General features: G+C 44.4%; 1 protein-coding gene across 2 annotated transcripts; it reads right to left on the reverse strand.

The window, feature by feature from the left end:
• Window positions 1–1,464: 1,464 nt before the first annotated feature.
• On the reverse strand, window positions 1,465–34,702 carry rcl1 (RNA terminal phosphate cyclase-like 1). Of its 2 annotated transcripts, none has more exons than XM_041186810.1 (9): window positions 34,558–34,702; window positions 24,326–24,397; window positions 18,808–18,959; window positions 17,608–17,682; window positions 15,528–15,652; window positions 14,031–14,156; window positions 11,921–12,077; window positions 8,035–8,138; window positions 1,465–3,896 (listed from the first exon to the last, which is right to left on the reverse strand). In XM_041186810.1, the coding sequence occupies exons 1-9, from the start codon at window positions 34,688–34,690 to the stop codon at window positions 3,749–3,751; spliced, it is 1,092 nt and encodes a 363-aa protein (XP_041042744.1). In that variant the 5' UTR covers window positions 34,691–34,702; the 3' UTR covers window positions 1,465–3,748. The 2 variants fall into 2 exon arrangements, with proteins under 2 accessions (XP_041042744.1, XP_041042743.1); XM_041186809.1 differs by having other exon boundaries at window positions 18,808–18,983.
• Window positions 34,703–72,089: the final 37,387 nt, after the last annotated feature.

Below are 72,089 nucleotides of genomic sequence, written 5' to 3' on the forward strand. Positions count from 1 at the left end.
TAGCATCAAATGCTTCACAGCCTATGAAGTATTTGAAATGTTGTAATGTAGAAAACGTGGCAGTTAATTTTCACGTAGCAAGTAGCCACAAGCAGCTATGTGATAATGAATATATGTTCTAAGTGTTGGTTAAGGAACAAATGTTGGCCAAGATACCAGGAAGAACTCCCTCGCTTCTCTTCTGCAAATAGTATTTTTCAGTTGGGAGGTCTCATCTGAATGATAGCACCTCTGACAGTGCAGTTATCCCTCAGTACTTAAGTGCTAGCCTTGATTACATGTTCAAGTGTCTTGAGTGGAATTTGAAATTCTGCCCTTCTGACTCTGAGGTGGGAAGCTACCAGTAAGTCAATGCTAGCATTGTAGATTCATTTAACCGGGAAAGTGTATTGCTCAACACATTCAAAATTTTAAATTGAAGGATAGAATTTTAATTTAGAAGTGCTTGATGAACTGGATGTAAAATAGGGAATAGAACTGATCAACACAATGATAAAACATTTAAGAATTTGAAATGGTTTACTTGACAAGGAAAGAAATCCTGACTTTATTTTCATTTGAACTTTACTGCTGACATAACTTTTATATCTTAAGTACTAGAATTCAAATTTGCATTACGAAGAACATAATTTCAAGGAAGTCTTGCTGGGTTTGTCAGGACTTTGGTGAGACCACATATGGAATGCAGTTTTGGTCCCACAAGATCAATTTCTGCAGAGAGTAGTGTTCCAGTGGAGAGATTGAGTAAAATGGGCCTACACTCTCGAGTTTAGAAGACAGAGTTGTGATCTAATTGAAACATAAGATGTGGAGAGGCATTTCCCCTCGCTGGAGAGTCTAGAATTGGGGCCATCATCTAAAGATAAGGGTCAGCCATTTAGGACTCAAACAAAGAAATTTCTTCACTCAGAGGGTTGGCAAATCTTTGGAATTCTATAACCCAGGGGGCTGTGCATGCTGTGTCGTTAAGTATATTCAAAGCTGAGACGAACAGATTCTTGGAATCCAAAGGAATCAGGAATGAGAGGATCAGGCAGGAAAGTGAAGTTGAGATTGAAGATCAGCAACATTCTTACTGAATAGGGCATTCTTGAGGGGCCGTATGGCCTATTTTTACTATTTGTGCTCTTATGAATCTGTTTCATCACTTTTTCAGGCAGTGCATTTCAATTATACCCTACTTTGATGTGGCCACAAAACTACACCATCAAAACTTTCAGTGAACAGCTTTCACGTTAGCAAGAATCACCCCCCCTCCATTTAAAGTAAATGTTTAGTTATCAAACCATCTTCACTCTGTGCTGGTGACCTGCTACACACAGACTTGTGAGCATTTTTGTAACAGGTCAGGAACTCTCAAAAGCACGATCTCTGTGTTGTTAAGTGACCCTTGTCAGAAATGACAACTTTGCACCAGTTCAAGGAAAGAGCTTTGTCTGGGTAAGTATTCAGGCCATTCACAACTGAAGTTGCCACAAACATTTTATTACCAAAAGGCATTTTAACAATGGTCAATATAAATGCAACAATGTATTTCAACTGGAATGAAGTATATGAAAATGTAATATTTTGCATTTTAGAGATATACAAATACAAACCATTAGAACATGGTCATTAATACAAATGGATAGAAACTAAAACACGTGCTTCCTTTACTAACAATGTCAAAGTGGCGGTTACTTCCAGCTTAATCTTGAGTTACCATTTTAATGAGTCTATTGTTATCAGGTAGTACATAAACAATAAAGAACTTAAATTCATTTGGTGCCCTTCACACTCCCTTTCAAGGAGACGAGAAGTTATGCTATAATTATACAAAGCTTTGGTTAGGCCTCATCTGGAGTACAGTGTTCAGTTCTGGTCACTGCACCTCAAAGAATATAATGGCTTTAGAGAGGTTTCAGCAGATTCACCAGAATGATTCAGAGATAAAACGGTTAAATTATGAGGATGGGTTTGAGACTTGTATTCGAGCATAGAAGAATAAGGGGTGATCTAATTGAAGTGGCTAAGATGATGAAAGGATGTAATGGGGTAGAGAGCAACTATTTCCTCTTGTGGGATGGTCCAAAGTGGCATAACCTTAAAATTAGAGCTAAGCGATGTCAGTTAACACTGCCTCACACAAAAAGTAGCGGAAATCCGGAGCACAAAAAAATTGTTGAAATTAGATCAGTTGAAAAATTAAAAAAAAGAGATAATTTTTGTTACGAAGTATATTAAAGTATACAGAACTAAGGCAAGTAAATTGAGTTAAGACAAGGCCAGCCTTGCTCTAACTGAACCGCAGAACAGGCTTGAAATGTTGAACGGCCTATTTCTGTTCCTATCTATATCCCACAGACATCACAAAGGGTTTTACAGCAATGAACTGAACTTCAAAAGTAATTATGTCTTAACATTGGGAAGTGAAAGTCATTTTGCAGGCAGCAATTTGACCCCAAAACAGCAATGAGATAATGACAATGCAATGTTGGTTAAAAGATAGATATCAGCAGACACCAGGGAATGTTCATTGCTCTTATTCAAGAGAGTCCCATGGAATCTCAAGTGCACTCAAAGGGGAAAGACGCAGGTCTCAATTCAACATCTTATCCAAAAGATGGCATCCCCAACAGAGCAGCATTCACTCAGTACAGCACTGAAGTGACAGCCTAAATTATGTACTTAAGTCTCTGGAGTGAGGCTTGAACCCAAAGCCTTCTCACTTGGAGGCAAGAATTTTACCAATGAGCTAAAGCTGACATTGACTGGCTGTTTACACAGCAGCAGGTTTGTGTGCACAAAGTGCAGTGGCTTTTTGGACAGTTCGTAGGATCTCCACATGAACTCAATTTTTGCTAGGAAGGGATAGAGGAAGGTACACTAGCTGCTCAATCACCTAATAACTGGGTTCCAAGTGGCGCAGGCCTAGGAGAATGCCCAGAGTCTTGTAGAACCTCTGGAGGAACAATTTTTAAGAATCAGCAGTTCATTCTTTTGTTCTTCGTGGGTTGGCAAATCTATTGTAAAAAGGTATTGCCCGCCCCCATCCTTGCTACCCAGTGCAGTGTACAAGGGACAATGAAAAAGAGTGACATTAAGTCCTGAACCTAGATAAACTAATGGGAAGGTCTCCTATCATTCATCCATTTAAGAATTCTTACATTTTCAGCACAAATTATGTATTTTTCTTCCTGAGCAGGAAGGACAGGTAAATGAGTGAAGAACTGGTAGAACTACTATGTCTGAACCAATTTTGTTGACTCCCATTTTACTTGGAATATAGGTTCAATTTTTACAAAACAGGCTGCATTCACTTGAATTATCCATTCCTCACAACTGTGCTAGAAATCAGTTGTCATCCTGACAAACTATATTTGAAGCCTTTATATCTTTATCCCAAGCCATTATACAATATAAACTAATCCAACAGACTGTGTACTGAACGGACATTATGAAGTGTCATTCGTTGATAGTCACTATAGTATTAAGTGAATTTACTCAGCTGAGTAAATACATGTCTTACAACAGCTTTGGAAAAGAAAACTGACATTGGTTTCTGGTGAGAAACTGATCAACTGGCATTTGGCATTTAAGTTTTCATATAAGCCAAATGACAAAGCAATGTAATTAACAAATGAATTGCGCCATGTACTTGAGATACTTCATGTATCAAATTTCAGCAGTATAATTTTCCTGCGTGAAGGTTTAAATATACAAAGAACGGCGCCAAACATGTCAAGATGTAACAGTATGGTAGTCGTTCCTATGTGACCGTCTTGCTGATGTTCGAGAAGCCAACACCTATACAAGTCATTAATACTTTCTCTCCGCCTTTCTGTTCTTCCAAGGGCTTGGCTTCAATTTTGAACATGATTTGGAAGAAGCTTTTCAAATGGCGCAGAAATTCAATCCTTTAAAAAAAATAAAAAGTTACACATTTTTGGGGTCTGCAGTCATACTACTGTTTCACTACGGCACTCGTGAAATATTTAGCAGAAATCATACATAATGCACTTTCGGGGCGAATATTTTCTATGACAGTGTTGGGAGCTTTACATTCTTCTCAGGCCTACACACCAAATAAGAGAAACCACAGAGGAACCAAGTTCAACATTAAAACAAAAAAAAATGTAAAATCCCTTCAATTTTCCCATTACTTTTTAAAAATTAACTACCCCAGAAAGTTAATTTGCTCGTGAAAGGCTGCATTCATTCAACTCGACAGAAGTGGCTATCAAAAGGTGTAATGAGTGCATTTTGTAGCAAATGGCCATAAACACTCCTCACTAACCGACAGAACTGTATCAGACTCATCTAGGTGTCCGTGGTCTGGAAAGACAAAGTCACTATGATAAGCCTAATTTTTGACATGCACTAATTTTAAAAAGCAGCGCAGAGATGTTCCAATAGCAGCAACATGTCAAAGCAACAATAAAGCAGAAACACAGTACTGTAAAACAAAAATAATGCTGTATACGTGAAGTAATAGATTTCCCCACTTCAAATCGACAACTCAAACTAAAATCAAATCATCTGTGCAAGGACAAAGGAAATGCTGTAGAGAAATCCTGCAAAAAATGGTCCATCAGCATCCAAAACAGGTAAAGCCCCATCTTTAAAACTGATGATAGAAAGCAGAACCCACCCACTTTGTCAGCCTGAGCAAAACAATCAGGGTTGGGGAAGAAAGAGGAGAAAAACAAATCTACATAGTAATGCTGTAAAGGTGCTAAAATAAAAGCGGTATCTCAAAACTTGATCTGCTTTGTATTGGTTTCAAAATGAGATGGTGGCCTAAATCTAATATTTCTGAGGATTGTGGACAGGCTCCGTTATTGAGACGGACTCAATTCTGAAATCAAGGGCAAAATGAAGTCACTAAATATTGTAATCCACTCTCTTCCAACCCCTTAAACAAAAACTTACTGAATTGCCCATTACTGCAGGAACTCTCAACTAGGAGTCCACAACTCCCTATGGGTTTCCAAGACATTTCAAGGGGACCCTCAAAAAATAAACACCACAAAGTAAAATTGGTGTTTCATATCAATGATCAGGCCTAGAATGTTGCTGCCGCCAGGTGACTCTCCGAGGAACTGCAGCTATAAAGATCTTTAATTAAGTCCCCAAGTGTTCATTGCCCTGAGTCACATAGGGGTAGAAAACAAATTCAGTTGGCAGCTTATATGATTTGGTCTGGCGAACAAGAAAAAGCAGATTAAACTGTCACTTACCCTCACCCATTTATATTGTTTCTCAATGTCACACCTGATCATTTCTATCTCGACTGCAAAATGTCCTCAACAGAACATCAGAATTTGTAGTCATGGGGTGGTGAAAATCTCTTACTGACAACAGTTCAATCTCCCAAAAGAGGAAGAGCTTCCAATCATTTAAAATCAAGATTAAATATGTGATACTTTGCGCAGCTGCATAGAACATGTTGAGGGAAATGAAGAAGTTGATCCTTCTAGGAACTGTGACAAAGCGACCAACAGACTCAAGAGCTGCCCAGTGCAATGCTGCAGCAGCACTGGAGAGGAGCAACTGAAAAATGGTTCCAGTAAATCAGTGTCAATAAACAAACACAGATATGGATTCCAAACTCTATCCCTGACAGAGACACTCTACTGTACTGACAGAACCAAAGGTTGTAGGCACCCAAATGTGTTAAAATGTTGTCTGGGAGTTTATCGAGTGTACTAGGGCCTATTCCCAGTTCAGAGAACCAGAATGTTCTCACTGGATCAGTGTCCAGGTAATGCCTCCAGTGGTTGTCTTCCCAAGTTTCAGAGTTTACTCTTTACCCATGAGATGGGGCAACTGCTTTCTGAGTGGTGGGTACAGGGCAGATGTGTAATTTGTTGCTTATGCTGAGCAACAATTTTGTCAAGACGTGAAAATCTGAACGAGATATGCAGTGCAACAGCTTCTTCTGCTCCATTTACTAGATCCACAACCAAGTTATGAAATAGATTTTGGATTAAAAAAACAGGAACTCATTTCATGGAGGGAAGACTCTGGGCAAAATCAAACTGTGTTGGAGTATCTGGGAGGAAGAATCAATCCAAGGTGAGGATACCTCTGCAAAATTCCTTGCCCTATTTAAATCCATTTACACAGCTCACTCACCACTAACTAAAACATGAGAAATACACATTCACCCATTCTCAAACATATGTTTGTGTAACCAATTTTTAGTACAGAAAAAGAATCAAGTTGCGTTAGAGGGTCCTTGGAATTTTAATAACATGAGAGGAGCCTCAGAAGCAAAAAGAATAAGAACCTCTGCATTACTGTCTACCTCTGATCCAAAAGAAAGTTACGAAAAAACTTGTTGCCACCTCCACAATGACCAATGGGGCTCAGGATGAAAAGGATTTAAAGTTTCTTTTACACGCACAAAAGACAAATTAAAGGCACCTTTGAGCAAATATAGCATTTAAAAATATTTATTAACTTAAAATGCATCTTCATTTTTCTAATCCAGGGTTACTTCAATGCTGAACTATTGTGTCTGAATGCTAAATCAATATTTACACAAAATGACAATGAGTATGAATTCTATCAATGATTAATGCTGAGGTACAAAATGCATTTTTACACAAATGGACCTTTGCTTTTATTTAATTTGGATATGTTCTGGGATTAAGCCAACTCATTTTACTGGGCAATCATTTACTCTGTGCTACCACAAAAAAAATTGTCCTAACATGAAACCTCAAACACAGCATGTTTTCACAATTTTACTGGGTTAGGAGGGATCACAGAATACTGCAGTATAGGAACCGGCCATTCAGCCCACTGCATCTGTGCTGACTCGTTGAAAAACCCATCCAAGTAGTTAATGCAGCCCTTGCTCTTTCCATACAGCCTTGTCAAATCTTGCCTTTTCAAATATTTACCTAATTCCCTTTAGAAAGGTCACATTTAGTCTGCTTCCATCACTCTTACAGGCAGTGCACCCAAGATCACAACTTGCTGCAAAATAAAACTAATGCCCTCTGGGTTCCTTTATCATACCATAATTGTCAGGCACAACTTTGTTTTATGAACCTTTGCTGGAATCATAAAACTCTGGCCTAGATCTTCCAATCAGCACTGCCCGCAAAGTTCTTACGAACCAATGCTAATGCCCATTTCTTCTGGGATCTTCCGATCCCAGCTGAAGGAGAAGTGGGCAGTGCAGTGTCTCCTCGGTAAGGCCCGCAGATCATAGTAGAGTCTAGGGGTAGGAGAGGACACGCCCCCTTTTTAATGATACTAGCTGCCGTATTCAGGTAAGTTTTCAAAGGTACAGTTTTTAAATAAATTACTGCGGGCGAGCACATGGCCGAGTGAGTGAGCCAGGTAGACAAGTGAGGAGGATAGGCGGGTGAAAGTGGATAGACAGCTGAGGTGAGTCTGGTTGGGAGGGGGGGGGGGGGGGGTTAGTCAGGTGGTCAGGAAGGGGGTTAGTCAGGTCTAGTTGGTAATTGGAGTTGGGCAGCATAACTGGGGCAGGGTAGGGAGAGAATGAGAGAAACGTAACAAAGAAAAGGTAAATAGAAGAAAAGCAAATACATCACACTCTGAGCAGTGAGACCCCATAATTTTACAACCCTGATCTAGGAGGTGGACAAACAATCAGACTCATTCTTCTTTCAATGTTTTATTTCATTTTCTCAGTTTTACTCAAGTCCAATCGAGAATTACTACCTACATAAAAGCTGGAAAACAATGCTTGCCTGATATTGTTATCTCCAAACTCCACAAAGAAGTGAGAGGTGAAGAATACTCCAAGTTCAACAGTCTTGTGATGGCACTGCCACTCTTCAGTTATCACAGTACTGTACCTCTTGAAGAAACAGCACCGGTACCGTGATAACTGAAAAAGGACAGTTCAGAAATCGGACCTTCATATCTCCAGTTGCGGGAACATTTTGAAAACTACTAAATGAAACATTTTAAACCAATACATCAATAACAAAAAAAACCAAAGAAATCTGATCTTTTTTGCACCAAGTTCACTTCCACGTCATGCTTACACAATGAGAGGTTTTCGCTTACGTGTATGGGGACAGTGGACCAATCTGAACTTTCGAAACATCCTGCTGTCCAAGGGCCATGTATAGTAGAGCCAAGCTCTGATTTATCGAATCTACACAACCACCCTGTACAAACAAAATTAGAAAATAAAGCAAGTTACAAAAGACCAACACTTCCTTAAATGAAAAGTTAAAATCAAAGTGCCGCACAAAAATGTTAGGTTCTAGTCTATGGAGAAAATACACCATGTTAAAATGAAGTAAATTCTACTGAGGCACCAATCAGACTGGCTCTCCTCCCTGGTTCTGTATAGTTACATGGGTGGCAGCAGCTATACAATGCAATAATCAGGGCTGCCACTCCACTGCAGTACCTAGGGAGTGCTGCACTGCCAGAGATGCCGTCATTCAGTTGAGGCGTTAAACTAAGGCCTTCTCAGCTGCATGGCACTATTCAAAGAGGAGCAGGGGAGCTCATTCTGATGTCCTACCCAATAATTTTCCCTCAACTAGCTTACTGAACAGAATTTTTGACACAGCATCCAAGTTGAGGTTAAATTCTGTTAAAAATTTTGAAGGATTACTACCAATTAGTTTCTATCCTAAGACCAAGATGAGCCAATCTAATGTGTTTGACTTGTAGGTATTTGTTTTCTTAAGAATAGTGTAGTTTTTATGCATTACATTGACTAGTAATCCAGAGGCTAGGCTAATGATGTGGGGGCATGGGTTCAAATCCCACCATGGCACCTGGGGGAACATAAATTCAGTAAATAAATCTGGAATATAAAGCTAGTCTCAGTAATTGTGACCATACCAACTATCATCAATTATAGGATAGAAACCTCGTACAGAAGCTGGTCAAATATCACACAAAGCAGATTAGCAGAAGGCAGCCCAGAAATTAGAGCTGTGCCGGCCAGTACAATGGCAAGCAAAGTTTAATACATACCAATGTAACGTATCACACATTGGAAGGAAAAGTAACAAACACAAACTCTATGAAGGCTTTGAAACAGCTAAGGGTGAATTTGAAATAGATCTGTGAATTTAATACACTAAGTGCCTAACATGCCTAATCAATCCAAACCAGCAATCAAAGTCAATAGAATACTGAATCACATAGCCAAAAAAGTGGAAAACTAGTCTGGGGAAATATGATGAAACTGCACAGGCTCTAATCAGACTGCACCTCAAGTACTGCATCCACTTTGAGTCACTGAAACATAAGGCACCAATGAGTATTTTCATTTAGAAGATAGGTTCCAAACGGCCCCAGTTTAACCTGCATTGGGCTCATTGATCTTAGTCAGAATGCAGTCAGGATGCTACAATTCATCTCAGTGGCCCATGGTTAATGAGAGAAAAGACAGGCTTCTTGTATCTAAATATTATCCAGTTAACCATGATCAAAAGTATATTTAGACTTTCATCAAGAAACGGATCAAGGTCAGTTCTGATGCCATGACCCTATCAGCCCTCCACCAAGTGGTCCACCAGTCTGCTTGCACTCTCCAGTGTGGTTCAGTCATTAAAAATGCCTAGGTGAGAGAAGCAGCAGAAGGAAGGCAGAACCAATGAAATGTCACCCCAGCAGGAAAGGAAGGGAGAACAAAAAAAAATGGAGAAAGGGGAAAGAAATTTGACAAAATCAGGTTTCTCCAGTATAGATAAGTAATTGAAGTGATTTTGTGCTGGCAGGTAACCGTTGCATATTAACTAGAACAGTTTGACGTATTGCCCTTCAGTGGATGCTTCAGAACAAGGGGACATTGTCAACTCTTGCTCCCACGTGAGAAAGCATTCAAAAGGAAACTTGCATTACACACATGCAGTACACAGTGGGAATACTTGAATTAGTCAAAAAAGGATTTCACACATGCAGTTTAGCTATTAACCAATTAAAACAAGAATAATAAATAGCAACCAATTTGCCCAGTTTAGAAGTGACCATCAAACTACTGAATTGTCATAAAAAGCCAACTACTGTCCTTTAAGGAAGGGAACCTGCTATTACCCAGTCTAGTCTATACAAGACTCCAGTCCCATACTATCATGATGAGTATTAACTGCCCTTTGAAGTGACCTAGCAAGTCCACAAAACACTAATAACTGCAGTGATTCAAAGAGACCCACCACCTTCTCAGGGCAACTAAGGATGGGTAATAAATGCCAACTTTGCCAAAAATGCACACAGCCCAAGAACAAATGGGAAAATAAAGCAACACACTACAGCCAGGATGTTCCCCTCGGCGATTTGGGGGCGGGGCCCACTCGCCGAGGGGAAAGTGAGGCGGAATGACGTTGGGAGGAACCCCTGACGTCATCCCAGTCCATTTAAATCACAGGAAGGCAGGCGGACAGCGAAATCAGCTGACCACCCGCCAACCTGCCAATTGATAGGATAATAAACCTTGTTAAAGACCCTGCCCATCCAAGCATAAGGCTGGTGGGCAGGCCAGGAGCCCCAGCAGGCTCCAGATTATTCAGGAAACTACATCCACTGGCGGGATTAAGTTTCATGTCCATTTTTTTAAAATTTAATCAACTTTATGTGTTTCTTATTAACATGTCCCATCTCATGTGACATTGTCACATGAGGGGGACATGTTAATAATTTTAATATTTCCCTATTTTTTGACTTTTCTTATCTGTCAATAAACTCCCGGAGGCAGCACTTTGCCTCAGGGAGCAGTGCACATGCACGCGAAAGAGCGCACTTTGACAGATGGGGAATCCCTCCACCTCCTGCTGGGTGGGCCTTAATTGGCCTGCCCACTCAAAATGGCAGCCAGCCCAGTTTCGGCGGTGGAGTTCGGCTGCCCGTCCGCCACCAAGCCGGTGGGGCCCACCCACCATCCGAGGGCAAAATTCTGCCCTATGTCTTTCTTTAAAAAGCAGATAAAATCCAATAATCTATGCTATCAAACAAAACAAATTGAAACAAATTCAGCCTCAGCCTGGGAGCAACATGCTCTTTTTGAAAAACAATTTAGCTCATAGAAGAATTGCCTATTGGAAATATTTTCTTCATAAAGGAAATGAATTAATTATTTGATATAGCTCTTATGAATGCGCGGTTTTATAAAACTGTGTTTTGGGACTGTCTCTTTAACTATAGGTCAAATGGAGGAATGAAGAGAGTCGTGTGATCTGCGTCGAATTCTGCCCGACAACAAACCTGAATGGCTTGGTTACCATCAAGGGAGGGGCAGGTTGAGACTGGGAGCAAGGTGCAAAATGAGTTTCTTTGGACGAGAGAGAGAGAGAGAGAGAGGTCTCAAAGACAAAAAGCTGCAGCTGGTGTGGTCAGCAGAGAGAAGGCAGCTATGAGCCCTTGACGAGCTACCAGGCAGGACACAGGAGAAAAGACAGTCGCTGGTTAAAGAGACGCATCTCCTGGCAATTTAAAGACTCTGGAAGATTTGCTCTGGCAAAACCGGGAAGAGAAATTGTCAAAGCGGGTCGTACTGCTGATAGTCAGTTCTGGCATTCTCCAAAAATTGAGGAAAGCCTTTCAATGGTCACTCGACATTATGACTTGGCAAAGCAGGGAGATGTGAACCCTTTGGGAGATGCGAGTGACTAGATTGTTTCCTATAAAGATTGTGAAACTGTGGAGAGCACGCTGTAATGTATAAACGGCATGTGTAGTTTAGAGTATTAGCTGCATACTAGGAAATATTTAGTCAATTTTGCTTTTAATTCATTTGTTACAGTAAAAGTCTTAAAATTTGAAATTTTGTCATGCAATTCCTTCGGTCACTGGGAATTCAAATATTGTTTTAAAAGTTATCAATTTCTATGGGGATCCTAATAGCCCAGTTTCCCCCCCACCCAACAGTCCTATAACAGGAACTCTGAATTTTCTACCATTAAGATCACAAAATAGTTTAGCAGTTACTTACTCTGTAAACTTCTTCTAAAAGCAGCTTTGCACAGTTCTGGCCAAGGTCTTCTGGTAGGACTGGTGACCCTTGACCCTGAGGGTTTGAAGCTAGCTCAGCGCTGAGAAATATTCCATTTGTTGTTTCTGCAACTAAGGAGAGGCCAAACCCTGGGGACCTAAAGCATAAGCACTTTATTAAAAAAAACTCTCACCCGAGTCAGAGGTTTTAAATCTCACTCCCACACTTCAGTGTTATAGAACTTTCTCCCAGGATATTTCATAGTGCAAGTAGTAAACTGAGCTTAGAGGAGATGAGAGTCCTTGAATTCTCACTAGATGGTTCAGCTAATGTCATTTTGAAATTTATTTAAAAAACATATACATTACTTTAAATGTAGACTTATTGTTCTCACATGGTTTAATACTTTGTCACTTAGGGAATCAAGTAGCTAATCTTGCATACCAGACAGTGCTCTGTTCTGCTCTTCCACTCAGTCTCTAGGTCAGTTAAGTGACATACACAATGGTGAGCACATCACTGCATCACACAGCATCCAAGGCACTAAGGAACATACATTCTAATCTGTACCACTTCCTATACATAAATACAGTTGATATGATGCAGTTTTATTCTACTTTTGGTTGCTTTAAGTTTATTTTTTCAAATTAATTTATTCTACCAACTACTAAACAACATCTCTTGAGCCACATTAGATAATGAAAACCTTGCAGAGCAATCATGCTGGAGGTTGACATGAGATTTCTATTCAGCAGTTCTAGGCTTGAACCCCAACATGAACATTTAAACTGAATTACACTCCACTAGAAAGAATCATGAGCTCAGGGCCAAGCAAGTTGACAGAAGGCTTTTTGCCCACTAAGTGTCACTATTAAATAGAGAACATACATACGAGCATACAAATTAGGAGGAGTTGGCTCCTCGAGCCTGCTCCACCATTTGAGAACATCAATGTTGATCTGCTTGTGGCTTCAACTCCACTTTCCTGCCCACCCCTTTTAACCTTTGGCTTATTCATCAATCAATTCAGCCTTAAAAATATTCAATGACCCTGCCTCTATTGCTCTCTGGGGAAGAGGACCCATAGACTTAATGACAGAAAAAATGTCTCATCTGTCTTAAGTGGGAGAGGCCCCTTATTTTTAAACTGTGTCCCCGAGTCTCTCCCATCAGGGAAAACACCCTCTCAGGATCCATCCTGCCAAGTTCCCTCAGGATCTTATGTTTCAATAAGATCATCTCTTATTCTACTAAACTTCAACAGATACAGGCCCAGCCTGTCCAGCTTTTCATATATTCTTGATAAGCAAGGGGGTGAAAGGTTATCAGGGGTAGGCAAGAATGTGAAGCTGACGGTAAAATCAGATCAACCATGATATTACTGAATGGTGGCGCAAGCTCGAGGGGCCGACTGGCCTACTCCTGCTCCTAATTCGAATGTTTGTATATTATTTTCTCATAAGATAACCCCTTCATCCTAGGAATCAGTTAAATGAACCTTTTCGGAACTGCTTCTAATGCAATTATATCCTTTATAAGTAAAGAGACCCAAACTGTACTGCACTCCAGTGCAATCTCACCAACATCCTGTACAACTGTAGCAATACATCCCTAGTTTTATATCCCCCTTACAGTAAATGCCAATGTTCCATTTGCCTTCCTAATCATATGCTGTAGCTGCATGCTAACTTTTTGTGAGTCATGTACCAGGGCATCCAGATCCCTCTGCACATTAGCATTCTGCAATCTCTCCCCATTTAAATAATATGCTGCACTTCTATTCTTCCTGCCAAAGTGGATAAGTTCACATTTTCCCACATTATACTCCGCCTGCCATATTCTTACCCACTCACTTAACCTATGTACATCCCTTTGCAGACTTAATTGGCAACCCACAGTATTAAATTTCAACCACAGCACTGCCACATGAAGAAACACCATCAAAACAAAACAGATATGTGGAAAATTGTTTGCTTGAAATTTCAACTGCACTTCTGGTAGTTGTTAATCAGAGCATTTTATCTGGCTTTCTAACATGCACCATATTTCAAAAAAAATGTTGAAACATTTTGATCCATCATTTTCAAACTTAAGTTTAAGTCAAACTCACTTTCCTGAATTTGTTCCTTTCATGTGATCGGTGTAGATGTAGATATCTGGTATGAACTTGTTTAAAATGCTTCTAGCTGAATCAACAATTCTATTGGCTATCTGTGGAGACACCCTGACGGAGTATCTGCAGTTCTCAGTGAAGGAAAGTGACAGAGCAGCAAACAGTGAAACGAGGACAGCAATTTATTAAAAAAAAAAATTTTTTTAAAGAAGTCTTCATCTATTTTGCACAAATAGATCTTCAACAGTGCTTCCAATGTAATGCACAGTTCTATCACTAGGTCATAGGTAAGCAAACTCATGTGTAAATATGTCATACAATGCCAATCTTTCTCATCTTTTTCCTCCCTTTGTGTCTTTCCTGTCTGCTTTGGGTTCCGTGGACTGTTACGAGACAGCCAACCTCAACTCTACCAGCGCTCGTGTAGAATGCATTACAAAGAGATTTCAAGGGCAAATTTACCCCACTCTGGAGATAGCACATAACCTCGGTCTCCTTTTCCGCCTGGGATTACAAAGCTAAGATAAGGAATGCACAATGGTTTTTTTGAATATCTAAGGGAAAAGAGAGGGGGGTGGGAGAATCTGGTATTAAAGCATTTTAATTTCTACCACTGTTTTGGCAATTTCAACTTAACTGTTTTCAGAGAGTGCCACATATTTCACACAGGTTAGAGGGAAAATGAGAATTTCATAGACACTTGACAATAAATTATTTCAGCATCTGCTATTCAATGCTCAAGGGTGTCAGCTTTTACTCAATGGCAGAACTCTCACCCTCTGAGTCAGAGGTTGAGGGTTTATGCCCCACTCCCGAGACTTGAGCATACAATCTAGGCTGATACTCCACTGCAGTACTGTGGAATTTGTGCACTGTTGGAGGCGTCATCTTTTGAAGCAGACATCTGCCCCTCAGATGGGCAAAAAAAGATGACATGCAGGAGAATTCTCTCAGTGTTCTGGCCAATACTTATAAATTTATTACTAAAAAGCAGATTGTTTGGTTATTTATTATGCTGCTGATTGTGGGAGCTTGCTATATGCAAACTAGTAGGCGTATTTATCTAAATTCTCCATTATCTAAATTATCTAAAGCAGCAACTACACTTCAAAGTACATCACTGGATGCATAGCATTTTGGGAAGTTTAGAAAGGCACTGTATAAATGCAAGTTCTTACTTCTCTTTATAACCCAAAGTGTCTGCTCTACCTTTCCAAATGACATCTGCATGCAACTGCACATTTATAAATTGTCATAATTCACATGGTTCAAAACAGCTTCATGCACCCTGAAGGAGCATAATAATGAGGGAGTATTTAGTTCCTGAATACGGAAAAAATATCTATGGGATAACAACTAATTTCTCTCTCCTTCCTCTCCCTCCCAAATCATGTGCTTTTATAAAACACTGCTTGCAAAGAAAGGGAAGAGAATAAAGTTTTAACAAACAGGGTAAACTGCATGTACAAATCTATGGTGCATTCAGAAGGATACGCTACACCTCTGATCCGTTTGATTTTGCCAGGATCGGTTAATTGGACAGGCTTTAAAAACCTCCGCACTGGGCACGAGAAGATAACCTCACCGCCTCCTCCAGGGGCCATGCCCCTTCGGACTACCTATCAAAGCAAGCACAAACCTGTACTTTAATTACAAATAACCTGGGCAATGCAATGGTAATACAGACTATTTTCCATATTCTGGGTCCCTTTGACAGATTAGATAAGGCTGTCATCACATTCAAAGATCAATGTTTCATTTGCAGTTAATGAACTATTTCTACTGGTAATAACACATTGTTTGTTTAGGCAGTTATCAAATTTGGCCTTGCCAAGTGCAGATACACATGCTCTGAGTCAGTCAGATCAAAAGCTGATGCTGCTATGCCAGGCTAAGCAAAGGACTCTTTTTGGATTAATTACCAAGCAGAGTGCTGGTAAGGATAGAACGAACCCCTGTTCAAAGGAGCAAAGTTTGTTACGGAGGGTTGAAGACCAAAGAATCAATAGTGAGGGAAGTCCATTCAAGTATGCTCAGAAGATTGAGTATCCTTTGTTTAAAAGGATACTAGAAGATTCAACCTGGCAAATCACTGGGAGACATTTGGGACTTTAAATACAAGCTAGGTGCCTGCTATGAAAATGCCATAATGCATAAACATGGCATGGAATTTTGCTTGTATTAAGAAGTTTACTAGGGAATATCTTTTCTGTGGTTTAGTGTATTAATTTCCTACCAAGTAATGTTAGTTGATGTTTGTTGCAGTAGAAGTCTTAAAATTTGAAATCCTGTTGTGCGATTTCTGTGTCAGTCACTAGGAAATTTATTTCTCTTTTTACAAGTTAATGGTACAGGAATTGTAACACAGTAGCAACTTATGCCAGTTTATAACTGCCAGGCACAGAGTTAAGTTTGTCACTTCTGCCTCAAAACAAGGCCAGAAATTATTGTTGCCAACCTTGTTAGAATAATTGGGTTAATTGAAAACTTCTCTCCAAACTCATCTTCTAATGTTTCTAAGACAACAACCTGGCATTTACATAACACTTTTAACCTAGTAATACATCCCAGGCCATTTCACAGGGGTATAATCAAATTAAAATTGACACCAAATCAAGGTGACTAAAAGCTTCATCAAAGAAGTAGGTTTTGAGGATGGCCTTAAAGGAGGAGGGGTGGAGAGGCAAAGGTTTAGGGAAAGAATTATAGGGCTTGGGGGCCATTTGACTGAAGGCACAGCCGCCAACTGTGGGACAATGGGAGCAGCTAATGCACAACAGGCCAGAATTGAAGGAACAAGGTTCTTAAGAGGATTGCAAACTGGATGTGGTTACAGAGAAAGGGAGGGGACAGGACCACAGAAGGATCTGAACATGAAAATACTAAAACCAAACACTGGTGGACTGGGAGTCTGTGCAGGTGACCAAGCACAGGTTGTGGTGTGTGAATGACAGTGAGGACAAGGGTACTAGAGTTTTGGATGAGTTCAAATTTATGGAGTATGGAATCTGGGAGACAGACACCAAACTGTGATTAACTGCATGCTTATGATTTTATTCACATCCAGAAGAGGGGGAAAGTTTTGAATCCCATTAGTTTGCTCCAGGTCTAAATTCAAGTCTCAAAGAAGAAAACAAAATGCTTTAGCCCACTTCTGTTATAGCCTTAAAAGATTTTGAAACATACTCAACAATTATGTGGCAAATCAGTTATAATGCTAAAGATTTAAAATAAACTTCTTTTGGGCATTAAAATATTCACACAAAGAACATTCCAAATGATCTTCCAGCATGGCATCAAGTCCATTGGTATGTGTTTTAACAAATTTAAAGTTTCACTAATTTATATGTGAAAATTCCCCAATAAGGTGCTCTGCACATTCCTCTGGCTGAATACTGACCAAAATTACTCAGAACAACAATGTTCATTCACTGCTGTTCAAGTAGTAAGCTAATTCCTTCAGTAAATTTTCATTATTGGTCTAATTTGCTGTCATAGACTGCATAAAGAATTACACCACCATCATGAAAAGGGAAAAGGTATACCTTAAAAATTAGTATGGTGACTTTCTTACCTTGAGTTCAAGCCCTTCGTCATCGATACCAAACCTTTTCATTAGGGGGAGAGCTGTCACTTTAAGAGTATCCACCTGAATAAAACACACAAATTAAAAATATTAAAGTTGATATAAAAGCCAGAATTCATACCAGTGTGAATGATTAGATAATGATGTTTGCTACACCATAGAAGAAAATTCATCTAAATATACCCAAAAAGCTTCCCCCTTTTTAGCTATGGCTACTTCTGAAATAAAAATGAAAAGTTAAATACAATTTTGAAAGATCAGTGAATATTTATTTTCACTATCACTCTATGAGGTACCTTTGCTAAATTTCCTGATTGATGAAATAGCATGCATTTTTCTTTAAACACTCCTGAAAGGTTTTTGGAAAATGTCACCAACTGATGTTATAAGTACTTTTTTTAAAACGAAGATAAAATCAAAACAGAAAGGTAAGTCTTCTGATTACATTTCAAGACAGGATTACAGAGTAACATTTCACCAAGGATCTCAAGCCCTTTAACCATACATCCAGGTTTCAGCATCAGCCACTGAGCTAGTTGACTGTGGATGGTACAGTATCCATCCTGGGGAATTGTGCATGAGGAGTAAGTGGATTGCAATGGGCCCCAGGCTGCATCATCAAGTACCAGGACTTTAAGGCAAAATCTGAGTACAGAAGTGCAGTGGTTAGCTCACTGAACAAGTAACTTAGAGACCTGGACCAATACAGCAGAGAATGTGCGTTCAAATCCCACCACGGCAGTTTCATAATCTGAATTTAGTTTTCGAAACCTGGAAATAAAACCCTGGTATTAAAAGTGACCTTGAAGCTGTCAGATAGTCTGATAAACCCAAATGGGTTACTAAAGTCCTTTGTGCAAGGAAACCTTACTCAGTCTGGCCAAATGTAACTCCAATCCTACAGTAATGGCTTGGTGCTTAACAGCTCTCTAAAGTGGTTTAGCAAGTCATTCAGTTGTATCAAACCACTGCCAGAGTACAAGTGGCAGCCCACCATCACCTTCTCAGGACAACTAGGGATGGACAATAAATGCCAGCCTTGCCAGTGAAAAGAGATGGGAAAATAAATTCAAAGTATAAAAAAATCCACAATACCCAAGCTTTTTTATCAATGAGTCAAATAGGTTTGTTCAAGTACTGAGATATAGTGCCTCAAATTTCTCTATTATCAGTTTAACTGCATCTTACAGAAGGATCTGTTTGATCATTGGTGACACCTCTCAGGGTGGCTTTTAACGGTCTCTTCATAAAAGGAGCTAGGTAGAACAAAGCTTCCAGGTAATAGCCAATGGAGCGCTGAGTGTGGCAGTCATGTTCAATCTTCCCTCCATGTAGAAGACCTGGTTGGTAATACAGTGTAGTACCTGAAAAAACAGAGATCCATCAAAATATCTAATTCAAACATGAAAAAAAAGTTAACAAAGTTCACTCTCAGAGTACCTATACATGGCTACATCAGAGTAGCCATATTTATATCTCCCACTTATATACCACTGAGTTCACAGATTCAACCATATTATCAAGAGAAAGCATCAAGTGTCAGGCACTTACTTATGGAGAGAGAGGGAAGAGAAAAGAGAAAAGAGGAGCAAAGAAATCACTTGCCCACACCCTGCAACTAAATTAAGCTGGAAACTATGCACTTTATCTGTTACAGTTGATTCACTGGCCAGTTTGGTGGGGGTGGGGCAGGGGGGGTGATAGTGATAGTGGGAAAAGTAACAGGAAGACAATAAACAACAACGGGCCATGCTGTTGAACATCTTAATACAATTGATTTGACAGCACAATGTGCTATAAAATTTAGGCTCAAATGCCAGATACAGACGGGCACCTGCACAACCTTCCTTCCTTGGTGATGAATAAGTTATCACCATCCCTCAAAAAGGAGTCAGGGAATAGGTGGGAAACCACTTCTAAATTCACTCAGTTACCCAAAGACCTAGCTGATGCCAGATTGGAGAAATATTCCACTTTAAAAACCCAATAATACTTTTCAGTAACCGAGGCAGGAGATGTTCATCTTTGGGAAAGGGACTTCCTCTTCTCTGCTTGTGCTGCAGAAAATCAGTATCATCCACTCCCAGGTCAGGCATAATATGCAAATGATTCCGAGCAAAACTTAGGTTTCCTTTGTTCTGCCCCCAAAACATGCTTTAAGCCCAAACTCAAAAAAGCAAGCCAATTCCATATGGTCATCCACCTTCCCACACTATCTTTAAGCCTTCAAATGAGGTTGTTAAAAATGTCAGTGATTTGAAAATTTTTAAAAATTGTGAGCTTTCATAAGTAGAAAACATAAAATGTAAATAGCTGGAAATGCTCAGCAGAGGGTGTAGAACAAAAAATCCGGTTTTAGATTCTTCTCAGGGTTAGAAGAAATTACAGATGACAAACATTTGAAAAGGAAGAGAACAAAGGAAAAAACGCACACAGAGGAAACAAGTCAGATTGACTTATGAAGTGAACAGATGGGCGGGCAAGAAGCAGAAGCATTAGCAAGAAACATAATGAGCAAAATAGAAGGCATATACGGGACACAATGCATGAATAGCTAAAGAATGGAAAAGTAACATGAAAAAGTGGCTCAAGTCTTGGCATGCTTTTTCTTCTTTTTTTAAAAATGCTGTTCATTTGCAATATCATCCATTCTTGAGTTCACTTTTTTTTAAATAATTGTGTGCCCAATAGATTTCCTTTCAATTAAACTTGACAAAAGTTAAATTCTACTACTGTTTTGTAAATTTTTTCTACATGTTAATTCTGCAGATGACTACAAGAAAGTTAACTAGTATTTTCTAGGGTTGCAGCACTAAGGTTTTGTAGTTGGTGCTTTGGCTTCATTTCCTTTGAACCCAATCTTACTATTACTTAAAATACATCTGTAGAAAGAAGAGGGATCCTGCAATTTAGGCAGCATCTTGTCACATTATCAGAATGTCTCAAAGAGCTTCACACAGTGAATTTGCACAAGTACAGGCTCATATTCGGATCACTTCAGAAGAAAAGATAGGCAGAGTAAAGTGCAGTCTGCCTCAATAATGATTTATTAAAATTACTAGATTGCATTCAATGCATCTTGACAAAGTGCGAACCAGCAAAGTAAGCACAGCTGTTTGTGCCCAACATAAACAAAACACTTAAAATGCTTTGACCAGCAACTTTGAAATTGGCAATATTACAAATAGACAATAGTTGTCACTTTTGACCGCTATAAGTGAGTATCCATTGTAAGTGGCGGGGACTATATTTTGCTTTATGTTCGCACCAACTGCCAACTAAATTCAGACTGCCCCTCATTCCACATGTAATTCTCATTATAAACATGTCCTTCAATAATTTTAACATGGAAGACTTGGAGAATACAGAATATATAGAATAGATATATATGAAATATACAGAATAGAAAAGTAGAAAAGATTACCCCTCAGCTTTACAAAGTCAATCATTTAAAATAGCTAACATTCCAAAGTAATTACAATAGGTCTTTCAAGTTGTTTGGTGCTAAGTTTTTCCACTGTGCCTAGTTATGAAGTTGCCATTGAATATTGTTGTAGACGTTATTACATTTATATATTACACAGAGGGAGTGAAGACCAAATATAATATTTGGGTGAAAAGGGATCTGGAGGCAGAGATGTAAGGTACCAAGAGAGAAATCAAGCTATATAAACATAATTTAGGCCTTGTTTTATAGTCACAGGGCCAGATTTTGCTGTACTCGGGCATCTAAGTATCTGCTGTTAGTTAATTGTCCCTGCACCCTTCATGTCAAAACAACTTTTCCCACAAAGTTGCTCAAAGCATGTGCTAAGGTTACAGTTAGGGAAACAGGGGATTTGGCCCTGAGCAAAGAGGGTATAGAAAAGGGCATCTCCTTTTCCAATCAGTTTGAAGGATTGAGAAAATAAACAGAAGAAGAAACAAAAGGGAGGGCGAATCAGTGTGCGGATTCAATGTCAAACCAGGTACAGAAAGAGAGGAAAAAAGAAAGATTGAATTGAGAGGGGTGAAAAAAGACAAAGAAATATTAATCTAAAATGACATTTTTGAAACATTCCAAAAAAATTCAAAACCTGAAGGAACGAGACTTGTTGAGGTTCCATACCTGTAACAGATTACTTTTGGTGTCAGAGAGGTTGACAGGCAGTAATTAAAACTTACTAAATAGGAGTACATTGCACTACTAGTGACTTGTCCTAAATATCTGCACCAAGTTTGGTTGCACACATACAGCAACTTCATGACATTTAATATACTTCAATAGTGATGCAGCCAGCTAAAGGCTTTTTGCGAAGCTAACTGCAGAATGGCATAAATTGGACAGTAACTTTCGGATATTCACATTTAACCGCACATCTGCCCTCATTTCAATTTGTTGCGCAATTGGCGTATAAACAATGGCGAGCACAATTAGCATCACTGTTATTTTGAAACAAATTCTGATCCAAATACTCTAACCTTAGTATTATTTGGACAAAAGTTATGGTAGCTTAGAGTAGAATTGAGTGCAGTACAAGTTGATGAGCTGGAAAGCGCAAATGAGGTGCTGCAGTGCCATACGGACAAACAGATGCAATTAGTGTAGCAGGTTTTCATACACAGCGCCCATTATAAATATGGACACATAATTTCAAGTGCATGCAGATATTTAACACTGTTATTAGAAATATGTATAGAATTTGTTGGGATATATTACTTGAATAAAGTACTAAGATCAGAAGGAACATATTGTCTGAATAAGCATTGGGAGCTCAATGGTAACACTCCTGGCCAAGCCAGGCAGCTATGGAATCAACAATTGCCACAAAGTCTAGATTGATGCTCCTTTGCAGTACTGAGGGCATGATGTACTAGAGCAGCTGTCATCTTTAGGATGAGACATTAAGCGTTGCCTCGTACTTACTCTTAGGTGATTGTAAAGAATCCCACGACATTATTTCCAAGAAAAGCCAAGGAGTTTTCCCAGGGTCGCTCAACCAAAAATCATAATAAAAAGGGGTTATCTTATCCTTCCACATTGCACTGCTGTTTGTGGGGTCTTGCTGTGTGCAAATTGGCTGCCTTGTCTTCTACAACTTTGACAATTCTAAAAATATTTAATTAGCTTTAAGGTGGTTTGGGAAGTCATGAAGCTGTGAAAGGCATGATATAAATACAAGGAATATAAATAAGGGGAAAATAGCAATAATAAAACATGTGTTAACAAACCTTTTTATCAGAGGAGTATCAATTCTCAGAACACCAAAGGGCATCAGCATAAATGGTTCACCCGCAAAAGTGCACAATTTAAGAGCTATTATAATTCAGATAATTGATATACAACATTCTTAAAATAATACCTTTGTCAAAGCAGACTGCAGTTTAACACCCAAGCTAAACAGCAACGTGTTGGATTATGGAGGAGGTGATGGTGTAGTGGACTGGTAATCCAGTGACCCAGGGTAATGCTTTGGGGAATCCCGCCATGGCAGATGGTGGAATTTGAATTCAATAAAAATCTGGAATTAAAAGTCTAATGACCATGAAACAGTTGTTGATTGTTGTAAGTATGATGAAAGTATGGTTCACTATCTGGTTTACTAACGTCCTTACCCGGTCTGGCCTACATATGACTCCAGACCCACAGCAATGTGGTTGACAAGGACAATTAGGCAATAAATGCTACACATCCCGTGAATCAATAAAATGTTCTAATGCAGTGAGGGGCAACTGAACCCAAATGCAACATGAAGATAACATGACATCAATTTATGCTTTTATAGCACTTATTACATTTAAAATGTACCTGAAATGCTTCACAGGAGTGTGGGTAGTGAGTGAACGCCAAAACCAGAAAGAGAGCAAGAAAGAAAATTTATATAGTGCCTTTGCCTTTCAACATTCCAAAGTAAGAAAATTTATATAGTGCCTTTGCCTTTCAACATTCCAAAGTACTTCTTGAAGTGCAGTTACTGTAGTGTCATAGGCAAACATGATTGCCAAGTTTAACATGGTAAGGTCCCACAAACAGCAATGAGACAATGACTAGTTAATCTCTCGGTGTTCGCTGAAATAAACATTGGCAGGCACACAAGTAGAACATCTCTGACCTTCGAATAAAGCTATGAGGTTTCTTACATATACATAGTGAGCAAGTGTCCTGTTCAAAAGCTGGCACTTCCTCAGCACTGAACTGAGGTGTCACCCAACAATATATGTTCAAATCTCCAGAGTGGGCTTAAACCTATGAGTTTCAGTTCAAAGAGGGAAGAGTTCTACCAACTTTGACAATAGGGATGAAAGACAGTGCAAGAGGAAGTCAAAGCTTATTAATGGCTCATATTGAAAAAGAGTATTTTTACAAGCAATAAAATTCCAAAAATGTTATTAGCTGAATGCACAAGGATATTGAAATTGTCCTCGTCGCTTGGACAATCCATGTTTACCCATACAATGCCATTCATCTAAGATGGGTACACCAGCTAAAAATAGCAGATACTGCATATTATTTCACATACTCTCAAGATTTGCTGCAAATTTACAAAGTTCTTTTAGCATTTCATAAATGTCATGTTAAAAAGACAAGAGAATAACTTTTTCACTTCTCTAAAGGCACCTGACCCAATTTCAGTGTAAAATTTCCCACATGCTAGCATGAACCCCAAATTGTTCAGGGGGTCTACTAAAGTTGAAGAGCATTACTGCTTAATTACAAGAATCTCACCAGTTTCATTTATTTCAATCCGAGAACCATTTGTTACTTTGTCCAACAGCCGAATGAAGCTTGCTTCAAAATCTGTAAATTTAAGGAAAGGAAGTCATAAAGATACCTAGAAAAGTAAAACACAAGTTGGCAATTGAATTTTCAGCCCAGAAATTTTTATTTGAATCATTCTTCGCTAAATTTGTTTGTAACACACTGTCGGTATTCTTTACAGTGTGCATAGCAGTGTAAGCAGGAAGCTGTGTTTGCTCGGCCTGCTTCCAATGCACATAGTACAAAGACATGCATGTTTAAACTCTTGCACAAGTTGTTATCTACCGGCTTCTGACTGCCAGTGAAATTTTGACTAACTAGGAGAGTACAACAGGCAGCCAACTTCTTTGGTTAGTAAAAACTCAAACATAGATGTCATTTTTTTTTTAAAAAGAGACAGACTTTGTGCCATTATTTCAGCTGGCGCTTGGCAAAGCTAGGGCACAATTTCTAGGAAGTTCTCTAACACCAACACCATCCAATGTCAGAGGCTTTATACTGCACATTTTCAGACTGGTCCACTGTCAAGATTTCCAATAGCCAGTCATAAAGGTGCAGGGTGAATCGAACATTAGATTCAGGTTGTAATGTTGTGCTGAGTGCAGAAGGTTTTCACTTAGACCAGCACAGACTCGCGACGAGTCAAGTGGATGTCAAAACAACTTTACTCTAAACTCAAATGTCATAAAGAGGTTTATTTCATTACCAATATGCTCCAAGAACTAAATACATTTAAGCAAACAGGTTTCAATGTTCCTCCAATGCGTTGTGATACTATAAACCAAATAAATTCCCTCACCATCATAACCAGCCTTTCACCCTGGCAATAGACAATTCAAAATGTCTCCAGACAATTCGTAAACAATTTCAAGCAACAGGCAAGGTCATCACATATCTTTATTTGTTGGGTCACTGGTGCATTAATATCTACAGCAATAGAAATAATGAAGTATTCAGTGCAATAATAACTGTTCTCCTTTAAAGGTAACACAGCAGCTAATTTTCCACATTCAGGTCCCACAAACAACAATGCGATGGCCAGATAATCATGTTGGTTTAGAGATGAATGTTGGCCCACTGCTCTTTCTCAAAATAGTACAGTGGGATGTTTTCAATTCACCTGAGAAGGCAGAGGGGTCCTCAATTTAAACGTATTACCCAAAAGGTGGTACCTCTGGCAACACAGCACCCACTCAGTAATGCACTGGAAGGTCAGCCTCGATTATATGTTCAAGCCTTTGGAGTGAGATGGAACCCAGAATGTTCTGACGCCAAAATTAACATGATGCAACTGAGCCACGGCTGATATTAATACTGACAGCATTTGTTAGTAGCCAGAGGGCACAGATTTAACATAACTGGCAGAAAAAAGGAAAGTTTTTTTGACTGAAAGATGTTATGATCAGGAATCCACTCCCTGAAAGGATGATGGAAACAGATTCAGTACTAATATTTAAGAGGGAATTGGATAAACATTTGAAAATAAAAAAAGTCCTGAGCTTTGAGAAAAGAGCAAGAATGTGGAACAAATTGGGTAGCTCTTTCAAAGAACCAGCACAGGGACAATGGACTGAATGACCACAGCAGAAATGGTAAAGCTGGGCCATTACAGGACATGAGGAGCACTATTGTGGTTCTGGAGGGGCTAACATGAGATCTCACCCCTTATCCATCCTCTACCTTCCATTGCACCAGTTTCCACATTCAACAGATCATCGTCCGCCATTTCCACCACATCCAGCATGGCATCACCACCAGAGATATTATCCTTTCCCCTCTTAGCATTCTGAGGGGGCTGTTCTCTCTGTGCCACTCTGGTCCACTCCTCAGTCACCCAACACCCCCTTTCCCTTCCCAATGCACCTTGCAGAAGATGCAACACCTGCCCTATTAGCTCCCCACTTCCCACTGTCCAAAGCTCTAAACACAACTTCCAGGTTAAATACTGATTTACCTGTACCCTTTTCAATTTAGTATACTGTATTGGCTGCTCACAATGCTATCTCCGCCACATTGGGGAGACCAATCGTAGGCTGTATGACTGTTCTGTGGAGCACCTCTGTTCAGTTCCAGTTGCCTGCCATTTTAATTCTTTGCTCCAATCACACACTGACCTCAGGCTCCTGAAATCATGTGAAACTCAAGTTACACTCAAGAAGCAGCACCTCATCTTTCGATTCGGTGCTTTCAGACTCAACAAAAGATCATAACCTTTGGTCTCTGTTGCTATTTCTTTCAGACTGCAGCTGTTAGTGATTCTGCTATTCCCATTTACACTTCCTCTATACCCATTTTGATTCTTTACTCATCTCATTGCTCTCCAGTATTTCCTCACTTAATGTTGTAGCTATGCTCCTGAAAAGTGCAGTTTTAGATGAAACATTAGGTGAATCGGATTTTCCTATCACAACCATTGTAAAAGCTTTGGGTAATTCAAGAGAGCCTATCCTGTCAGAAAACAAAACCATTAAAACATTTTGCCCTGAAAGTTTAAAAACTGTACATTACTAAATTATGATATTCATAAATGAAATAACTTTTAAAATAAATATAAAATATGCTCCTTTTACTTACCTCTGGCACGCCACCTCTCCCACTCACTGCCTTCTCTGCTACCTGATCTCCGGCTCACTGCCAATCTAGTTCCCCAGCCCTCTCGCTGGCCGCTTCCCTCACCTGAACCCTCACTTTGAGCGAGGGCTTAGGAGATGAGCTGCGATAGGCAGGAAGCAACCTGGAGTGAGAGCAGCTTCGACTTGCAGAGTTGCGGAAGTAAGCCACAAGCTGGAGAGGTGGCCAGCGGGAGACGCTGCTCCAAAATGATACCAATCAGGTCATGCGACCTCAGGTCACATCCAGTGTGAAACTACTTTAATGTAAATCCACAACGCTAAATGTGAATACCATTAAAAATGCATTAAATTGAAATGACGTAAACGAGGCACCTTAAAGCAAGGAATTACTATATCCTTTTGCCTTGCACCATAAGGAAAAGACTTGCATTTATACAGTGCTTTTTACAGCCACTGGACATCGCCCTTTTTGTCATTTAGTCTCTCCTGCCTTCCAACTTATTTTCCTTTTGTTCTCCCCAGCTTCCCCTACCTCTGTATTTGAAGTTCTGATGAAAGGAAATCAGTCTGCAACAGTAACTTTCCCTCTGCACAGATGTTGCCTAAGTTGCTAATTATTTCCAGCATTTTTTGTATTTCAGATTTTCAGCATCCTCAACATTTGGATTTTTAATATTGAGAATAGAAGAACCTCACTGAAATGCAACACAATCAAAAAATATTCCCATTTGATCAGTACTGCCTCCCTCCCCCACCACACAAACGAAAAGGATTCAGGAGACAAACATTGACAGACTGCTGCACCTTACCAATCGAGAAACCTCATCAGCCTCAACATTAAGAATACCAACATTAACCCAGCTCAGGGCCCCGCAAATGTGTGTCGGGTGGGGGAGGCTTTCTGGGAACCCAAGTTTTGAACAGCATTCGCGAAGCTCCCTCCTTTCAGTGTCCTCAAACCCCAAGCATATGTTGCAGCGGATTATATGGCTCGTGTCAAAAAGCTGCCTGAGCCACATTTCAGATTGAATGCTGCAATCTCCTACAGCTACAATGCACCAGGAGTCTAGCCGAGATCCTGAGTTAAAAGATGAAGACCAAAAAGAAAACACGTATCCTTCCATCTCTACAGAAAAAAAGGCACCTCCCAGTCTATTCTCAAGATGGCCAAGAATGAAATCAAACACAGGGATAGGTCTGCCAGAAACATAGCGACACCAGCCTGTCAGTGTGCGTCTTCCTAATCGACTTAAAACAAAAAAAATCCCTTTGCCAATGTTTAAACAGAGAGCGGGGTTGGGAGTTAATTCAAGGAGAAAATCCAATGTGTCATCGCCCCCTTCTCTCCCCTGTTAAAGATCACGAGGCATCAGGGAATGGGAATCACAGCCCGCCAGAAAACACATTCCTCTCACCATAAGATACATTTATAAACAAATGTTTGAATATTAGGCGCCCAATGTAAAGAGGAGAGTTGACTATAGCTAGGAGCCGCTTCCACGCGGTAACCGCGGCTGTCATATCAGCAACAGCAGAAACTTTCAATCCCCAATGCGAGGCCGGGAGTGAGTTCCTCCCCAACACCGCACACTCCGCCCTCCCCCCAACCTTTCCCCCTCTCCCGTTGACTCTCTCCTCCCCCTCTCACCCTTAATCACTCACTCCCTCCTCCCCTCTCCCCTGCACCTCGCTCTCCTTCCCTTCTTCCCATCCCTCCTCCCCCTCAGCCACACATCCTCCTCACACCCACTCTCCCCTCCCCCTCTTCCCATCCCTCCTCCCCCTCAGCCACACATCCTCCTCACACCCACTCTCCCCTCCCCCTCAGCCTCACCTCTCTCCTCCCCTACCTCTTCGCACTCCCCTCCCATCCCCTCGCACTCTCCCCTTCTCAGCCCTTCCCCCTCGCACACACCTCCCCAGCCCCTCCCCACCCCAGCCCCTTCTCCTCGCACACTCCTCCCCAACCCTTCCCCCTCCCCCACTCCTCCCCAGCCCCTCCCCCCCGCACACTCCACCCCAGCCCCGCCCCCCCCCCCCGCACAATCCTCCCCAGCCCCCCTCGCAATCTCCTCCCCAGCCCCCAGCATTTTCCCTTTCGCATCACGCCACACTCTCCCCTTCCCCACCCTCGCTCCCCCCCTCACCTCCCCCACCCTCACTCCACTCCCCCACCCTCGCTCCCCCCTCACCTCCCCCACCCTCACTCCCCCTCACCTCTCCCACCCTCGCTCCCCCCTCACACCTCCCCCACTCTCTCCCCCTTTCACCTCCCCCACCCTCGCTCCCCCTCACCTCTCCCACCCTCGCTCCCCCCTCACACCTCCCCCACTCTCTCCCCCTTTCACCTCCCCCACCCTCGCTCCCCCTCTCCCCTTCCCCACCCTCGCTCCCCCTCACCTCCCCCACCCTCGCTCCCCCTTTCACCTCCCCCACCCTCGCTCCCCCTTTCACCTCCCCCACCCTCGCTCCCCCTCACCTCCCCCACCCTCGCTCCCCCTTTCACCTCCCCCACCCTCGCTCCCCCTTTCACCTCCCCCACCCTCGCTCCCCCTTTCACCTCCCCCACCCTCGCTCCCCCCTCACACCTCCCCCACTCTCTCCCCCTTTCACCTCCCCCACCCTCGCTCCCCCTCTCCCCTTCCCCACCCTCGCTCCCCCTCACCTCCCCCACCCTCGCTCCCCCTTTCACCTCCCCCACCCTCGCTCCCCCTTTCACCTCCCCCACCCTCGCTCCCCCTTTCACCTCCCCCACCCTCGCTCCCCCCTCACCTCCCCCACCCTCACTCCACCCCTCACCTCCCCCACCCTCACTCCACCCCCCCACCCTCACTCCCCCCTCACCTCTCCCACCCTCGCTCCCCCCTCACCCTCACTCCCCCCTCACCTCTCCCACCCTCGCTCCCCCCTCACACCTCCCCCACTTTCTCCCCCTTTCACCTCCCCCACCCTCGCTCCCCCTCTCCCCTTCCCCACACTTGCTCCCCCCTCACCTCCCCCACCCTCGCTCCCACTTTCACCTCCCCCACCCTCGCTCCCCCTCTCACCTCCCCCACCCTCGCTCCCCCTCTCACCTCCCCCACCCTCGCTCCCCCTCTCACCTCCCCCACCCTCGCTCCCCCTCTCACCTCCCCCACCCTCGCTCCCCCCTCACCTCCCCCACCCTCGCTCCCCCTCTCACCTCCCCCACCCTCGCTCCCCCTCTCACCTCCCCCACCCTCGCTCCCCCCTCACCTCCCCCACCCTCGCTCCCCCTCTCACCTCCCCCACCCTCGCTCCCCCTCTCACCTCCCCCACCCTCGCTCCCCCCTCACCTCCCCCACCCTCGCTCCCCCTCTCACCTCCCCCACCCTCGCTCCCCCTCTCACCTCCCCCACCCTCGCTCCCCCCTCTCACCTCCCCCACCCTCGCTCCCCCTCTCACCTCCCCCACCCTCGCTCCCCCCTCTCACCTCCCCCACCCTCGCTCCCCCTCTCACCTCCCCCACCCTCGCTCCCCCCTCTCACCTCCCCCACCCTCGCTCCCCCTCTCACCTCCCCCACCCTCGCTCCCCCCTCTCACCTCCCCCACCCTCGCTCCCCCCTCACCGCCCCCACCCTCGCACCCCCTCCCCTTCCCCACTCCCCTCTACCCAATCACTCTTTCATACCCCTCTCCCCAACCCACCCTCTCTCCTCACCCTCACCCTATACTCCCCAAATCTCCCACCACCTCTCTCCTCTCCCTTCCCCTCTCCTCCCACAACTCTACTACCCCCACTCCTCCCTTCCCCTTCCTCCCACAGTCACTCTCTCATTCCCCTCCCCCAACCCCTCAACCGCTCTCCCCCCACACTCTCCTCCCCACCCTCACACTCCTCCCCCTTTCTCCCACCCCTGCGCACTCTCCTCCCCCTTTCTCCCACCCCTGCGCACTCTCCTCCCCCTTTCTCCCACCCCTGCGCACTCTCCTCCCCCTTTCTCCCACCCCTGCGCACTCTCCTCCCCCTTTCTCCCACCCCTGCGCACTCTCCTCCCCCTTTCTCCCACCCCTGCGCACTCTCCTCCCCCTTTCTCCCACCCCTGCGCACTCTCCTCCCCCTTTCTCCCACCCCTGCGCACTCTCCTCCCCCTTTCTCCCACCCCTGCGCACTCTCCTCCCCCTTTCTCTCCACCCCTGCGCACTCTCCTCCCCCTTTCTCCCACCCCTGCGCACTCTCCTCCCCCTTTCTCCCACCCCTCCGCACTCTCCTCCCCCCTTCTCCCACCCCTCCGCACTCTCCTCCCCCCTTCTCCCACCCCTCCGCACTCTCCTCCCCCCTTCTCCCACCCCTCCGCACTCTCCTCCCCCTTTCTCCCACCCCTCCGCACTCTCCTCCCCCTTTCTCCCACCCCTCCGCACTCTCCTCCCCATCCCCTCCCGCCTCGCGCTCTCCTCCCCCCTCGAGCTCTCCCCATCCCATCTCCCCTCTTTCCCCTTCGCCTCTCGCCACACTCACCCCTCCCATTCCCCACCCTCACTCCCCCCTCCCCCTACCCTCTCACTCTTTCGTAACCCTCTCCCCAACCCTCCCCCTGCCCCTCAACCCCTCTCTCCCTCCCCCGCTCACCCTCTCCTCCCCCTTGCTCACTGCTCCCACTCCCCTCCAGCTCACTCCTCTCCCCCTCCTTCCCTCGTTCCTGCTCCTCCCTCCCCATCCCTCCTCCCTCCCCCTCGCCCCTCTTCCCCACCCCAACCCCTCGACCCTCTTCCCCACCACCCTTGCCCCTCCACCCCTTCCCCTCCAGCCCTCCACCCTCTTCCCATCCCTCCCCCTCGCCCCTCTTCCCACCCTTGCCCCTCGCCCCTCTTCCCACCCTTGCCCCTCGCCGTTGCTCCCCCCCTCTTCCCCACCCCTCCCCCACACCCCACTCTCCTCCACTCCCCCTACCCCGTCACTCTCCTCCACTCCCTCCTCGCCACCTCTTCCCCACCCCTCCCCCGGTCCCTTTTCCCTACCACATTGCCCATCTTCCCCACCCCTCCCCCCACCTCCCGTCACTCCCCCCACCTCCCGTCATTCCCCCCGACTCCCGCCCACCTCCCGTCACTCCCCCCCACTCCCGTCACTCCCCCCCACTCCCGCACACCTCCCGTCACTCCCCCCCACCTCCCGTCACTCCCCCCCACCTCCCGTCGCTCCCCCCCCACCTCCCGTCGCTCCCCCCCACCTCCCGTCGCTCCACCCCACCTCCCGTCGCTCCACCCCACCTCCCGTCGCTCCACCCCACCTCCCGTCGCTCCACCCCACCTCCCATCGCTCCACCCCACCTCCCGTCGCTCCACCCCACCTCCCGTCGCTCCACCCCACCTCCCGTCGCTCCACCCCACCTCCCGTCGCTCCCCCCACCTCCCGTCACTTCCCCTCCACCTCCCGACGTCCCCCCACCTCCAGTCACTCCCCTCCACCCCTCCACCTCCCGTCACTCCCCTTCACTCTCCCCCCCCACCTCCCGTCACTACCCCCCCCCACCTCCCATCACTCCCCCCCCCCACCTCCCATCATCCCCCCCCCCCACCTCCCATCACTCCCCCCCCCACCTCCCGTCACTCCCCCCCCACCTCCCGTCACTCCCCCCCCACCTCCCGTCACTCCCCCCCCCACCTCCCGTCACTCCCCCCCCCACCTCCCGTCACTCCCCCCCCCACCTCCCGTCACTCCCCCCCCACCTCCCGTCACTCCCCCCCCACCTCCCGTCACTCCCCCCCCACCTCCCGACGCCCCCACGACAGTTGCCCCCCCACTCTCCCCTCCCCGTCATTCTCCTCCACTCCCCCACCCTCCTCTCTCCTCCACTCCCCCTACCACCCTCACTCTCCTCCACTCCCCCTACTCCCTCACTCTCCTCCACTCCCCCTACTCCCTCACTCTCCTCCACTCCCCCTACCCCCTCACTCTCCTCCACTCCCCCTACCCCCCTCACTTTCCTCCACTCCCCCTACCCCTTCACTCTCCTCCACTCCCCCTACCCCCCTCACTCTCCTCCACTCCCCCTACCCCCTCACTCTCCTCCACTCCCCCTACCCCCTCACTCTCCTCCACTCCCCCTACCCCCCTCACTCTCCTCCAATCCCCCTACCCCCCTCACTCTCCTCCACTCCCCCTAGCCCCCTCACTCTCCTCCACTCCCCCCACCCCCCTCACTCTCCTCCACTCCCCCTACCCCCCTCACTCTCCTCCACTCCCCCTACCCCCCTCACTCTCCTCCACTCCCCCTACCCCCCTCACTCCCCCACCCCCCTCACTCTCCTCCACTCCCCCTACCCCCTCATTCTCCTCCACTCCCCCTAACCCCCCTCACTCTCCTCCACTCCCCCTAACCCCCTCACTCTCCTCCACTCCCCCACCCCCTCACTCTCCTCCACTCCCCCACCCCCTCACTCTCCTCCACTCCCCCACCCCCTCACTCTCCTCCACTCCCCCACCCCCTCACTCTCCTCCACTCCCCCTATCCCCCTCACTCTCCTCCACTCCCCCTACCCCCCTCACTCTCCTCCACTCCCCCTACCCCCCTCACTCTCCTCCACTCCCCCTACCCCCCTCACTCTCCTCCACTCCCCCTACCCCCTCATTCTCCTCCACTCCCCCTACCCCCTCATTCTCCTCCACTCCCCCTAACCCCCTCACTCTCCTCCACTCCCCCACCCCCTCACTCTCCTCCACTCCCCCACCCCCTCACTCTCCTCCACTCCCCCACCCCCCTCACTCTCCTCCACTCCCCCACCCCCCTCACTCTCCTCCACTCCCCCTACCCCCCTCACTCTCCTCCACTCCCCCTATCCCCCTCACTCTCCTCCACTCCCCCTACCCCCACACTCTCCTCCACTCCCCCTACCCCCTCACTTTCCTCCACCCTCTCTGCTCCCCCTTGCACTACGCCCACTCCCCTACTCATCCCCTGACCTACCCCCCTCACTCACCCCCCTCATTCTTCCTCCCCCACCCACCCCCCACCCCATTCCTCCTCCCCCACCCGCCCCCCCACCTCATTCCTCCTCCCCCACCCGCCCCCCCCACCTCATTCCTCCTCCCCCACCCGCCCCCCCACCTCATTCCTCCTCCCCCACCCGCCCCCCCACCTCATTCCTCCTCCCCCACCCGCCCCCCCACCTCATTCCTCCTCCCCCACCCGCCCCCCCACCTCATTCCTCCTCCCCACCCGCCGCCCCCCCACCTCATTCCTCCTCCCCCACCCGCCGCCCCCCACCTCATTCCTCCTCCCCACCCGCCGCCCCCCCCACCTCATTCCTCCTCCCCACCCGCCGCCCCCCCCACCTCATTCCTCCTCCCCCACCCCGCCGCCCCCCCCACCTCATTCCTCCTCCCCCACCCGCCGCCCCCCCCACCTCATTCCTCCTCCCCCACCCGCCGCCCCCCCCCACCTCATTCCTCCTCCCCCACCCCGCCACCCCCCCCTCCTCCCCCACCCCCCCCCTCCTCCCCACCCACCACCCCCCCTCCAAATTCCTCCTCCACCACCCACCAACACCCCCCTCATTCCTCCTCCCCCACCCACCAACCCCCCCCTCATTCCTCCTCCCCTCTCCCTCCCCTCCTCCTCCCCTCCTCTCTCCTCATTCCTCCTCCTCCGCTCCTGTCGCTCTCACCCCGCAGGCCCGGGTTCAGCTCCTGGCTCCTTATCCCGCAGATCCGCACAGCCCGGCCGCTCAGTGCCGCCAGTGATAGCCTCATCCGCAGGCACCCGGCGCCCTCCCAGCGAAAAGCGCTAGATCCCGCCATCTTCCTGCTCAGGACACGCGGAGCGCAAACCCCACCCCTCCGCCGGGTCACAGTGCAGCCCCGCCCCTCACTGTAAACCCCGCCCTATCGTGGTCACAGGTTAGCCCCAGCTCCTCACAGCAAGCCCCGCCCCTTCAACCCAGATGATGACGCAAGATTTAAAGGGAAGGGTGACTGTACCTGACAGGAGGTCTTGAGGTGCAATGGCTAACGTTCCTGCCTCAGAGTCAGAAGCTCTCTGTTGGAGCCTCACTCTAGGACCTGATAACCACGTAGGGCGTGTTCATAATGTGGCTAAACTTGTAATGCCTTCTGTAATGCCTTGAAGGAGCGGACAGGTTTCGACAGGAAACAGATTAACTTTATTCCAGAGAGCTTTTCAGATGCTACATGCTTCTAAATCAAGACTCTCATCAGGAAGCCCCACCCTCTGGATTATCTGCATTTAGGGCTCATTGGTCCGAGCTTCCAAGAACACCACATGAGCCCTGACAGCAGGAGAGGCTATACCTTCATCTACTACATTTCCTCCCCCTTTAGTTATTTATAGGGCATATTTGAATATCAAGCAACAAATACATATATACAGCTTCAGGTAATTAAAGATTAAGTCTCTGAGGTGCTCTTATATGGCTAGAGCGGCATAGCTCCACCACTTGAGGTTCCTCAACAGGATCTGGAACTGCAGCACAAGACATATCATTAGAAAGTAGCAGTTCTGGGTCTGGCAACTCTACAGAGACATCGGGCATGTCTATTCTAGATCAATCTGTCACCTCAGGAGTTGATGGTTCGACGTTAATCACAGGCGGAATAATTGGCTGTTGGAATGTCTCTTTATAACGAATATGGTCCATGTGTTTACAAACAATTCTATCTTCCATTTGCACTTTGAAAGATAAGGGACCAGTCTCTGAGACAATGGTTCCAGGAACCCAGCAAGGTCCACTTCTGAAATTTCACACGAATACTGTGTCTGTACAGTACTATACTGAATCTGCGAGCTTTACTGTGAATATCATGATTCAATTTATGATTACCCTGATTCCTCTCTACCTTTCCCTCTAAATTTAGAAACACTAGATTTTATCAGTAATTCAGGCAGTGTTGAACCAGTAGTTGAATGTGGCATTGTACGTTAATTGAGAAGAATGTGGGAAAATCGGGTTTCTAGAGTACCTTCTAATAACATTTGCATTCCAAACTTGAAAGTTTGCACAGCTCCCTACACTAAAACATTCGATGAGGGATGGTAAGGGGCTATTTTAATATGATTCCATTCAGATTCATGAATCTCTGAAACTCTGTACTGGTAAAGACTGTACCATTATCATAAACGACAATTTCCGGTAGGCCATGTATGCTAAGACAGTGATAGTTGTGCTCGATGTTGGCAATTTGACTTTGTACACATCAATCCATGTAGAATGTGCATCCACAATCAACAAAAACATGGTAACTAATGGTTTATGGTTTGACACAATGGTGATATGCAGGTACTGGTGGAATTACTTTACTCCAAATATTACAGTTAAACCTTCTTTCTCTAGCTGGGAATAACCCTTCTCGGCTATGGAGAGGGTTCTCGAGACATAGCCAATGGACCTTTCTGATCCATTTTATATGGTAACACAGTTCCTACATTATAAGAAGAGGCATCACAAGTTAATACAAATTCTTTCAATGGGTCATAGTGTACCAATAAACAAGACAAGTGCAATTGTTTCTTTACTTTCACAAAAGCTTCTTCCTGTTGCGAATTCCATGGCCAATGGTGCCAACACAGTTGATAAGTTAGGCAAGAAGCAGCTATAGTGGTTTACCTTACCCAGGAAATACTTGAGTTTGGTTACATTGGATGGTGAGGGTGCATCTTTTATTGCCCGAATTTTCTCTTCTACTGGATGCAAACCCATGGCGTCCATCCTGTGACCCAAGTAAGTAACTTCTGGTACTTGAAATGTGCATTTTTCCTTCTTTAATCATATGTTGACTTCCATGAACCTTTTTAGCACCTCCTCCAGGTTAGCCCAGTATTCGGTCTTGGTTGACCCTGTGATCAGAACATCATCTAGGTAAACTACCACTCAGGGAGTCCTTGCAAAAGACTCTCTATTGGAAGATAACACATACAGACGATACTCCAAAGGGTAGGCGTGTGTACTGATAATGACCCTTGCGTGCGTTAATAGTCACATATTCTCTCGACATGCTATCCAGTTCTAATTGTTGGTAGACATGGCTCATATCCAATTTTGTATAGGACTTGCTTCCAGCCAGCTTTGCCTATAAGTAATCTACCCTTGGAATGGGGTACTTATCTAGTTTAGCTGCCTTATTTACGATCAATTTATAGTCCCCACAACTGCATACGGTTTGGTCAGACTTAACCACTGGAACTATGGGTGCTGCCATTCCGAGAATTGGACAGGTTGGATGATGCCCAGCTTTCCTAACCAGCACAGTTCTACACCTACTCCCTCCTTCAACACATAAGGCACAGGTCTGGCCTTAACGATATATGGTGTTGTATGCGGATCCACATATATTTTTGCTTGCAAGTCTTTTAACTTCCCTAATTCATCCCGAAATACACTGTCGTATTTCCTTTGCAATTCAGGAACTCCACCTGTTTTCAGGTGAAATATCTCAGACCAGTCAAGCTTGATTTTCTGAAACCAGTCACGGCTCAAAGTACTAGGTCCTTCACCTGTCACTATTATCACAGGTGGCTGGGCTGTCTGTTGCCTATAAGACACGGGTCGTGTGGCAATGTCCTTTACCTGAATAGGTTCTCCAGTGTATGTCTTTAATTTAGCGGTTGTCTGCTCCAGTTTTAGTGACTGGGTACCTTCATTTAGGTATTTAAATGTGTGCTCTCCCACCACTGTGGTTGAGGCTCCCGTATCCACCTCCATTATTAGTGGCTTCCCATTAACTTGGAATGTAACAGTGATACGTTTAGTTTTTACAGTGGTTACGTTATAGATCTCGGTATCGGCAGCTTCAGGTTCTGCTGTATTTTTTAATTCAATCCTGTTGGTTTGCTGCTTTGAGCTGTTTCGACTTCGCCCTGCATTGCCTTACTATGTGACCTTTCTTATGGCAGTAATGGCATTCTGCGTCCTTGAATCTGCAGGTGTCTGGTCCATGATCACCCCCACATCTATAACAAATTAACCTTGGAATCGCTCCTGAAGTGTTTCCACTAGGCCTTTTCATGTTTCTAACAGCGATTATTGCCTCTCACTTTGATGCTGTGAGTCTGGTTTTCGTGCCATGCCCGGTGGTCGGTTCCCACCTCACATGAAGGACAGAGCCATGTTGTATGTGTTGCAAAGCCTGCGAGGCTCTCGCAGCACTTTCCATGGTGAGGGAGATTTCAAGGGCACGCTTCAAGTCGATGTTGTCTTTGCCGAGTAAGCGGTGCTATATGGCTTCATTCTGAACACCACAAACTAATCAGTCCCGCAGCATATCATTTAATGAGTCTCTGAAGTCACAGTGTTCTGTTAACTGCTTCATAGGTTGCTACATAGGTTGTGACAGACTCTCCCAGAGCCCTAACTCAGATTAAGTTTAAACCTCTGCATTATTACGGATAGCTTTGGCTGGAAATGCGTTTTCACGAGATCCAATAATTCATTAAAGGACTTTGAATTGGGCACATTTGGGACTGTCAGGCTGTGGATGAGATAGTATGTCTTGCTACCACATGCACTCAAAAGGATTGTTTTCTGCTTTTCCTCCGTGGTAATTTCATTCACTACAAAATGAAAACCAAAGGGCTCTACATACTGGCTCCAGTCATCTATTGTCACTTGGTAAGGCTTGATTCTGCTGAAGATTGGCATGACTGGTGTTTTCTTTTTTCTTAAGATTTGATGTACTTACGTTAACAAGGCAAGGTGCAGTGTTGGAGCTATTTTACCCTCATTGCCAAATGTAATGACTTGACAGATCAGACAGGTTTCAACAAGAAACTGATAAACTTTATTACAGAGAGCTTTTCAGGTGCTATATGCTCGACCAGGACTTTCATCAGAAAGCACCCCACCTCCCCCCGGAGTGCCCACGCTTAGGGCCATTGGTTGGAGTCTCCAAGAGCATCACGTGACCGCTGATAAACAGCAGGAGTGGCTATACCTTCAGTTACTACACCTTCCAATATACAAATGGCAGGTAGTAAGAGTGGGAGAGTCTCCCAGTCATGCCTGATGTGGAGTGGTGCCCCACAAGCCACAGCCTCTGACCTGTTTCAGGAAAAACTGGCCAGGGAAACAGTATCTGCCGCGTTCATCTCTAGGTGCGAGAAAAGAAGAAGACTGTACTTGTATCTCAAGGGCAATAGTGATGGGCAATACATGCTGGCCTAGCCAGCAACGCCCATATCTCATGAATAATAAACAAAAAGGAGAGAGAACCATTAACAGAATCAGTTGGCTTGGAGCTAGGAAGAGAAGTTGGACGATCAGCAGTTTGGTGGGAATAGTGTTGAAGGAGCAGGAGGTGGCTCTCGTGGACAGGATGACCTCAGAGAGAGCAAGATGAGATATTGGAGTTAAGCTGGAGAAAGATGTGAATCCAGGGCTAGAGCATGGAATTGGGGATGCTTGGGGAGAGCACTGGGGACGTTTAGTCCAGTGGACTAGGGAAGGAAGGGAAGCGATAGAAGAGCTGAATGGATTGTCTCAATTTTTATGAGAAAGAGGTCCATGAGCTCCTCACAGCTGTTGGAGGTAAGTGTAGAGGGAGCAGGGGAGAGGGATCTAAGTAGCTGGTTTGTAGTGGACAAAAGAAGTCAGGTATTATCTTTGAAGGATATACCTGGGATAGTGAGCAGTTTTGGCAGTGAAGAACAGGACCTGATAATGCTTTCTGTGATCCAGATGATCAGACAAGGAATGTGTAACCCCACTGACTGCCATGGATGTTCAAGTTAACTTAAGAGAATGGGGATGTGGTCCATATCAGGAAAATTGACTGGGGCCACAGAGCGAGTAATGGTTTTAATGGGGACCAGGGCACCAAAGATGAAAATGTGAATGATATTGAGCAGATTGGTAGCTACAGCAATATCATGGTGAATGAAGGATCAAAGGTTAGATGGTTGAGATTTTGAAAGTGTCTTTTAATTGATTTGGGGAGAGTTTTTCCAGGGCAGACACAGAAGGAAGTGTGATTGTAAAGGGGAAGGAGGATATGGATGGAGAGGGTTACAATGATTTGTGATCGATACAATGGAAGTAATGAGGCCACATCAGATGGCAAGGTAGAGGGTGCGGCTGCAAATATGGATAGGGATGGTTTCATGGAGGGAGGGATTAAGCGAGGAAAGGAGAGCAGTAAGCTAGGAGGAAAGAAAACATAATAAATTAAGCTGGAAATTGAAATCACGAAATCAGAGTTCACTCAGTGCAGAGGCTGAGGAAGGAAAGCAGTGACAATAGTTTAGTAAGAAACTTTGCATGGAACTTGGGTTAGTGGCAAACATGCCCTGCACCTTGAGACACCAGCTGCACACTCAGACACCCCCTGCACAGTGAGACACCACCTGCACACTGAGGCACCAGCTGCACACTCAGACACCCCCTACACACTGAGACACTCCCTGCACAGTGAGGCACCAGCTGCACACTCAGACACCCCCTACACACTGAGACACTCCCTGCACAGTGAGACACCACCTGCACACTCAGACACCCCCTGCACACTCAGACATCCCCCTGGACCTTGAGACACCCCCTGCATCTTGAGACATCCCCTGCATCTTGACCAATCTCTGCACCTTGAGACAATCCCTGCATCTTGAGACACACCCTGCACATTGAGACACACTCTGCACATTGAGACACCCCCTGCACTTTGAGACACCCCATGCACCTTGAGACATGGCCAGCATGTTGAGACAATCCCTGCTCATTGAGACAACTCCTGTACCTTGAGGCAATCCCTGCACATTGAGATATCTCCTGCACACTGAGACAGCCCTACACATTGAGACACCCCCTACACCTTGAGACACCCCTGCACATTGACCAATCCTTGCACACTGAGACAATCCCTGCACATTGAGACAATCCCTGCATATTGAGGCAATCCCTGCACATTGAGACACCCCCTGCACATTGAGCCAATCCTTGCACATTGAGACAATCCCTGCACATTGATTAATCCCTGCACATTGACCAATCCCTGCACATTGACCAATCCCTACACACTGAGACAATCCCTGCACATTGAGGCAATCCCTGCATTTTGAGACACCCCCTGCACATTGAGAAAGTCCCTGCACATTGACCAATCCCTGCACATTGACCAATCCCTGCACATTAATCAATCCCTGCACATTGAGGCAATCCCTGCACCTTGAGACACCCCCTGCACATTGAGATAATCCCTGCACCTTGACGAATCACTGCACATTGACCAATCCCCGCACATTGACCAATCCTTGCACATTGAGACAATCCCTGCACACTGAGACACTCGCTGCACCTTGTGACACCCCCTGCACATTGAGACACCCCCTGAATATTGAGACAATCCCTGCACCTTTAGACTGCCCCTGTATCTTGAGACACTGTTATGACCGATGCCATTGGTAAAGCGGAGTTATTTAAAAATCCCAGAGGGAAACTTTAAACAACTGTTATAACCTATAAGTTTAAGTGTCATGTTTGAGATGAGACTCTAAATTCAGGAATCAGACTGCCAGTTCTCGAGGTTTTACATTAAAGCAAAGGAAATGTTTTATTAATTTACACAGGTTAGAATAGATATACACACAGCTACAAATTACTACTATCATAACTTTTAACCAATTCCCATATTAATCTCCATTAAGGCAACAGCAACCCATTGACTTAACCAAACACCCGGCAGAGCATTAAGATAAAGGCATAATACTGCAGATGCTGGAAATCAGAAATAAAAACAAAAAATGCTGGAAAAACTCAGCAGGTCTGACAGCATCTGTGGAGACAAAGACAGAGTTAACGTTTTGAGTCCGTATGACTTCTTCTCTGAACTCAACTAAACCTCTCTAACAATAAAAGCCCTTTCATAGTAACAACTTTATTAGTAATAAAAACATATTGCTTGGTAACTGCTAGAAAGACATCAGTTTTCACCCCACTTCTTGAATGCTGTATTCAACAAATGCATATGTACACTATCTCTCTTACATATCAAAGCCAGTACCCATCAAAGCACCTAGACTAGATGGCTTTAATCCAATTATGACACACCCACAGACTAAACATCTATTTTAAAATAAAAATATTTTCCAAATATTATGTAAATTAATAGCTTCATGACAGACACCACTTGCACATTGAGACAATCCCATTGAGAGGACCCCTGCACCTTGAGACATCCCCTGCACCTTGAGACATCCCCTGCACCTTGAGATACCCCTACACCTTCAGACACAACCTGCACATTGCAACACCCCCTGCACATTGAGAAAATCCCTGCACCTTGAGACACCCCCTGCACCTTGAGACAATCCCTGTACCATGAGACAATCCCTGCGCCTTGAGACATCTCCTGCACCTTGAGACAATCCCTGCACAATGAGACACCCCCTACACCTTGAGACACCCCCTGCACCTTCAGACAACCCCTGCACCTTGAGACAATCCCTGCACCTTGAGACACCCCCTGCACCTTCAGACACTCACTGCACCTCCAGACACCCCCTGCATCTTGAGACACCCCCTGCACCTTGAGACAATCCCTGCACCTTGAGATACCCCCTGCACCTTCAGACACCCCCTGCACCTTCAGACACCCCCTGCACATTGAGACATCCCACGTACCTTGAGACACAACCTACACATTGAGACAATCCCTGAACATTGAGACTATCCATGCCACTTGAGATTCCCCCTGCACCTTGAACATCCCCTGCACCTTGAGACACCGCTTGCAGATTGAGACATCATCTGAAAATTGAGACAACCCCTGCCCCTTGAGATAACCCCATGCATCTTGTGACAATCCTGCACACTGAGACACCTGCTGTACATTGAGATACCACCTATACTTGAGACACCCCCTGCACCTTGAGACAATCCCTTTATCTTGAGACATCCCCTGCACACTGAGATAAGTTAAAGCCCTTTTATTGGAGAGAAAACACAGACTATTTGCAACTATGTAATTTTTGTAAAGTGGCAGGTGAGTAGTATTATAAACATAGCCAAGAGTTCCAACTTTGGGCACAGTTGACAATTTCAACAGAAATTGTACCTAACATTGTGCCCATTTTGAATATTTATTTCTTGAGTTTCCAATCAAGCTCATTTGCATATCACTGAATGTACAATATCTGATGAACCAGCACAAACAGGTAACATTTTAAAATGTATTTTTTTTTGCTTCAGAAATATTTTCTGATATATTTAAGAATGGTAACTCAGTAGAGTTTCATTAACACTATTAGAACATGAGTGTATCACAATTGATAAACCATTTTAATGATAGTGTCAATCTACCACCCATGAGTTTTTTTTAAATTTACCGTTTCAAAGGATGTGAGCATCGCTGGCTAGCCCAGCATTTATTGCCCATCCTTAATTGTCCTTGAGAAGGTGGTGGTGAGCCACTTTCTTGAATCACTGCAGGCCATGTGGTGTAGTTACACCCACAGTACTGTAGGAAGGGAGTTCCAGGAGTTTAACCCGGTGGCAGTGATGGAACAGTGATATAGTTCCAAGTCTGGGTGGCTTGGAGGGGAACGTGTAGGTGGTGGTATTTCCATCTGCTGCCCTTGTCCTTCTAGGTGGTAGAGGTCGCAGTTTTGGAAGGTGCTGTCAAAGGAGCCTAAGTGAGTTGCTGCAGTGCATCTTGTAGATGGTACACTGCTGCCACTATACGTTGGTGGTGGGTAGCGAATGTTTAAGCTGGCAAATGGGGAGTCAATCATGTGGACTACTTTGTCCTGGATGGGGTGAAGCTTTTTGAATGTTGTTTGAGCTGCACTCGTCCAGGCAAATGGAGAATATTCCATGGGATGTTGATAGAGGGGGATTCACCAATGGTAATGTCATTGAATGTCAAGGGAGATGATTAGATTCTCTCTTGTTGGAGATGGTCAATGCCTGGCACTTGAGAGAATGGATGTTTTTTTTTATTTTTGGGGACTGTGTTATTCTGTGAAGAAGGCTCTGTGTGTGTGTGTAAATGATTTATTTAAGCTGGGGAAAGGTTGCTAGAGGCAGGTTGTCTCGGAGGTTTAAGACGGGAATGATAGAGGCATTAGGTTTGTGTATTTGTATTGAGGTATTATGGTGGTTTGAGGAATAAGTAAATAGGTTGAATACAACATATGCATTTTTAGATAAGTTGAGTTCGTTTGAATATCAAAGGGAAGTCAGAGGTAACAAGAAACATTTTTGCATCTTACAGCATTCCTGTGGCCAGAAGAAGATTGAGTAGCATGCCCACTTCTGCTTTTTGTTGTTGATGGTGCAAGACCACTACGAAGTTCCAGCATTATTTATGGTTCTGGCACGCTGATTAGAAGTTGCCATGTGTGCACTGTGATTGATGTGTCTACCAACTGTACCATCGTCCAAGTTGGAGGTTGAGGCTCCTCAGACTGTTGATCCTTCTCTGGTACCACTTCTACCAGAGTGCTATGGTAACCTCGTGTGCAGTAGGTTGCTCTGACCATTGGGAACTTTCCAGGATCTGGAATGATGATGGATAAACCTGGTCTACAAAAAGAGAAGAGAGATCACAGGTTAAATCAGATTCTGAATGCTCTTTAGTGTTTGAAGACTTAGGACCATGCTGTTCTGGTTGGCTAACGACAGTGGTAGTCTTGACATCTGCCTTCTGGAGGAGATCTAGGGCTGTGCAGGCATCCCTGCTCAGAAGAGAGAAAGACCGATTTTGGACAATGTACATTAGCTAAAAAATCTGTTTGTTACCATCCTCAGTGGTTCAAGGATCATGCCATTGACTAGGAGTCAGACACCCCCTCTCCATAAGGTGGAATGTCCATCTTTCAAATCCAAAGGCCTTGGAGCCATAGGTTCCTTGTCTGACAGAACTGTCACGCTGGCACCTGAATCCAATTTAAAATGTTTAAAATGACCATTTATCTGGATGTCAGCATTCCAAAATGAAGAGCCACATTCTCTGATGTCACCCAAGAAGTTTGGTTGTGTGTCTTCAGGGTTTTCGGTCTAAACCTTGTGGATTACCTTTGGGGTGTCTGTGTGGTGCTAGGGTTTTGACCTGACAGTTTACCAAAGTGTTCCTGTCGGTTGTAATGGAAGCATTGGGCAGTACCCACAGGACACTGATTTTCCCTGTAAGGGTGCTACACACTGCAGTGCAGGCAAGGTCGCTCTACTGGGTGGATCAGGAATTGCTTTCCTTGACTTAAACGGTGCCTGTGTTTCTATGACCTGATATGGTGGACTGAGAGTTGGCTTCTGCCCCATGAAGTGTTCTCTCCCCTTAGGATGGTCCTGTGTTGTTCACGTAGCTCAGACAGTCTAACTAGCTGGAAAGTCTTTCAAGGGTAAGATTATCTTTAGCTTGTAGGAGGTCAGAGAGTGAATCGTCAGCAACATTCACTACAGTTCTGAGCTCATCCACTCAGGCTTTAAATCACCATATTCGCATCCCTCTGCCAGTCCCTAGAGATTGTTTATGAAGGAATCGACAGGTTCCCTGGGCAGTTGGACTCTTATTAAATTTGGTTCTGTCCAATATTTTGTTGGATCTCAGGTTGAAATAAACATCTAAGGATTTTAAAGCATCATCAAATTTGACAATTGACTCATTGCTAGTTTGTTGTGCAATGATGTTGTCTGCAATTGCCATAGTTGAGTAAAGAAGTGAATTAACTTGTTCTGCTTCTGATTTTTTATGTAGGCCTGTAGCAACACTGTATCTTAAAAACTTTTCTTCCATAGACCCCAATCTGTGACTGGTCTGGGCCATGGGTGAATCCCAGTGGAGCTAGAAGTGTGGAATTGTGATCCATTTTGAAGTTTTTTAACAGTGTGGTTACAGCTTTAAGAGATTACAGGCTTCTGGTGGCATCGCAGTTCACTGCCGAACAAAGGATCTTCGTGTGCTTGCCAGTTTTTGGCAGGCTTTCCAAAATGGCAGCAGCGCTTGAAGAAGAAGGGTCCGCAATGACTGTGAGGGTCGCAGTTGCTGACTTAAGTTAATCAGCGGTATAGCATTGCGAGTCAGGATACATAGAAAAGAATCACAGGTTTGCTGTTTAGGAAATCGGATGGTTATGAGGTACCCAAAGTACACAAAATTAATTATTAATTAACTCTTGTTTCTTTGCTGAACCCTCATCTCCCTTGTTCTTTTGGCAGTTAGTTTAGATCGGCGACTCTGGCTACTGACTCTTCTGCCAGTAGAATCAAACTCCTGGTTGTAAGTTAAAACATCACAAGTTTAGTCCATTCTGAATAAACCAAACACACACAGTTTTGGGCAGTGGTTTAATTCAAGCTCCTGGAATAGCCTTCAAGTATTCTAAACAAAATCTGCTGTATTGGCTCCTAATGAATATTGGCAAAGCAGTTACATTGAGTTCAGACTTTTGCAATGTGCACTGGGTCAAAATGCCATTTTTAAATGCTGGCTTTAGAATTGTAAAGTGATTGCATAGATACTGAAAGCAAGCCAAGCACACCAGATTCTGACCTAATCTTGAAACTAAGTTAAGCTGAGAACAGTAAATGCTACACTGTTTATAATGGAGATATTTCTGCAAACCAACATAAATAATGCAAAATGACAACATAATGTAAAGCAGAGTGACAGAGAGATTGGATATTTTTGAGGGAATTACTTTTGCATTATAGATATCCAGTCTGGTAATTACATTTTTGATTCATACAATAGATGGTTAAAACCAGATCACCACACATTTGATATGGCAACGTGTTTAGACACTTAACACTCACCTTTGCAAGACAGCTTCATGGTTAATCCAGGCTGGTGTTGTAAGGATTCTATGTGAAATGAGTTTGGATAACCTCAATCCATTCATCCTGACAGGAGCTCAGATCATAGAATCATATAATCATAGAATGGTTACAGCACAGGAGGTGGTCTTTTGACCTGTCATGTTCATGCCAGCTCTCTGTAAGAGCAACTCAGCTAACCCCACTCCCCCACCCTACTCCCGTAGCTCTGCAATTTTTTTTAGTCTTCAGATGCTTATCCAACTCATTTTTGAAAGCCATGATTACCTCTCCCACACTCTCTGGCAGTGCATTCCAGATTCTAGCCACTAGCTGCATGAAGAAGTTTTCCCTCATGTTGGTTCTTTTGCCAATCACCTTATCTTGGTTTCCTCTGGTTCTCGACCCTTGGCTGATGTGAGATATGTCATTCTGATCTTCTGAAATTGGAGCTGAGACACATTGTTTTGATGAAGTCCAGGGCATTTTACATATAACAACTCTATACCTGATCTGGGAGTATTTGATACTGACACTGAACATTCCATTTTCCACTTATCATTGCTTTTGGCAAGCACAAATTTGCAACAAAATGTAGAAAAATTGTTAAGAATCAGAATCAGCTTCTTGCAGGTCTCTGATGCAGCCATGCCTCAATGTCTGCATCTGCCTCTTTCTATCCAACATCTGTCTCTTCCACCTTTTTCTGTGTGTAGTATTTTACAAGGTCTGAACATTTTGTTATATTTCCCTCTCTGCTGCCCTCTCTGTTGTGGTGGTGTAAATAAAGTATGTAATTGTTAAAATGGCACTGCAGGCATATTTGGGGACAACGGGGAAACTCAATCCTAACAAAAACGACTTGTGTAATTATGAATGATGGTAACACATTTGGCTGAAAGTGAATAAAATAGGAGATCAGGATGAAGTAAATGTTTTCCTCACCATGATGGGGCCTGATGTTTCTGAGATGGTGTCTAACCAGTATTGCTTGCGAGGCTCCAGTACTGAGGACTATTCTGAAGCTAATAAGATTCTGAACTCATGTTATGGCAAGACAGATTGCACTGAGAGTTGCATTCTGTGAAAGGAAGCAGTTGCCAATTGAGACTGTTGCAGATTAAATTCTCAAATTAAGGAAGCTCTCTCGTCAGTGTAGGTATGGCGCAGACATAGAAATCAACATTAGAGGCATGTTTGTAGAAAGTCTAAAGAACAATACCATCTAAGCCCAGCATTTGATCAAAGGCAATAAGCTGATGTGGAAGGAGGCCTGCAATGAGGCTACAGCTATATGGAAATGGCAGAAAGATAGTTGCAAATTGCAAGGGAATTCTTTCCTGATCCTTTGGGGGAAGTCCGCTGGATTTCAATAATATCCAGGCCATGGCAACAAAGTTCACAGTCTTAGTCAGAAATTTAGATGTTACCATTGCCATGATAACCACCAACCATTTAAATGCCCCTACTTCCAGTCAAAGTGCTATGGCTGCAGGAAAGTCAATCATATCCAGACAGCATGCAGGAGCAGAGGAAACAGTAATGCTCCAAATCATAGTAAAGCTCCAGGTCACAGCCATGCACTAGATTGAGGTTGAGGTTGAGCTTGATCTAAAACTAGCTCAGCAGTCTGGAAATCCTTGAATACTCATAAGATTATTATGGAAACATAAATTAATATTATCAAACAGGAAGACTGAGAGTTGTGCACAGTCAGATTGCAAGAAAAACACCACATGGAAGATGAGAGTAATAGGGCTGAAGATAAAATTCCAGCACCCACAATAGAAATGAAAGTTGGAGACTCACAACTTACTGTCATTGTTGATAAGGCTGTAGCCACGTTTGTTATCTCCGGAGGAGAGCATAAGAGGTCCCTAAGTCACGTTTCCTTACGCAAAACTGGTGCGAAACTGACTAGTTATTCTAATACCTGTATTCCAGTGTTAGGTCAAGTTAATATTGGGGTGGAATACGATGATACATACATCCTATTACTTACCATTGGCCATAGTAGGAGGGATCAATGTCTCCCTGATAGGAAGGAACTGGCTTAAGAAGGAACGGTTCAACTTGGCCAAGTTATTTACAGTCTAGGTCAGTAAGAGTATTTCTGAAATTGAGTACACGTTAAGAGACCGAAAAGTGCTCTTTGAGCAAGGAGGACCAAATGATAAAATAGCCGTCAATGCAATATTAAATATCATAAGTATGCAAATGTGGGCCTTTTTAAAGATTTTCCATGAAGACTGATTAATTCTTAGCCACTGAGTTACCTGTGAATTACTTTACACACAAAATAACATGCCAGTGCCTGCCAGAGAAATTAGTGAAGAAACACAAGGATGTGGTACTCTGTGAAGTGCACAATTATGTCATGAAAGCCTAGCCTACAGAGTGCGAGGATGAGAAATTTCAGGAGTATTTCACTGAGTGCAGATCAAGGCTGTCTCCTATGGGGTTTAAGAGTCATTCTTCTGCCAATGTTTAGAGAGAGACTGAGATTCTGGACCCCTGGGCATTATTTCTTCTTTCCACAAGAATGTGCATAGTTTCATCAGTTACAATGGAGAATCATTGGAGGCTTTCAATATCAGGAGTGGAGTAAAGCAGGGCTGAGCCCTGGCCCCAACTCGCTTTGGCATATTTTTCTCCATGCTGCTATTGTACATTTTTGGCATCTCAAATGAGTGTATCTACCTGTATTTCAGAGCCAATGGTAAGCTGTTCAAGTTGGCAAGATTGTGTGCCAAGACCAAAGTGTTCATGAGTTGCTGTTTGCTGATGATGCCACACTGGCATCCCATATTGAAGTTCACTTGCAAGGAGTTTGGACTGACAATCAATGTCAAGAAGACCAAAGTTATGGACCAGGACATAGAGACTCCACCTTCCATCAATATTCACAACCTCACTCTGGAGATCACCAACAGCTTCACATATCTTGGTCAACAATTACCAGGAACCTGTCCCTTGATGCCAAAATCAGCACCAGGATTGCCAAGGTCACAGCTGTCATATCAAAGTTGAGAAGTTGAATGTGGACTAACAGCAAACTAACCAAAAATACAAAGCTCTGTCTGTGCCAGGCATGTGTTCTCAAGACCTTCCTTTACAATAGAGATGCATGGACAACTTATGCAAGCCAAGAAAAGTGGCTGAACAGCTTCCACCTCCACTACCTCAGACAAATATTGGGCATCTCCTGACAAGACAGAGTGCCAAATATGGAAGTACCCCAGCCTGCAGGGATCCCCAGCATGTTTGCCCTCTTGAGTCAACGGTGATACCATTGGCTGGGTCACGTGAGCCGAATGGATGATGGACACGTCCCCAAAGACATGCTCTACGGTGAGCTTGCTCTCGGAGCAAGACCCACAGGTTTCCCATGTTTATGATACAAGGGTGTCTGCAAGTGAGACCTCAAGTTGACCGGGATTGGAATCAATGTGTGGGAAGTTCTCACTGCTAACCAGAGTGCCTGGAGACAAGCAGTCAGGAAGGGTATGGAAAAAACAGAGGACAAAGGAATTGACCAGATGGCAGAAAAGTGAGCCTGGCAGAAGGAAAAAACATCAGTTGACCTCAGCCAACGCTATTCATCTGTGCCAGCTGCCGAAGGAACTGTCACTCACAACTCTACAGCCACAACAGACGATGTTCAATTCAGAAGTGACATACACCCTGAGTGCAGATTATTGTTTCTCGAGAAGGACGGATGCTAATTAGAGAGAGATTGTTATAGAAGCTTCATCAAAAGCGCACAGGGATGATCTGTATGAAAGCAGAATCAGGAAGTATTTTTGCTATCCAAAGGTAGATAGAAATTTTGAAGAGTTGGTGAAAAGTTGTGAAGTGTATTTCAGGATGAGAAATAATCCAACCAAGGTTCCTTTCAATCCATGGTCAAACACAAGAAACTGAGGGAACAATTGAATGGAAGGGAATGGGTATCTTGTTTTGTTCAATAGCTATAGCAAATGGAAAAATGTTGAGGTTATCCCAATACCACAAGTGCCAAAACTATTGAAGTTTTGAGAAGTTGGTTTGCAATTTATGGGTTGCCGGAGATGTTGGTGTCAGATAATGGTCCACAGTTTACATCAGAACAGTTTGAAATGTTTCTGAGTACGAATTCAATCGAACACACACTTATACCACCATATCACCCAGCATCAAATAGTGCTGCAGAAAGAAGTGTACTGATTGTGAAACGGTCTTTGCAGAAGTATTTGTTAGGTGGGACAAACTAGGCAGTAATTTCTATGATTCTCTTCGACACAGGCTGGACAAGTTTCTGTTCTCTTACAGAATAACCCTACAATCTACAGCAGGTTTCTCACTTTGAGTTAGTGTTTAAACACACTCCCAGGACAAGGTTTAGTTTGCTTAAACCTGATGTCAATAGCAAAGTAAGAGAAAAGCAAGACAATGTGAAGTTAAGTTATGATGCAGCAGGCATGAAACTTAGAGAGTTCAGTGCTGGTCAGAAGGTCATGGTGAAAAACCATCAAAGTGATCAGAAGTATGTGATTGGAGTTGTAAAGAAACTAGGTGCATTCACATAGCTAGTGAATCTTGGAGAGATTCTCTGTCAGTGTCATGTAGATCATTTGCTTGAAAGAGGAAATCTGACAAAGGGAAAGCAGGAGAAACCTCCTACAGTCCAAATTCCTCCGACAGCTCAAAGTGAAAGTCAGGAAGAAAATAAAAGTCAAAAAGAAACTAAACGTTTGTCAGTCTTACAAAATCCACCAGCCAAGCAAAGTGAGGGTCTTTGATTAAGACAAACCAATCAATGTCACAGTTGAGTTGGTAATCAAAGACAAAGTTCAGATTTGACACAGTCGGAGATGTTGAGAGAGAAATGTCAAGCTAATGGAAATGGAAGGAGATACCCAGACAGAGAGAAAAAGAAGCCAGATAGGTTAATTGAAAGCATGTAGGAAGGAAGAAGAAAAAAGTTATTGTTTTCATTTTTTTCTTGACAAATGACAATATTTCTGGTATTTGGTATTAAGGAAAAACAAATTTGTTTTTACATGCAAATTACGCTCGCAGTACTGGTCATATATGTTTTGGCTATGATTACAGTTAAAAACAAGTACACAACCCAACCTGTTAAATTTCAGGTATTGTTGATATTGGTTTAGTCATTTTGTATCTGGGAAATAATGTACTTTTACCATTTTAAATATTACAAATAGTTTCAAAAAGGTTGTCTGGTGCACTGACCTCTACCTCGCAGAGGCTGAGCGTCAACTCGCAGACACTTCCTTCTACCTCCCCCTGGACCATGACCCCACCACTGAACATCAAGCCATTGCTTCCAGGACTGTAACTGACCTCATCTCCTCTAGAGATCTTCCTTCCACAGCTTCCAACCTCATAGTCTCACAAGCTTGGATGGCCCGCTTCTACCTCCTACCCAAAATCCACAAACAGGACTGTCCCAGCAGACCAATCGTGTCAGCCTGTTCCTGCCCCATGGAACTCATTTCTTGCTATCTTGACTCCATTCTCTCTCCCCTGGTCCAGTCCCTTCCCACCAGCAACCGTGATTCCTCTGACACCCTAAATCATATCAACAATTTCCAGTTCCCTGGCCCCAACCGCCTCCTCTTCACCATGAATGTCCAATCCCTCTACACCTCCATCCCCCACTGGGATGATCTGATGGCTCTCTGCTTCCTCCTTGAACAGAGGCCCGAACAAACCCCATCCACCACTACTCTTCTCCGTTTGGCTGAACTTGTTCTCTCACTGAACAATTTATCCTTAAACTCGTCTCACTTCCTCCAAATAAAAGGTGTGGCTATGGGTACCCGCATAGGCCCCAGTTATGCCTGTCTCTTTATGGGGGACGTGGAACATTCCTTGTTCCAGTCCTACTCCGGCCCCCTACCACAACTCTTTCTCCGGTTCATCGATGATTGCTTCCTTGCTGTTTCATGCTCTCGTCTGGACCTGGAAAAATTTATTCATTTTACTTCCAACTTCCACCGTCCATCATTTTCACATGGTCCATCTCTGACACTTCCCTTCCCTTCCTTGACCTCTCTATCTCAATTTCTGGTCCACCAATATTCATTACAAGCCTACCGACTCCCACAGCTACCTCAACTACAGCTCCTCACACCCCGCTTCATGTAAGGACTCCATCCCATTCTTTCAGTTCCTTTGCCTAAGTCGCATCTGTTCTGATGATGCCTCTTTCAAAAACAGTTCCTCTGACATGCCTTACTTCTTCCTTAACCAAGGTTTTCCACCCACTGTGGTTGACAGAGGCCTCAACCCGTGTCCGGCCCATCTCCTGCGGATCTGCCCTCACACCTTCTCCTCCCTCTCAGAACCATGATAGGGTCCCCCTTGTCTTCACTTATCACCCCACCAGCCTCTGCATTCAAAGGATCATCCTCCGCCATTTCTGCCAACTCCAGCATGATGCCACCACCAAACACATCTTCCCTTCACCCCCCCCCCACCCCGGCGGAATTCCACAGGGATCATTCCCTCCAGGACATCTTGGTACCTTCCTCCATCACCCCCTACACCTCAACCCCCTCCCACGGCACCTTCCCATGCAACTGCAGAGGGTGCAACACCTGCCCCTTTACTTCCCCTCTCCTCACCATCCAAGGGCCCAAACACTCCTTTCAAGTGAAGCAGCATTTCACTTGCACTTCCCTCAACTTAGTCTACTGCATTCGTTGCTCCCAATGCGGTTTCTTCTACATTGGAGAGACCAAACGCAGACTGGGTGACCGCTTTGCAGAAAACCTTTGGTCTGTCCGCAAGCATGACCCAGATCTCCCCGTCGCTTACCATTTCAACACTCCACCCTGCTCTCATGCCCACATGTCTGTCCTTGGCTTGCTGCATTGTTCCAGTGAAGCTCAACGCAAACTGGAAGAACAGCACCTCATCTTCCGACTTGGCACTTTACAGCCTTCCGGACTGAATTTTGAGTTCAACAATTTTAGATCATGAACTCTCATCTCCATCCCCACCTCCTTTCTGATCCCCCCCTTTTTTTTCCAATAATTTATGTAGATTTTTCTTTTCGCACCTATTTCCATTATTTTTAAATGTATTTCCATCCATTGTTTTATCTCTACCTTTTAGCTATTTCAATCCCTTTCCTTCACCCCACCCCCACTAGGGCTATCTGTGCCTTGCTTGTCCTGCTTTCTACCCTTAATTAGGACATTCCTTCGATAGTATCACCACCTTCAACACCTCTTTGTCCTTTTGTCTATGACATCTTTTGGCTATCTCCACCTATCACTGGCCCTCTATCCAGCTCTACTTGTCCCACCCCCCCCTTAAACCAGCTTATATTTCACCTCTTTTCTAATTTTCCTTAGTTCTGTTGAAGAGTCATACACACTCGCAACGTTAACTGTGTTCCTCTCCGCAGATGCTGCCAGAGCTGCTGAGTTTTTCCAGGTATTTTTATTTTTGTTTCGGATTTCCAACATCCGCAGTTTTTTGCTTTTATCACTTACACATCACCTGAGCTGCTCAGCTGGAAAGATGGTGACAATGTTTATATGATTATCACATGCAGTAGCAACATCATATTGCCCATCTGCTCCTGAAACCCTTATTTATGCCTTGGTTACCTCAAGTAGCAAATATTTCCAATGGTCACCTGGTCAGCTTTCGATCTTCCAACCTCATCACCTGTAACCGAACTCATAAGAACATAAGGGCAAAAGAATGCAGGAATAGACCGTATAGCTCATCGGGCCTTTTTTTAAATTCATTCTCGGGATGTGGACATCGCTGGCTGGGTCAGCATTTATTGCCCATCCACAATTACCCTTGAGGTGATGAACTGCCTTCTTGAACCGCTGCAGTCCATATGGTATCGGTACACCACAGTGCTGTTGGGAAGGAAATTCCAGGGCCTGAATTTTCCGGTTGGCTGGGGGGGAGGAGTGGGAGCGAGCCCAGGCCCGATTGCCACTCGGGATCGGGTCCACGCTGCCATTTTACACGGGCGGGCCAATGAAGGACCGCCCAGCATATTTCTTGACTCCCGAGGATAGCGGGCATGGGCGGGTAGCGGTGGGCGTGGACAGATCGCTGGGTCCAATGGTGACCCAGCAGCCTGTTTAAATGAAGGCCTGACAGCCTTCTCTAGGCTGCTTACAATGGCAAATGCAAGGCCACAGCAGAGGGCTTCTGGTGAGCAGGCCAATCCAGAGGGTAGGCCAGCAGAACAGGCCAGGCCAGAGGGTAGGGCAGGGGGATGGGCCAGGCCAGAGGGTAGGACGGGGGGCCAGTGTGCCTATCATTTTTCGGATGGCTACCTTGCTGCCCTTCTTGAGGAGATGGCAGCACAGTGGGAGGTGCAGGTCCCCCAAGATGGGAGGAGGAGGTGCCCCCACATGACGAAACGTGCCTGGGAGGAGGTGGCAGAAGTGGTGAGCTCTCGCAACATGATGTGGCGCATCTAGATCCGGTGCCGCAAGCGCTTCAAAGACTTGCTGCGCTCTGGCAGGGTGAGTACCATGTTGGCATTGGGCATTTAATCCAGCAGAATAGCTTACCCCACCCCCCCCAGACTCCCCACCTCCCCAAGTCTGAGTGTAGGGACTGCATTGAATCATTGACGGCATTTGTTCTTTGCTGGGTGGGCAAGCAGATACTGCCCATGCTGAGAGGGTGATGAGGAAATGTGTTTTGCCCCCACAAGCATGTGTCCCACATGACTAGTGTGGGGGCAACCTGGAGGGACTGCACCTAAATGCTGTATTTCAATTCCAAGTCATGTCTTAGTCAAGCTGATGACATGCTGGAAGGGGAGCTTCAAGGTAGCGTGGCAACGAACCATCCGCTGTGCACTGCGCTCCATATGCTTGCACCTCCTTGCTTTGGGAGGAAATATTGTGTGGTTCCTAATGTGATGTAGGCAGCATGGGTCCAAAGGGGCAGTTGGGGGATGGGGAGCAAGCCTAACACCTTTGTCTGAGAGATCAGCATCAGCGGGGGGAGGCGGCTCTGGAGCCCTGACATGTCCCACTGTAGTTGGGGTGGGCTGTGTGCGGAGACCATGTGCAATTTTCACTAATCAATGCTCTTCTCTCATTTTCAGGAGAAGAATGCTCATAACGCAGCAGAGCGTGTGAGGACTGGCAGCTGCCAGGCGCAGATCGTCATTCTAACCCGGTTCAAGCAGGAGGCCCTGGATCTGGAGAGGCGCCATGCACCCAGGTCCACTGGTGTTGGTGAGGCTGGGGTGCCACAGTCAGGTATTTATGCCCAACAGTGAGATCAGCATTGTCCTCCCAACAGCCATAGCACTGCTGAATGTTAAATAATTTAATTTTGCAAAATGGCTTGACCATTGGCTATGGAAGGCTGAGCGCATAATGATCCGGGGGACAGGGAGGACTTTGTCATTGTCTCCATGCTAAGTGATCCACTGTCCTTGTTCTTCCTTTCAGCATCAGCGGAGCTGGGCCAGGACGAGGAGCTGCAGAGGCCCCCTCTCACACCTGAGGGGCCTGATGTCTCACTAGCATCACACCATTTCTGCCAGGCAGGCACAGCGATAATATCACCTCTGTGTTCTTTTGTTCTTTTGTCTGTGACATCTTTTAATTATCTGCTCCTATCACTGTTTGCTTGTCCCTACAACCACAGCATCCCCCTCCACTTCTCTCCCCCCACCCAACCCCCCACCTTAAACCAACTTATATTTCACCCCTCTCCTTGGATTCATCCAGTTCTGCTGAAGGGTCATGAGGACTCGAAACGTCAACTCTTTTCTTCTCCGCCGATGCTGCCAGACCTGCTGAGTTTTTCCAGGTAATTCTATTTTTGTTTTGGATTTCCAGCATCCACAGTTTTTTGTTTTTACCAGTGCAGATACTTGCACCTTGGTGGAAATTCGAACAACGGCTCGTGTCCTGGGGCACAGTGGTGAGGGCACTTCACAGTTGCTGGAGGAGCTGGCAGAGACAGAGACAGCAGTCGGAGGACTGCAGGGGACCAGGTATATGCGCAGTCAGTGCCTGATGATGAGCCTCTGGAGTCGTCCGCGACGCAGCAGGTGCAGGAAATGCAGCCGGGTGTGTGGGAGTATCTGAGGGAGATACATGAGGTTATGCTTGGCTTGGTCTCTGTGGTGGAGGTGTCTATGCGAAGCAATGAGCCACATGTCCGAGTGCCATGCTTCCTCCATGGAGAGAGTGATGACTCTCATGGAGACCCTATTCCTAGGAGACCCGTCAGGGCTTCCTGAGAATGCGCTCTGACCAGAAAGCCCTCATATCGGCATTGACCTCGGATGGTCGATGCCATTGTAGGAGATGGTGTGGGCATCAAGTTTCTCAGCTCGGTGCCCATTCATCCACAGTGAGCAGGGAGGTCCAGCAGCTGCCTATTGTCTCTGTGGGCTTCTCTCAAGGCGCTCCGGATGAGGGCAGCAGCTGCTCCGCCCCTCTGCCAGTGACCGTAGCATCTGGCGAGGCTGCGATGACTGGAGAGATGCCAGCTGTAGAACTGGCAGCTCCCTCCCAGGCTCCATGGGCCAGAGGACGATTGCCAAGGCCATCAAGGCCAGCAGAGTCAGCAGGCTGTCTCAGATGCCACTCGAGCGATGGGGCAGCACCAAGACGTAGCACCCTGAAACAAAAACATAAGGCACCTTAGGCACACCACAGGCTTCTCACTGATGGTTTTTTGTTGGCCCAAGATGAGGTCCTTATGATTTTATTTGATTTGTAAAACTCTTGCCTTTTTTTCATAATAAGCTGCTTTGTTTCATACATTAAATTCAAAGATGTCACCATGGCTGAGGGTGCCTCTTCTGCATGTGTACGGTTTCCAAAACTGTAATGAGTGCTTTAACAATGCCCTTGGTAACTGTTGCTAACCTGGCAGATTTAGTACTTAGATGTCGAGTGTCGAGCCGACAGCCCAGGCTTGTCCTGGTGGACCATCTGTGGTGTGCTAACTGAAGGCTCATTGGATTAAAACTTCCCAGGTATCCCTGCCTCCCTGGAGTACGCCTGGGTCAGCGTCTACCCCCTCAGCATTTCCCTGTGCATGCTCATCCTCAGACTCACTGCTGGATTCATCGTGTGCAGCCGCAGACACTGCGTCAACATCTTCATCGTCCACTGCATCCCCCTTTTCCAGCGCAAGATTGTAGAGAGCACAACATGCAATCACTATCACCCAGACATGATCTGGGGGGTACGGTAGTGGATGAAGGTCAATGCACGCCTGAACAGAGCATCTGTAACCTGCCTGACACAAGTGTGGACAACTGATAGGGGGACACTACAAAGATCACCCACCGACCCTGGAAAGATCCAGAGGCATAGAAGTTGAGGGCAGCTGTGACCTTTCGAGCTACTGGCATGGGGTGTCCACCCACACAGTTAGGGGAGATCTCAGGCCCAATCATCTGACAGATATAGTTGACTGTCTCTCTTGATGGGCGAAGCCTCCTTCGGCACTGCACCTCAGGCATATTGAGGTAGCTGCTTCACCACCTGTATATCCTGGCAGCAGGATTGTGGTGTCTTCTGCGGCCTCTTCCACCTTGAACTTCCTGTTGGCCCTGCGCCCCTTGTGCCTACTCCCAAAGGTGGCTCCCCTGGAAGCTGAATGTGGACTCCTGGCCTCCTCCCCCATTCTAGCCCTCCCTTCCTCCTCAGAGGAGCTGCCTCCAGTGGACAGTTCAGCTCCCATTCCCAGGCTAAGGGAAGGCTTCCTGAAACCTGCAGGCCCAGAAAAGATTCCTCACTGCAGAGTGCTGACCTGAAGGTTAAGAGTCCAGACAAAGCAGCTGGTATGCGTTCTGATGTACTGAAGATCACGCAGTTTGTAAAACTTTCAAGAATAAATACTTAACTGTGCACATTCATGACGCCAGTGAGCCCTCTTATCCTGCCTGTGGATGAGGTTAGTACAAATGTGTCCTACCTGCCTGGCCGTTGCACCCATGTGCCAACCCGAAGATTGCATAGGTGCAGAAAAATCGGCAGTGATTGAAAACTTAAGGGCCTTAAGTGGCCCATTAATTAATGGAGAGCGCGTGTCGGACATCATCGTGCGCCCACCCAGCCAAATATCACGATGGTGCATAGTGATGTTGGGACGCTCGCCCGACATCACCACACATCATTTTACGCGTGGACGTGTGGGGCCCGCCCTCATGTGACAGCAGGAAAATTCTGCCCAAGGATTTTAATCCAGCAACAGTGAAGAAACGGTGATATATTTCCAAGTCAGGATGGTGACTGGCTTAGAGAGGAATTTCTAGGTAACAGTGTTCCCATCTATCTGCTGCCCTTGTCCTTCTTGATGGTAGTGGTCATGGATTTGAAAGGTGCTGTCAAAGGAGCCTTGGTGAATTCCTGCATTGCATCTTGTAGATGGTACACACTGCTGCTACTATGCGCGGTGGTGGAGGGAGTGAATGTTTGTAGATGTGGTGCCAATCAAACGGGTTGCTTTGTCCTGGACGGTGTCAAGCTTCTTGAGTGTTGTGGGAGCTGCACTCATCCAGGCAAGTGGGACAGGCTTTGGGTAGTCAGGAGGTGAATTACTTGCTGCAGGATTCCTAGCCTCTGACCTGTTCTTATAGCCACAGTATTTATATGGCTAGCACAGTTGAGTTTCTGGTCAATGGTAGCTCCAGGATGTTGATAGTGGGGGATTCAGTTATGGTAATACCACTGAACGTCAAGGGCGATGGTTAGAGTCTCTCTTGTTGGAGAAGATCATTGTTTGGCACTTGTGTGGCGTGAATGTTACTTGCCACTTGTCAGCCCAAGCCTGGATATTGTCCAGGTCCTGCTGCATTTGGACATGGACTGCTTCAGTATCTGAGGAGTCATGAATGGTGCTGAACATTGTGCAATCATCAGTGAACATCCTCACTTCTGGCCTTATGAAGGAAGGTCATTGATGAAGCAGCTTAAGGTGGTTGGGCCGAGCACACTGCCCTGAGGAACTCCTGCAGTGATGTCCTGGAGCTGCGATGACTGACCTCCAACAATCATAACCATCTTCCTTTGTGCTAGGTGTGACTCCAACCAGAGTAGAATTTTCCCCCTGATCCTTACTGACTCCAGTTTTGCTAGGGCTCCTTGGTGTCACACTCGGTCAAATGCTGCCTTGATGTCAAGGCCAAGCCATTGTCACCTCACGTCAGGAGTCAGCTCTTCTGTCCATGTTTGAACCAAGACACTAATGAGTTCCAGAGCTGAGTGGCCCTGGTAGAATCCAAACTGAGCATCCGTGATCAGGTTATTGTTAATCAAGTGCTGTTTGATAGCACTGTTGATGACCCCTTCCATCACTTTACCGATGATTGAGAGTAGACTGATGGGGCAATAATTGGCTGGGTTGGATATGTCCTGCTTTTTGTGCACAAGACATACCTGGGCTATTGTCCACACAGCCGGGTAGATTCGCCATTCAATACGATCATTGCTGATCTTCAGCTTCAACTCAATTTTTCTGCCAACTCTCCATATCTCTTGATTCCCTGAGAGATTAAAAATCTGTCTATTTCAGCCTTAAATATATTCAATGATGGAGCATCCACATTCCTCTGGGATAGAAAATTCCAAAAATTCACAACCCTTGGAAGAAGGAAATTTCTCCTCATCTCAATCCTAAATGATCAGCCCCTTATCATGAAACTGTACCCCATTTTCTAGATTCCCCCACCAAGGGAAAAAACCTCTCAGTGTCTACCCTGTCAAGCCCCTTTAGAATCTCTTATGTTTCAATGTGATCACCTCTCATTCTTCTAAACTCCAAAGAGTATAGACCCAATTTACTCAGCCTCTCATCATAGAACAAACGTCTCATCCCAGGGACCAATGTAGTGAACCTTAGCTGTACTGCCTCCAATGCAAGTACATCCTTCCATAAATATCAAGACATAAACTGCACACAGTATTCCAGGTATGGTCTCACCAAAGCCCTGTACAATTTTAGCAAGACTTCCTTATTCACTCCAACCTCCTTGCAATAAAGGCCAGCACGCTATTTGCCTTCCTAATTGTTTGCTGTACCTGCATATTAACTTTCTGTGTTCCTTGTATAAGTACACCTAAGTGTCTCGGAACATCAACATTTACAAGTTTCATGCCTTTTTAAAAATATCCTGCGTTTTTATTCTTATGATCAAAGCGAATAACCTCACATTTCCCTGCATTATCCTCCATCTGCCACCTTGTTGCCCACTCACTTAACATGTCTATATCTCTGTGTAGGCTCTTTGTGTCACCCACATAGCTTTTTTTCACCCAGATTTCTATCATCAGTAAATTTAGATACATTACTCTCTGTCTCTTCATCTAAGTCATTAATATAGGTTGTAAACAAATGAGGTCCCAGCACTGATCTTTGCGGCACTCCACTGGTCACAGCCTGCCAATTTGAAAATGCCCCATTTATCCCTATTCTTTCCTTCCTGTTGGTGAACCAATCTTCTATCCATGATAGTATATTATCCCCAAATCCATGAGCTCTTATCTTTCATATTAACCTTTTGTGTGGCACCTTATCAAGCACCTTTTGGTATTCCAAGTATACATCTACTGGTTCCCCTTAGCTATCCTAATAGTTACATAAAAAACTCTAATTAATTTGTCAAACATGATTTCCCTTTCATAAAGCCATGTTGACTTTGTCTGATCATACGATGATTTTTTTATTGCACTGTCATTACTTTGTTAACAATAAATTCCAGCATTTTCCCAACAACTGATATAAGGTTCACTGGCCTGTAGTTCCCTGTTTTCACTCTCCCTCCTTTCTTTACTAATGTTTACCAACTTCCAATCTACTGAGACCATTCTAGAATCTGGTGAATTTTGAAAAATCATAATCAGTGCATCCACTGTCTCTGCAGCTATCTATTTTAGAACCTGAGGGTTTTGGCCATGAGGTCCTGGGGATATGTTGGATTTTAGTCCCTTAAGTTTCTCCAGTACTTTTTATCTGCTGATATTAATTACCTTCATTTTCTCACTCTTTTTAGCCCCTAGGTTACCCTCTATTCCAGGTATGTAACTTGTGTCTTCTACTATGAAGACAGACACAAAATATTTGTTCAATGTCTCTGCCATTTCCTCATTCCCCCTGATAATTTCTCCTATCTCTGATTCTAATGGACGTCTACTTTAGCTACTCACTTCCTTTTTATACACTTGTAAAAGCTCTTGCAATCTGTTTTTAATATTCCTGGTTAGTTTATTCTCATTTTATTTTTTTCCTATCTATCAACTTTTTGGTCGCCCTTTGCTTATTCCTAAAACATTTCAAATCCTCAAACTTACTACTATTCTTTGCAGCATTATAATCCTCTCTTTTAATCAAATACTATTCTTAACCTCCCTGGTGAACCACACAAGGATCTTCCTTGCTGGGGTTTTGTTTCTCAATGGTATGTATTTTTGATAAACATTTTGCATTGTTTCTTTAAATGTTTCCCACTGTTTATTTACTGCCATACCTTTTGGTCTATTAACCCAATCAACCCTGGCCAGCTCTCCCCTCATACCTATGTAATTTATTTTGTTTAAGTTTAATATTCTTTTTGTGATTGGAGAATGTCACTTCCAAACATAAAATTGAATTAAATCATTTATGATCACTATTTCCCAGCAGATCTTTTCGAGATTACTAATTAACCCTGCTTTGAGTCCTATGTTCTAACCCCCCTCCCACTCTCTTTGTTAGTTGAAAACCCTAACTACAGCCCTAGTTATATGATTCGTCAGTTGATTCCAGTTTAGTTTAAGTGGAGCCTATCCTAATGGCACATCTCCCTCTTTCCTGACTACTGGTGCCAGTTCCCCAAGAATAGTTCCCACACTCTGAGCCCTGTGTTTAATCCTCTAATCTGCTTGACCCTATGCCAATTGGTGTGTGGCTCAGGTAACAATCCAGAGATTTTCACTTTTGAAGTTGTGCATTTTAATTTGATCCCTAACAGCTCAAACTCTTTCAGCAGAACACCATTCCTAGTTCTACCTATGTTGTTGGTCCCTATGTGGACCACAACACCTAGATCCTCTCCCTACCACTCGAGGTTCATCTCAAAACACGACGAGAGACCTTTAACACTGGCATCAGGCAGACATTGCAGTCTTTGAAGCTCCCTGTTGCGGCTGCATCAAGTCTTGCATCAAGTCTTGTTCATTCATCACTCCATGTTCTCACTGGTTCACATTGGCTCCTGGTCCACCTTCAAATTTAAAATTCTCATCCATGTGTTCAAATTCTCCCTGGCCTCACCCCATCCTATCTCTGTAACCTCCTTTAGCTAGACAATCCTCCAGGAGCCCTCCAGTCTTACAAATCTGTCCTCTTGTGCAACACCAATTTCCATCATCCCATCATTGGAAAGCATGACTTCAGCTGCCTATGTGCTATCCTCTGAAATTCCTTTCCATAATATCTGCCTCTCCACCTCTCTCTCCTCCTTTAAGACACTTCTCAAAATCTACATCTTTGACCAGGCTTTCCTTCACCTATCATAATATCTCTTCTTTAGCTCAGTTTCAATTTTTGTTTGATTACATCCCTTGTGACGTTATAAAACATGAAAGGTGCCATATAAATGCAAATTGTCATTGGGTAAAATCACCTCAGGTCTTGGATCCTTCAGCGTCGGCAGTGCCATGTTGCAAAACTGTGGCAAAACCCAGAACTGCTTTTAATGGCAACTTTGGAAAATAACTACAACATAGAATTATAACGTTTGAATTTTGCATTTGGTTATTGTTGGGTTCGTACCTTTCTAAGAAAGACACAGGAAACAGATTTGTAGGAGGCTTCAAAGGCATTTTTTGAAGAGCCAAAGATAGCACAGAACCAGCTCCCTCAAACATCACACTAGAATCCCTCAAGCAGAATGAACAGTGCTCTCACCACTTTCATACACTGTTGCAACATAGGGAACAGTCAACCACGTGACATAGACTCTTAAAGTGATATCTACATACACATCAATTCTCCTTTACCAAAGCTAGTTATTGCCACAACAAATCTGGGTGTGTAATGCATCATTTGTATTCCACTACTGAAACCAATAATATACAAAACTTTATTAAAAAAAAATAGAAATAATTCTACCAATCTCCAGTAATGGAGTTGAAATGATGCACATAATTATATAACAAATTGTTTATGCATCTCATGTCTTGTTTACAAAGAAAGCCTAGCAGGAGGTTTTTTTTTCCAATCTTCTCACTCTCCTCAGAGACTCAGTGATAGCTGAACTGTGTCCCCTATCCTTTCCCTCTAGATTTCTTAATAACTCTACCTCAACCGGCTCCTGATTTGAACCACTGGCATCAGCCTCTGGACTTTTATGAGGTATGGAAGTGTGTGTAGGGATAATGAGGTTATCTCTTAGACTATCAAACCTTTCATTATTAATGGGTGTGCCATTAGCCTGACTAAATGAAGCTTCAAATTCACTTGTTGGTATGAGCTCTGACTCCTCTGACATTTGTGGCTCTTCTCACCTTCCAGATATCCTTGGTAAGAAGTTGCTCATGGCTTTTCCAGATTCATGTTCACACCCGAACCTTATAATTAAGTGAACCTTTTCTGCCTATTATTGTTCCTGGAATCTACTTCTGTTTGCCTATGTAATTTCTAACAAGCACCAACTCTCTTCCTGAGAAGTCTTTCAGCCTTGTTATGCTGACCCTCCTCACATATCTGTTTGTAAAGTGCTCTTTATATTGAATATCAATGTTTGGGTGCATGTTGTTTAGGCGTATGCCCATAAACAAGGTGGATGGAGATTCCCTTGTAACAGAATAAATAGCGTTTCTCTTGACAAGGTGGACATTGAAAGGATGTTTCCTCTTGTGCGTGAGTCCAGAACTAGGGCACACTGTTTTAAAATTAGGGGTCTCCCTTTTAGGACAGAGATGAGGAGAATTTTATTCTCTCAGGGGGTTGTACGACTTGGGAATTCTCTGCCTCAGAAGGTGGTGGAGGCAGGGTCATTGAATATTCTTAAGGCAGAGGTAGATAGATTCTTGTTAGGCAAGGGAATCAAAGGTTACTGGGGTTAGATGAGAATGTGGAAATCGAAACACATGAAGATCAGCCATGATCTTATTGAATGGCAGAGCAGGCTCGAGGGGCCGATTGTCTACTCCTGTTCCTATTTCTTATGTTCTTATGTTCTATGTAAACTAACAAGAACTTATCTGTTGTTAAAAAAGAGATGTGTACATGTTCTTTCTGTCCACAAAGAACAGGGCCCTGTGTATTAATATATGTAGCTTCCAGTACATGCAAATGTGCCACATTGCGAGATTGACTGACAATCTTAAATTGATTGTCAGTGTAATTCTTAGCACACTGAGGATTATTTAGCAAATGTTGTCCAATCATGGAATCATATCTAATGTTGGACATTGTGTTTTGAGTTTTGCAAGCATGGGCTGGTTGGGTACGATCTGTATCTTGCCTGTTGCGAACAGTGGCTGGGACATGCAGTTTGATACGATCTGTCAGTCTTTAGGATGTAGAACTTATCCAGTCTACTCTAGATTGAACCTCTGTCCTGAACAGATGCTCACATCGCCTGCTTCAATGTTCAACCCTCTGCTCATCCACTTGTCCTTGGATGATATGGCACACTGAACTTGTGCTTTACACCATTCATGTGCATGAAATGTTAAAATTCATCTGACGTGAATTGGCTACCATTATCAGACACTAAAATTGGAGGTAATCCATGTCTACTGAACAGACTACGCAACGTAGCAATGATGTGTTCAGATGTCAAACTCTTAATGATAACCGCTTCTGGTCACTTTGAAAAAGCTTCCGCTAGTACCATGTATGTGGCATCTTCGATATACACCTGCAAAATCAACATGAATTCATTCCCTATATTTAGAAGAAGGTAAACAAGGATGTAGGGATTCCTTGTTCTGTATGACTTGACATGATCCACACATTTGAGAATGCGGTTCAGTGTGGTCATCAATCTGGGACCACCCTACATAACCTCTTATGATGGATTTCATCTTCACTCCTCCAGGTGACCTCCATGTAGCTTAGTTAGAACATGCTGCACAGCTTGAGTGGAATGATAATTCTGATTCCCCACATGGGAATTCCATGTTCAATCATGATTTTATACTTACAAGTGAACAAATGTCCCACCCATGTACATAAATTTAAATCAAACTGGCTACTCTATAAAGTTATTATTTTGTTTTTTTTTAAATGGACAAAGGCTTTTCCCTGAGTAGTCATGACTCATTCTAGAGGAATTTATAGCCTTCAGAAATGAGCAGGGATCTCATTATCTTTAAAGAGGCACTAATGCCCCATGTGACTGCAGAAAATCAAATTCCAAAGAAATGCCCCAACACCCTTTACATTTCTAAGGAAGAGCTGGCCAACAGAGACAGCATGTCTGCAAGAACAAAAGGGACCCTGACTCCTCTATTAAACACCTCAAGTTCCAGACCTGGGGAAATACATCCTTTGTCCAACACCTAGGAGAAGTGGGATGCATGTCACATGACCTCTGCCAAGCTGCTAGAACCTGTAATATTGCCATGTGGAACTGAACCCAAGAAGTCTACCAGCAGGCAGCAGCAGAAAGAGCTCAGTCCAGGTAAATTCTCTGGTCCTCATCTACACTGTGAACTATTGGAACATTGGAACTTCTGTATCTGTATTTTCAAGACTAATTCATCTCTATATGCCTTATCGCATCCTGGAAGTCCTCGCTTCCGGGAAAGATGGATTATCCTACAACAGTCAGCCTGCTTCCCCCGAAGGAATACACCATTGGACTTTTGATTCGGGACTCTGGACTCACGTGAAACCCTAACTCTTACTTTCATCATGGTCTTGCCCGGTACCCCTTTTTTCCCTTATCCCTCTCTTATTATATGAGAACAAAAAGAGGCAGACATTGCAAAAACCTCATCTCGCATTTTATGTTTGTGTAAAATAAACCAACACTCTTATTTTACATTATCTTGAGTTTGCTGTGGGGTTGTTAATAGAGAATTGGATGTCTCCAAACTGAAAGGTTGAGGAAACTGCCACCACTTATAAAGGAGGAATCAGAAATCAAAAACACCTTTCTGTTTACGGATGGGTAGTGAGAGTAGGAATTAGGGCTGTTTAAATTAATCCTACTCCTGTCCGTAATACAAGGTTTTCAAATTCACTTCCTCTTCCAACAGCTTGTTAGGCCATCCATCCAAGATATACCTCATGACTTCAGAAAAGATGATGTCCTTGAATATTTGCTTGTGGATTTCTTCCCTAATGTATGGCAAAACATCAACATAGTATACCGACACATTTGATTCGCACGTCACTGTATCTGCATCAGTATCAGTTAATCTTGACAAACAATCCTCACTGGCGTTTTTCTTTGAACTGCAGTATTTAATGTCATTATCAAATCCTGCTAGTAGGTATATTGCCCATTTTTGCATTCTCTTGGCTGCAAGTACTGATAAAGCTTTGTGTGGGCCTGGCAAAGCAGTTAATAGTTCATTATCTGTAATGAGCATGTACTTGCTTCCGTATACATACATGTAAAACCTTTTCAGCGCAAAACATGGCCAAAGCTTTGTGTTCTATCAAGGATATTTCCGCCCAGTCTTTGATAATTCATCTCCATTGGGAAAGACATGTGAAAGAATTGATCCTACTCCAATAGGACTTGCATCAGTGGCAATCATTAGTAACAGTTCTAGGTCAAAATATGTCAAAAATCCTGACTGTCTAAGTAACTGCTTCGATCACATAAATGTATCCTTTGCTTCTTGTGGCCACTCATATTTCTGAGTCTTTTCTAGTAGTAAAGTCAATGGTGCAATTTTGTGTGCTGGATTTGGTACATATTTCTGATAATTCCAACTGAGACACAAACGTAGCTCTCGGCATTTTTTCAATTTTCTGAAACTTCTCTTCTGACCGTTGTATCCCTTGCGCATCTATCCTGTGCCCTAAGAACTTGACCGAGTTGCACTTCTCTTTCTTGAGGCCCCACTCATCGCAGTATGTTAGCACTTCATCTAGGTTTGTCATGTGCTTCTCTTGCGACTGTCCTGTGACCAAAATATCATCCAGGCACACTTGTGCCCTAGGCAGTCCTTGAAGAACCTGGTCTATTGCATTCTGCCGAATAGCTGCTGCAGAACCAATCTATTCAGTTGGAACATACCTATATGGGTGGAAAGGAGCAAGTACTTCTTTGGCTCTTCATCCAGCTCTAACCGATTGTAGGCATGCACAAGGTCTAACTTGGAAAATACTACTCCACTCAAACTTGACAGTACATCTTTAAAATTTAAGTTCAGGGCTATCACTGGGCTCAATATTGAATTAATGGTGTTCTTGTAGTTGTCGTTTGGTCAAATAGTACCATCCTTTTTTGGGATCGTAACAATGCCTGAACTTGTGGAGCTGCTTTGAAAACATGGCATTTTAGGAGATGATCAGCTCCTGTTCCGCTTGTCCTTTCATTGCACAAGGAACTTTGTAAGGCTCGTTCTGACTGGAATAGCACCCTCTTTCACAGTCACCCTAGCCTTGACTTGCAAGAGCTAACCTGACTTTCCATCAAATAACTTTGCTTGCTTATCCAACATATATTCACTAATCCTATGTATTTATCCCTTGACATTGGATTTCTGATCTACCAATCTAGTGAGAAACTCTCACGTTAAAGGAGTTACTTCCAGCCAAGCTCGAGTAATACGTACTTTGCACGCTCTACGATATACAAGCTCAGCTGACCTTTGAAGTTAGCATACCTGGTCTTCAGCTTTCCAGTGCCACTTTCCCCTCTGAAAATGGCAAATGACTTATCAGCTTCAAAAAAAGGAAATGAGCTAGTTGGCTTCATAGGTCAAAGATACTATTGTTACACCAGACCCAGTATCAACTTCTATGGTAACAACCTTACCCTCCATCTTTCTACTATTGCCCCTTTGCTAAAGCTTGTACCAACATACAACGTCAACATAATATAGGCACATTCATCGGTATCATCTTTCTCACTCTCACTACCACCTGTACCTTCACCCAATTTGTGAATGTCTTTATTTGTACTGTGTCTTTGTTTCCTCTGTCTTTGCCTCTGATTACTTGTGCAATTCTGTTGTGCCTGTGAATCTTTACTTGGGCTTCAGCATTTCCTTTCAATATGTCCAGTTTTTGAGCACTGTCTACAAGAGCTGATTTAAACCAACAAACATCAAGGTGGTGATTCTTTCTGCATTGAGAGCATGAATTTTGCTTGTCCACTGCTCTTCTCCTTGATCTGCAAATTTCTTTGTGGCTTTCCATACCTGCCATTTACCATGCCCTACGTGAACACAACTCCTGCCCACAGTAGTTAAGCTCTCATTGCCCGGATCTCACCTGCTGTTACTTCACATGTGAGTGCGTGGTCCACTGTCTCTCAAAATGTTAGCCTTGGTCCACACTCACTGAATCCATAAGCTTGAGTGATGTGAATTCGCTCCATAGACCACTAATGAAATGATCCTGCAGGTTTTCATCAAATTTGTCCCTGTAGTTGCAATTTAGCAATAAGTGTTTTAACTGCACTACATAATGGCTGGCAGACTCTGTCTATCCTTGATCTTGACAAATAAATTAGCGTCACTCTACCACTATCACTGACATTTTTTTCAGGTGTTTCCATAGTAAATCGTCATATGATTTGCTGCTGGGTTTGTCCAGAAAACCACACTACTCCATATTATTCTTTTCCTAATGAATTCAGCACAATAGTCATTAACTGCACGTTGTTTGTAATATTGCCCGCACTGCGCACCTTCAAGCCATTTGTGGAGTGAGACACAACTCGAACTGTTCAATATTGCAATCCCAGTCTTTATTTTCATCATAATTTGCTGAAAAAGGTGGCAAAAATTGACAGATTCACACTAGATTTGAACCTCCCATGCCGTGTATTTTGTTCAATTTCTTATACGTCTATTTTGAATCCCTTTCATCACCAATTTGTTGGGTTTATACCTTTCCAAAATGGACATAGAATGTAGGTGGTTTCGAAAACAGTTTACTAAGAACCAAAAAAAACCTCTTAAAGTGCTACCTGTGTGTTCAACAGATGGTGACAATGTTTATACGTTTACTACATACAGAAGCAGTATCATATCGTTCATCTCTACTCATGCCTCAGCCCATCTGCTGCTGAAATCCTTATTTATGCCTGGGTTACTTCAAGACGCAACTATCCCAATGTTCTCCTGGTTGATTTTCACTCTTCCAACCTCCATAAACTTAAGTTCATCCAAAACTCATCTGACTGTAACCTGACTCACATCAGGTCTCATTCCCTCATCATCCATGTGCTTACTGGCTTACATTGGGTCCTCATCCACCAATGCTTCAAATTTAAAATTCTCATCCATATGTTCAAATCCTCCCTGGCTTCATCCCATCCTATCTCTGTAACCTCCTTTAGCCACACAACCCTTCAAAAGTATTGTGTTCCTTCAATTCTGTCTCTTGTGCATCTCTGGTTTACATCACCCCAGCTTTGAAAACCGTGCGTTCAGCTATTTAGGGCCTATCCTTTGAAATTCTTCCCAAAACATCTGCCTCCCCACCTCTCTCTCTTCCTTTAATACACTTATTAAAACCTATGTTTTTGACCAGGCTTTTGTTCCCTGACCTAATGTCTCTTTCATCAGCTCAGTTTCATTTTTTGTCTGATTACGTCCCTGTGAATCTTAGGTCATTATAAGATATTAATGGAGTCATTATAAAACATTAATGGTGGCCTATAAATGGAAGTTCTCATTAGTTAAAATCACCTCATTAGGAAGGTCTTGGATCCTCCAGTGCCCACAGTACCATGTTACAAAATTGTACCAAAACCCAGAATTGCTATTGATGGCAACTTTGGGAAGTAACTGCAGCATAGAATTTTAACTTTTTCTGGTGCACCAATTTGTGAGATTCAAAGTAGAAGCTGTTTGATGAATTCCTGATCTTGGCTGGGCACAATTAGTGGGCAAATGTCAAAGCTGGCAAAAGAAAATGGGAAAACATTATTTTGGTAAAGTAACCACACTCAAACAGCAAACAGGGACTTGGAAATAGATAATTCTTCTGTTGTCATGGATACATATGGCAACAGATGGCCAAAGAGACAAGTAATTTACAAAGTGGAGAAAAATGATATCAACGTAAGAACAAACAAATCCACGGATGAAAATATATAGCAAAAACAATAATGTTACTTCACCCTGACCATTCAATGCATAAATAACACACTGAAAATAAGCTTCAATTAACTCATGTTGATGTCCTTTTTTTGCCTCCTCAATTGAATGAAGCTGAGATTGTGGTCATAACAACCTTCTTCCCATCCCAAAAACATACAATGTTGGTTCTATAAGGAAAGTGATTGGTTTGTTTTCCGATTCTGTTAAATTATAACATATATAGCAACAAACTGTACTCAAGTTGAACAGGAAAGATTTATACTGGAATGAAGGCACAGTGCAGAATAGGTAAAGTATCTGATGACCTCTAGTGGAACAAACAGGGAGTCTTAAAACTAGATCAGATGCAGCAGTGCTGGGAAGCTGGGAAACAAATGAGGAGTTTTGGCCAAACAGCTAAAAGCAGCAATCTATCCATCAACATTGTGGGAGAATCTTCACTACCTGTTCTGCAGTGGTTCAAAAAGGTCTATTATCATCTTCTAATGGGTAAAGGTCGAATTGAAGTGGGCAATAAATTCCAGCTTTGCTAATAATGCTCATATTCCCAGAATGATTTTTTAATCTTAAAACATTAAACTGCACTTTGGAAATCAGATTGTGAAATTTAAAAATTAAAAATGAGATACTAATTAACTTTAATGACCACAATTAACCATTTATTACATCAGAATGATCAGAGTATTGCAGATTCTTAGGCAATTTTGGAAGAATGGAAATGAAATGGGCCATATTCTGGCACTGGAATTTCACTGGTTTATGTTGTTAACAAGTCAGTAAACACTATTTAGCTCAATTTAAGATTATGTTGTGTGAAAATCTGCTTCCTGGTTGCCCTCCGAAATGGTCTGGCTCTAATTTTAAGATTATGCCCCTATGTTCTTTTCTTCATCCGAGGAAATAGTTTCATCGTATCCACCCTGTCAAAATGTTTTAACATTTTAAACACTTTGATCATTGTAGACATATAGCTGACCTTGCACCATTATGCAAGGTCAGCTAAATTCAATAAATAACATGTTGCTAATAGGCCACAATCGGGGATGGGACTTCCTTGGTCAGCAGCTTTTAAAGGCTTGCTAAGCATCCTGCCTAATAAGGAAAGATCATTGGGGTGTCACTGTTTGGTCCAATGGTTAGGTTTGGGAGGCCTTCCTGCAGGAGGTCCTGCAGCGAAGGGTGCCCCAATTT

Source organism: Carcharodon carcharias, chromosome 4 (assembly GCF_017639515.1).
Source record: "Carcharodon carcharias isolate sCarCar2 chromosome 4, sCarCar2.pri, whole genome shotgun sequence".
Taxonomy (NCBI): domain Eukaryota; kingdom Metazoa; phylum Chordata; class Chondrichthyes; order Lamniformes; family Lamnidae; genus Carcharodon; species Carcharodon carcharias.

Coding starts and splice junctions, on each gene's coding strand:
- rcl1 (XM_041186809.1), bottom strand. CDS start 34,690: ATGGCGGGATCTAGCGCTTTTCGCTGGGAGGGCGCCGGGTGCCTGCGG. Junction 14,157..15,527: donor AAACGGATCAGAGGTGTAGC/GTATCCTTCTGA, acceptor TGAGAACTGCAG/ATACTCCGTCAGGGTGTCTC. Junction 8,139..11,920: donor TTTTAGAAGAAGTTTACAGA/GTAAGTAACTGC, acceptor TTGTTTGTACAG/GGTGGTTGTGTAGATTCGAT.